The sequence below is a fragment of the Geotrypetes seraphini genome, chromosome 4 (assembly GCF_902459505.1).
Source record: "Geotrypetes seraphini chromosome 4, aGeoSer1.1, whole genome shotgun sequence".
Classification (NCBI taxonomy): domain Eukaryota; kingdom Metazoa; phylum Chordata; class Amphibia; order Gymnophiona; family Dermophiidae; genus Geotrypetes; species Geotrypetes seraphini.
In genome coordinates this window covers 37086748-37158836 of record NC_047087.1, presented here as the reverse complement: position 1 = coordinate 37158836, position 72089 = coordinate 37086748, and the positions used below count along the sequence as shown (strand labels likewise).

The following is a 72089-nucleotide window of genomic DNA, read 5'->3' as shown; positions in this document are numbered from 1 at the left end:
AGTGCCCGAAGATCCTCCCTCGTTGGGCTGGGCTGGGCTGGGCTGGGCTGTGTGGTGCAGGGAGATCCTCCTTCTTCCCTGTGCCGGGCTGGACTGGGCTTTGAGCATTTGCGCATGTTCAAAGCCTTCTGGTCTCGCTCTCTCCGAGATTCTCAATCTGAGAATCTTGGAGAGAGCGAGATCAGAAGGCTTTGAGCATGCGCAAATGCTCAAAGCCTAGTCCAGCCTGGCACAGGGAAGAAGGAGGATCTCCCTGCACCACACACCCAGCCCAGCCCAGCCCAACGAGGGAGGATCTTCGGGCACTGGCACGTCCTGTGCATTGGTGCTGGTGCCCAATCGGGTAAGAGATGTTTTGCGGTGCTGAGGGGGTTGTAGGACCGCGGGGGAGGGGGGGTGACAAGAGCGGGGGGAGGATGCCGGTTCGCAGGGGGGATGCCGGATCGGAATGAAAAAAAAAAGTTGTAAAATGCGCTCACACCTATAACGCGCACGGTTATGCACGGTTTGTAAAAAGTGTATAACGCGCGCGTTATATGCGTGAAAATACAGTACTCCATATCAGTGTTCCCTCTAAGCGGGCGGGTGTTGTGAGCAAACTTTTTTCACCGTGAGCCAAAAATATCGGGCGCCAGCAAGTTATGAGCCAACTCGCCCGATTCTCCTCTCGCCGCCCTGCCATCTGCCGTACGCCTCTTCCGATCGTGCGCTGTGACGAGAAACGTGTGCGCTGCGATGTAATATTTTGTGCGCCAGCGCACGCCAGCGCAGCTTAGCGGGAACACTGGTTCAAATGGTTTTATTTATTTCCCCAAATTTATTTTTGTTATATGCATTGAAAATATTTGATATTGCGTTTAAATCAAAATCTCAATAAACTTGAAACGAGTGCCCGTGAGATTGTGGGAGGGTTAAATACTCAAAACTTAGAAGTTTTTGCTACGCCAGCTTTCTGGTATCTTTACATACAGTGGCGTACCTAGCATATGTAACATCCGGGGCCCATCATTTTTTGGCACCCCCCCCCATCTGTAAGAAAAACATGATTTTTAGTAACAAACCACACGTCACACATGAGTACCTAGGAAAAGGCAGCATCTTACATATTGCAGTGAGCAGTACATCAATACACCCATTGTAAAACTAAACAAGCCAGACCAGCACAGATCAATCCTACACCGTCAATCCTAACAGAAAACCATGTCTTTCGAACACACAGAACACAGAAAACACCTTCGCCTAGTAAGGAATATGTAATCACAAACTAACCCCTCCCTCTTTTACAAAACTGTAGTGTGGATTTTAGCTACGGAGGTAACAGCTCTGATGCTCATAAAATTCTGAGCATCAGAGCTGCTACCACCAAGGCTGGTGCTAAAAACGCTTCACAGTTTTGTAAAAGGGGGGATAAAATAAAAATACATAGACAAAGGTTAAATTGAACCAGCAAGAAGCTGGACTCTGCATACAATGCTTCACAGAAACAGTGACACATGTCTCCTAAAGCAATAAATAAATAGAAATTTTTTTCTACCTTTGTCTTCTGTGGTTTCTCCTTTCCTCATCTTCTTGTAACTCTCTTCCTTCCATTCACTGTCTGCCGTCTCTCTTCCCCTATATGGCATCTTCTCTCCTTCTATGCCCCTTCCAGAAACTGTATGCCTCCCCCTTCCATCTCTCCTTTCACCCCATTGGTCTGGCATCTCTCTCCTCGCCTTCCCTCTCCCACACCTCTCCTCATAGTCTGGTATCTCCCCTTCCCTGATTCTCTGGCATCTCTCTCCTTTCCTTTTCTTCCATCTTTCGTTCCCCCTCCATGCTCTCACATCTCCCCCTTCCTTTTCCCTTAGACTGGCATACCTTCCTCCTATGCTCCAAGCCCTGGCATCTCCTTTAATTCCCTCCCTCATCTTCCTTCTCCCTCCAGCTGGGTACCGCAACACTCTTCCCTGCAGCTCTGCACTTCCCCACAATTGCCATGCTTCGGTTCCTCTTCTTCCTTCCTTCCTCCCCCCCCCCCCCGCGGGACCCTGCGGCACCATCAACTCTTACTCCCTCTAATGTCGGCCCTGCAGCTCCAGACTTCCTCGCACCTTCTCCCCTCCCCCTTTGGATCGCTATTATTTTAAATGTTATAGCCGCGGAGCTGTATCCATCAGTGGAGATGTCTAACCTCGGCCTGCCCCGGAACTCTTACTGCAGCAGCCGCCCGTCTAGGCAGGAACAGGAAGTCACTGTTGCAGTAAGAGTTCCGGGGCAGGCCGAGGTTAGACATCTCCACTGATGGATACAGCTCCGCGGCTATAACATTTAAAATAATAGCGATCCAAAGGGGGAGGGGAGAAGGTGCGAGGAAGTCTGGAGCTGCAGGGCCGACATTAGAGGGAGTAAGAGTTGATGGTGCCGCAGGGTCCCGCGGGGGGGGGGGGGGGAGGAAGGAAGGAAGAAGAGGAACCGAAGCATGGCAATTGTGGGGAAGTGCAATCCCCCAATGCGTCCCCTTACCTTACCTCCCCTTACCTTTGCGACGCGTGTGTGCGCTGTGAAGAGAAACTTTGCGCTGCGATGTAATATTTTGTGCGCGCGCGCAGGCCAACGCACCTTAGCGGGAACACTGCTCCATATGTATTTCTGATGTCATGACACTTCAGACATAATTTATGTTATGTTATGTTATGTTTGGAATAATGGTTACTTATTTGAGGTTCAATAAAAGAAAATTTTCACTGCCTGTTTCTATTCTGACCATTTATTCCGTTTCATGGTCATTACAAAAAATATTTTTTTTATGGGGAGGGGTGTCAAAAAATGATGGGCTCCGGGTACCACATACCCTAGGTACGCCACTTGTGGGTATCGGCAGTTGGGGGTGTCATGGGTTCAGGGGAGCCTGCCGGCAGTAGGGAGTAGGCATCCCTCCTGCCAATGTCAGGGGGTCCCCTGCCACAGCCACTCAGCTGATTGCAGCAGGGGTACTTCTCCCCCCCTCACCGATCAGCTGAGCTGGCAGGGCTCAGCTCAGCTGGTTGCGGATAACTTCCTCTGTTGTGATCAGCGTATGGCTGCTGCGAGCTTGCTTTAGGATCCCACAGCAGCAATGTACATTTCAGCTGCCTATTATGCCATGAATCACGGTTAGATAGCCGCTTTAGCCCGCCTAATGCCACTTCCAGCTTTGACCACGCCTTCTTTGGCATTCCACAGCCCAAAAAGGTTACCTAACTGTAATTCCAGCCGCCTTTTATTTAGGCATCAGTAGGCGCTTCAACACTGCCGTTTTTTTGCTGTTTCTGATGGTGTTTTTCAATTAACTTAGGTATCAGCAGGGCGCCTACCAATGCCTAAGTTTAGGCACTGGTTATAGAATTTCCCTGATATTGTCTCTGCAGTAGAGGTCTGCACGGGAACGGGGATCGCGGGAATCCCGCGGGTCCCATGGGAGTCCCGCAGGAATCCCCCCTAACCCACAGGACTCCCACTGGAACCCCCCTCTGGCCCATGGGACTCCCACGGAAAACCCCCCTCTAGCCAACGGGAATCCCACGGGGATGGAAGGCTTTGGAAGCAGGGTTCATCCATATAATATAATGGACACGTCAAACTTAGTAAAAGAGGGGGTTTATAAGTTAATTACCTGAACAGAAAACAAAAAAAGGGTTCCACCAAAGAGATTCCACAAGGAAAACAGCAGCGCAAACACAAAAGAAACTGTGGAATTGATGATCCTGTCAGAAGTAATTGCTGCTTTTTATGGGGACGGGCGGGGATGGCGGTAATTCCTTGCGGGGGTGGGTGGGGATGGAGAGGATCCTGACGGGGACGGGTGGGGACGGAGAGGATCCTGGCGGGGATGGGTGGGATTTCTGTCCCCGTGCAACTCTCTACTCTGCAGTGCTCAGGTTTTGTGCCTCACCGGCGGGTTTCAGTTTGATTTGTCAAGATATTTATGTTATCCCATATTTATCAAGGTTGTGTATTCAATTTCTCGGATCCCTGAGGAAGGCATGTTTTGCCGAAACACGGCCCGTTTTGGGTCCTCCATGACAAATGTGGACATTAAATTTTAAAAGGATTAACTGAATAAAAGAAGTGTCAAGAACATTGGATTTCCACAGTTTCGTTTGTTTGGGCTATCCAGAAAGGATAGGTCCATATACACATACTTTATAAAATATGCACATAAACATTAATCCCACTCAGGCCATTCTATTTTCTGTCCCCAGGAATACCTAAGCATATAACATGTAAAAGCAGGTGTTGTGTGTCTGTGCATCTACTTACTACACATGTACGGTATATCTCTGGGCAATTTTATAAAATCTTACTTGAACGTATTAAACATAGTTCTACGTGCTTAAGTCCCTTTATGAAATTACTACCTAAAAGGGCAATTGTATAGCCAGCTTTCTAACTTCCATGGCAAGTATGTGTGTAAGTTGCACCAATTTTCAAAAGAACGTATAATACCTGATACTTGGGTAAAGCCGTGTAGTAAGATGGCAGATGGTTCCCCTTTCAGTATCTGAGAAGGCATAAATGGTTCCACCAGTATTAGGCCCTATGGATGGTGGCTTGGTTGCCTTTAGAGACCTTACTGTCTGGACCGCAGGAGTGGAGGTCCTTTCTTGAGGCATTTTCATTTTCTCTTCAAGGAGGTGCCCCCCCCAAGCCTGCAGAGGTATTAAGGTTGTTGTCCATGTAGGAGCTGCTGTTTTTGACGACAAAACGCTAGAACCAGTAGCCTGAATGGAGGTGTCTACCTTGAAATGAGGCTGACGGACAGTCCGCCGACTGGCTTATGTATACAAGAGCCGAGGGAAGTCATGGTTGGAAGCAGACGAGTGTCACTGTTGCAGGATAATAATAGGTCTCAGACTGTAGGTGCCACTGCCATTGAGGTAAAATCTTGTCATTATAAGAGGTTTTTAGATAAAACATTCGCATTTCAAGCAGCTAAACTGAATAACTGGCTAAGTACAATTCTCCTAGGACAAGCAGGATGAGTCAGCCACATATGGGTGTTGTCCCAACACCTCCCACCTCCAGCACTCCTGTCTAGTCTGAATGTGGAATAGGCAAGTATGAATTCTCATATGCAAGTACGAATTGTCACTGTTGACCAGTTAAGAATTGTCACTGTTGACCAGTTGGTTTTCTCACTGTTCATTGATTATCATTGACCAGTTTCGCTGTTCTGTGAGTTAAGTAGGTCTTCCAGCACTCCTGTCTAGACTGAATGTGGAATAGGCAAGTATGAATTCTCACATGCAAGTACGAATTGTCACTTTGGACCAGTTGGTTTCTCACTGTTCATTGATTGTCATTGACCAGTTCACTGTTCTGTGAGTATTATTGCTCAGTTAACACAGCACTTTATCTAAAACCTTGTTTCCACAACCTTACCTGCTTTGCCTGATTACCCTGCCCGGCTCGGCCTCCACAGCCAGGCGAGGGATGCACAAAGCGCTAAGGCACAGGTCCAGTCGGTACATCCCTCGGCTAGGGAGTCACCCATATGTGGCTGACTCATCCTGCTTGTCCTAGGAGAAAGTGTAGTTACTTACCTGTAACGTAGGTTCTCCGTGGACAGCAGGATAGTCAGCCACACAACCCACCCGCCTCCCCATACGGCCGACCCGGCCACAGCTAGGAACATCCTGGGGATTAGGGGGAAGCAGGGGGAAATGGGTAGGGCTCGGGCATGCCCAGTGGGGCCCGGGCACTGCACATGCTCAGAGAAAAAAAAAAATCTCTCTGAGCTATTGGAGAGCTTATCCGCAAATTGGGAGGTGTTGGCTGACTATCCTGCTGTCCACGGAGAACCTATGTTACAGGTAAGTAACTACACTTTATTTCTCAAGCCCAGTCTTATTATTCTTTTAGAAAACTGATGAAAACTTATCTGTTCAATAAATTTGTAACCTGACAACTTATTTCTGTTCTTTGCATTTCCCTATAAATGTACTATCACTGATTGTTCAGTTCTCTTTGATGTGAACCGCCTAGAACTATGTGGTGTGGCAGTATACAAGAATAAAGTTCTTATTAGTATTAATATTTTAATATGGAGACCATCTATGGTGAGTATACAAACCTCCCTCTCACTTTGGATACAAGTGTCATCACAGCTTATTAAAGTTATAGGAACTCTACGCGCATGTTCTCAGACATTGCAGAAGAGTGATCAGAAATTTATGAAAATGGAAGCACAGTATATAGCTTTGATGAAGGATTCTAAAAGTCTGAGATTCTGGAGATTTAAAAGTCTGAGATTCTGGAGTAACTTATGACAATTGTCCAGTCTTCAGCATTAACTCCATATGAGGTATTTAAAAGATATTAGTTACAAGTGGTTAAGGTACCAGAGACATCTATCCCTCCTATTTCTCGTATTATCTCACTCAGGAAAAGAAACACCTGCATGTGGAGGATCATTCCACAGAGCAGCTTTTGGAATTTATTGATATACAGGAAAGATTGGGAGATGGCGCTGTTGTACTGGCCTCTTTGTTCAACGGGCTTTAGAACCAGACAGAAAGGCTTTTGAAATGTTTCTTTAAAGTTAGTGTAGCCCTGGGCAAACAGTATGCACTCTATTTCCCAGGACCGTAAGGTTAGAGTTTTAAAATTATCAGTACTGTAAGTTTTGGACTGGTGTATGAAGGGCAACTCTAGCAGTTGGAGTTGCACAGTTTGGACGTTGGAGTAAAACAATAAAGGCCAGGATTTTCAAAAACCCGCATTAAAAAGCGACGGTCTACTAACTCAGTCGTTTCGATACCAAATCTAAAAACTCGAGACATTCTTTAAAAATCATGCATGCAAATGAGATCGGCGGGCAGCAGTGAAGATTTCCTGCATTTGCATGTGTCCATCGCTAATGGGCACATGCACAGAAAAGCCCCCATAAAAAAACAAAAACACACTCTCCCGCTGCCCCTGTGTTGTGATGAAGTGGGAGAGATGCCCATTCTCTTCGTTACATCACAACACCCCTTCCCTAACATTCTGGCTGCACCCCCCAGCATCAGGAGAGATGCCCACTCTTTCCTGCTGCACTACACAAAAATCCTGCCCAATCTGACCCAAATGCCAGGAGAGATACTCTTTCTCCTGCTGCTTTAAATTAAAAAAAAACATTTTAAAAAATTCTGCCGGGCCTGATCCAATGAAGTAACAGGGTCGGCTTCGGGGGTGGGGGGGGGTGATGCAGTGGGCTGGCCAAAAGGCAGGCAGGGAGGGAGGGAGGGATCCTTGGCAGTGGCTTCAACAGGGGGTGAGTGGGCAAGGATCCCCGGCAGAGCCTGCAGCTTCTGTGAACGGGTTGGCTTCAGAAGAGGAGGAGAGGTGCGAGCAGGCAGGGCAGGCATGCAGGGATCCACAGCAGTGCCTACGGTTTGTGTGGACAGGTCAGCTTCCGAGGGGGGGGGGGGGGAAGTGTAGGCAAGGCAGGCAGAGATCACCGGCGTGTGACTTAATTTTTGGACAAAGCTGGAAGGCAGGGAGAGGGCATGAACTTGACACGGAAGGAAGGCAATAGAAAGGGAGAATTGATGGGCATGAGTGTGTGAGTGAGAGATGGTGCATATGGGGAAAGGAAAATTGGACATAGAGAGATAGGAGTGAGGTAGAGATGCTTGGGGAATAGAAAGATGAGAGGGAGAAATGTTGGATATGGTGGTGGAGAGGGCAGATTGAAGGGGATGTTGGACATAGTGATGGAGGGAGAAATGTGGCATTGTGCTGGAGAGGGATGATAGAAGGAAAAATGGGCATGGGGCTGATGGGGCAATGGTGACAAATGATCCAGGGGATGAGAGAGGGAGAAATGTTAGATGTGGCAGTAGAGGGGGTGGGAGAGATGCCTGGATCCCTCAAGATATATGGACAGTGAGAGAGCAGGGGAATGAGCTGGAGATTTCCTGCCTACTTACATCGGGACCCCCAATTCTCTAAATATCTTTTGACCAAATGGGAAGACTACTTACACTTTAATTCCTCACATCCTCACATCACAGATCCTGCTCTTTTCTGGGAAGCGGCGAAAGCTGTTCTCCGCGGCGATATTATAGCATATGTTGTAGCTCGGGCAACACGCATTTCGCGGGGTATTATTAGCCTTGAACAGCAATGTTCTCGTTTAAAAGCCAATTTCCTCAAACATTCTACACCTTCTAATCAAGAAGCATATTTGACGGCGCAAACTGCTCTTAATGCTTTGATCCATGACCGTGCGACAAAATCCATGTTTTATCGTAAATATCATTATCATAAATATGGTAATAAGGCGGGAAAGCTGCTTGCTTCCATCACAAAAAATTGGTGAGGGTCTCAGTATATATCGGCATTGCGAGACACGGGGGGCCACCACTTGACCAAGCAGGCAGAGATTTTTGCTTGTTTTTACCAATATTTTAAAAAATTTTGTGCAGCTCCGGATGCCTGTTCTGGTCCTGATGTGTCCGACTACTTGGAAGATGCTGGGATGCCAAAGTTATCAGAGGCACAGCTGACTCTCTTGAATAGACCTTTCCGATTACAGGAAGTGTTACAGGCAATAAAATCACAAAAGCCTTGTACGGCACCGGGACCAGATGGGTACTCCTCAGAGTTTTATAAAATCTTGTCTCTTTCTTTTGAGGGTCCATTATTGGCCTATTATGAGATCATACCGATAAAAAGCACATTGCCACATTATGCTAATGAGGCTTTAATCTCTCTGATTTCAAAACCAGACAAGTCAAAACAAGAATTGGAATCCTATAGACCAATATCCCTCCTTAATGTAGATATAAAATTTTTTGGCATATTCCAGGGCACAGAAAAGCGGTCACCCTGGTCTCCTAGTAGGGCTTGATGCAGCTAAGGCCTTTGATAAGGTTAATTGGCATTATTTGTTTTCTTTGCTGAGCTATCTGGGGACACTGGGTGGTATGATTCCTTGTTGACTTTATATCAAGATCCTATGGCCTCGGTATTAATTAACGGGATACATACAGAGAAATTTCCCGTAGGTAGGGGCACGAGACAAGGCTGTCCACTATCGCCTTTATTGTTCATACTATACCTAGATCCCCTTCTTCGTACATTGCAGCGAGATGATGAGCTTGAGGGCTTACCGGAAGGCGCTTCTCAACTCCGGGTGTTAGCTTTTGCTGATGACCTCTTACTTACTTTGGGGAATCCTCAGCGCTCATTATCTCGGGCTTTGGAACTTGTGGATGAGTTTCAGATTTATTCTGGGCTGACTTTAAATCGGCAGAACTCCATGGCACTTCCTACTGACCCTTTAATTCAAGCTGGGTGAGTGGGGGACTTTCCCTTAAAATGGGCGGATCAATATTTGGTATATTTAGGGGTTGATTCCAAAGGGCTTGACACGTTTATATAAGTTGAATGTGCTTCCTTTATTAGATAAGACCATAGCTAAATTACGAGCGTGGCAGGATTACCCGCTTTCCTTATTGGGTCGAATAGCCCTTTATAATATGACTAGTGTTTAAGCCCGTTACATTAACGGGTGCTAGTAAAGCCTCCTTCCCTCACATGTCCCTTATTTTCAGCCCCAGCTCCAGCTCCAAACCCATTTTACCCCCCCCCAGCCCCCTTCTACCATCTTTTCTCTTTCAGCCCCTGCACCCCTTTTCTCACCAGCAGCATTTCCCTCCCCACTCCATTTCCCTGTGCAGTAGCAGCAGAAGCATACCCTCCCCCTCCATTTCCCTGTGCAGAAGCATTTCCCTCCCCCACCCACTTTCCTGTGCAGCAGCACCTCTTCCCTGCTCCCCTGGTCCAGCACACCTCTTCCCTGCTCCCCCTATCCCTCTTCCCTGGTCCAGCAGCACCTCTTCTGTGCTCTCCAGGTCCAGCAGCACCTCTTCCTTCCTCCCATTGTCCCTCTTCCCTGCTTCCCTGGTCCAGCAGCACCTCTTCCCTGCTCCCCCGTCCAGCAGCATCTCTTCCCTGCTCCCCCAGTCCCTCTTCCCTGCTTTCCCTGACCAGCAGCACCTCTTCCCTGCTCCCCCGGTCCAGCAGCACCTCTTCCCTGCTCCCCCGGTCCCTCTTCCTTGCTCCCCCAGTCCAGCAGCACCTCTTCCCTGATCCCCTGGTCCAGCAGCATCTCTTCCCTGCTCCCTCTGTCCCTCTTCCTTGCTCCTCCAGTCCAGCACACCTCTTCCCTGCTCCCCTGGTCCAGAAGCATATCTTCCCTGCTCCCCCTGTCCCTCTTTCTTGCTCCCCCGATCCAGTAGCACCTCTTCCCTGCTCCCCCTGTCCAGCAGCACCTCTTCCCTGCAGCCCTGATTCAGCTGCACCTCTTCCCTGCTCCCCCTATCCCTCTTCCCTGGTCCAGCAGCACCTCTTCTGTGCTCTCCAGGTCCAGCAGCACCTCTTCCTTCCTCCCATTGTCCCTCTTCCCTGCTTCCCTGGTCCAGCAGCACCTCTTCCCTGCTCCCCCGTCCAGCAGCATCTCTTCCCTGCTCCCCCAGTCCCTCTTCCCTGCTTTCCCTGTCCAGCAGCACCTCTTCCCTGCTCCCCCGGTCCAGCAGCACCTCTTCCCTGCTCCCCCGGTCCCTCTTCCTTGCTCCCCCAGTCCAGCAGCACCTCTTCCCTGATCCCCTGGTCCAGCAGCATCTCTTCCCTGCTCCCTCTGTCCCTCTTCCTTGCTCCTCCAGTCCAGCACACCTCTTCCCTGCTCCCCTGGTCCAGAAGCATATCTTCCCTGCTCCCCCTGTCCCTCTTTCTTGCTCCCCCGATCCAGTAGCACCTCTTCCCTGCTCCCCCTGTCCAGCAGCACCTCTTCCCTGCAGCCCTGATTCAGCTGCACCTCTTCCCTGCTCCCCCTTACTGTCTTCCATACTTTGTCCCACCCCCACCCTACGAAGCCAGCCTGCCTGCCTGCCTGCCATCCCCCTGTGCAGTAGAACCCTATCCCCTTCCTGCCACTATCGCTGCCATGCAGCCGACCCCACTGACCCTCCCACCGCAAGATGACCGTCAAATCTCCCGGCTCCAGCACCAGCCGCATCACACTAAAGACGCTGCTTCGGGGCCTTACCATGCTATGATTTTCTCTGCCGCCATCTCTGATGATGTCATCAGAGATGTGGCAGAGGAAATCAGAGCATGGGGTAATGCGGCCGCTGCTGGAGCCAGGAGGTTTGTGCATCTCGCGGTGGGGAGGTCAATGGGGGTTCGTAAATGCACGAGTTGAGTCTCTTTCATTTGAAAGGAAGCTCTGGAATGAGAGGGCATGGGATGAAGTTAAGAGGTGATAGGCTCAGGAGTAATCTAAGGAAATACTTTTTTACAGAAAGGGTGGTAGATGTGTGGAAAAGTCTCCCGGTGGAGGTGGTGGAGACAGAGACTGTGTCTGAATTCAAGAAAGCATGGGATAGGCAAATGGGATCTCTTAGAGAGAAGAAGAGATAATGGTTACTGTGGATGGACAAACTGGATGGGCCATATGGCCTTTATCTGCCATCATGTTTCTATGAGTCCCTCTATGCCCCTACTCACCTTTAGCAGCACAGTGGCTCTAGGGCAAAATCCTTTTTTCTCATCCCTCCCTCAATCCTTCTCCCAGCCTAGACCACTTAAAAAAAGATAATTGTGATAGGTTGCCTAACCAGTGTGGCAAAAATGTACTTAAGTTTCAACAGTTTCACAACCTTCGCTTTTAAAATTACCTCATAAAAAAGTGCATGTACACATTTATAGTTGCTCTGTGGTATACTCAGATCTCCTGGCTTATTTTATAAAGTATGGGGATAGGTACAAACCCCACCTCTAGAAACACCATGCCTATGTTGGATAAATACTGCATATCAAGTTTCAAGTTTCAAGTTTATTGGCTTTTAATATACCGACCATCAGCAAGTATCTGGCCGGTTTACAATAAAAAATTTGAAGGAAAAATAAATAGATAGTTTAAAAATAATCGAGGTGTACACTGAGGACATTAATTAGACAAACTTGAAGGTGAGGGAAAGTGGGAAGGATGGGGGGAAAGTTACATGTTAAAAGAAGAAAGGAGAAAGGGGGGAAGAGGATAAAACAAATAGGGTGGGATCGCTTTATAAAGGCGGTTGGTTAAATATAGAAAGGAAGAAAAAAGATGAAGAAAGGAGATAAGGAGAGAAGGAAAAAAAAAAAAAGAAACTATATGTATTTAAAGGAAAATCTAAATACAGGAAAAAGCATCGCTAAATAGGAAGGTCTTCAAACTTATCTTAAATTTATCGAGTTGATTTTCGGATCGGAGTAGCTGTGGCAGAGCATTCCACAAGGTGGGAGCTACTACTGCAAAGTTTATTTTCCTAGTGTAAAAAAAATCTTTTATAGTAGGAATTGACAAGAGTTTCTGATCTGCTGACCTTAGGAGAGGTATTGAGCAGTGTGGGATAAGGAGCTTGTCTAGGTATGAGGGCAGGTGAGAAAGTCTGATTTTAAAAGTAAGCAGAATGGTTTTATAAGTGATACGGTGTGTAATGGGGAGCCAGTGTGCTTTCTTCAGAAGAGGGGTAACGGTCAAATTTCCTGGCTTTATAGATGAGTTTTATTGCTGTGTTTTGAATTAGTTGTAAACGTCGAATTTCTTTTTGAGGAAGTCCGTTGTAGAGAGAATTACAGTAATCGAGGTGGGAGATAACTAGAGAGTGAATTAGAATTTTGATCGCATCTGTCTCTAGGATCGAAGTTAGAGAGCGGATAAGACGAAGTTTGAAAAAGCAAATCTTAGCGACCGAGCTGATGTGATCGTGAAAAGTGAGATCTTTATCGATGATAACTCCTAGTAATTTTATTTTTGGTTCTATTTTTATAGGAATGGATTTGATGGAAATTTTTCCTGATAGAGTCTCACTGTTGTTGATTGGAAGTAGGAGACCACAGGATTTATCAATATTGAGGGAGAGTTTGTTTGTGTAAAGCCAGTCACTAATTGTATCAAGTTTATTGTTAATAATGTTTATTTCTGAGATATTTGAGGTGTTGATAGGATGAAGGAGTTGTATGTCATCTGCATACGCGAAAATCTTGAATCCAATAGACTGTGCTAGGGTTAAAAGAGGAGATAGAAAGATATTGAATAATAGAGGAGTTAGGATAGAGCCTTGCGGGACACCATAGGTTTGTGAAATGGGGGTAGAAGTTTCATTCTTTACATGAACTTTAAAACAGCGTTCAGTAAAGTATGAAGCAAACCATGAAAGTGCCTGGCCTGCAACACCGCAATCTTTGAGTCTGTTGAGGAGGAGAGAATGGTCAATGGTATTGAAGGCAGCTGATAAATCAAGAGAGACGAGAAGAACCGATTTTTGAGAGATATTATAGTCAACATTGTAGCCATGTCTGTCTTGAACAGGGGGTTGTGAAATGCCGTCTGTCCTAACCAGGCCTCAAGCAAAGGTTGTGGTATGCATGTGAGGACAAAATAGAACTGGGAATGTGGTACCTGAGAGGGGGATTTACGAGTGCTACATGTTTATGCAGGCCACCTAGAGAATTTGGCGCAGTGGTTAAAGCTACAGCCTCAACATCCTGAGGTTATGAGTTCAAATCCACGCTGCTCCTTGTGACCCTGAGCAAGTTATTTAATCCCCCCATTGCCCCAGGTACATTAGAGAGATTGTGAGCCCACCAGGACAGCAGGGAAAAAATGCTTAAGTACCTGAATAAATTCATGTAAACCATTCTGAGCTCTCCTGGGAGAACGGTATAGAAAATTGAATAAATAAATAAACAAAATAAATTGTTTTGCAGTTTGCGGCAGGAGGGAGTGGGCATCCCTCCTGCTGTGGACAGTGTGTGAGGGAGGTGGTGGGAGGGAGTGAGCATCCCTCCTGCTGGCCAACTTGCAGTGGGGCTCAGGGTTTCCCTGCCTCAGCTGATCGCGGCAGGGAGATTTCCTTGCCACGATCAGTTTAGCAGCCATGTCTAATTGAAATGTAGGCATATTGCAGCCCTAGGGAGATGCCTAGGGCCACTTAAGCTCATGTAAGACCAGTTCTGGGCAAAACCAAGCCCACACCCAGCTTTGGGTGAGTTTAAGCATCCCTACACATCTCTCTCTTTACTGCAACAGATGCCAACAGTGTAGGCGGCCTGCCTTGGGTTGTTTTTTTTTTTTTTAGAAAAACATGTGTCCTGATTGGCTGGTTAGACAGCGGTACCGCTGCCAACAATCGGGACGCCGTTTATAGAATATGGCCCTTAGAGCAGTGTCTCTCAAACTGTTTGTCCCGAAGAGATTTTTGGTGTGTCACGAGAGATTCCAGAATATACTAGAATAGATGACATGTACATCACATATGCAAGAGTCTGTCAATGATATGAGCATCTGGGTGCATTAGGATGCAACCGCCCAGAAAAGCATCATTCTTTGACGTGATTGGTCCTCGAAAACTAACAGCAAGTAATTTTATTTTTTATGCAGTCGTTATCCTAACTTGAGCAACAAATCAATCAAGGGTTTGTTATTATTTGGATCTTCTTATCTTTTTGAACTTTGATTTTCAGCTCTGACAGAAATTTTTTTTTAAATTATTATTCTTTATTCATTTAAAAAAAAATCAAATACATAGTGCAAACAGATGAACAATCAAGTAATACAGTGGTACCTCGGTTTACGAGTGCACCGGTTTGCGAGTGTTTTGCAAGACGAGCAAAACATTCGCAAATTTGGTGCCTCGTAAACCGAGCTTGCCTCGCTGTACAAGCCCCCCCCCCCGAGAACTGGCACCCTCCCCCCCGTAATCTGGCACCCCCCCGCCGCCATCGGGCACTCCCCACCGCCACCTGAGATCCCCCAACCCACCCGAACCCTCTTCTTACTTCCAGTGTAGCCTCCGCATCGGCACAAGCATGTTCTGTGCCTGAAAATCTGCTTCCTGTGCCGGGGCCCGGCACAGGAAGCAGATTTTCGGGCACAGGACATGCTGATGCCGGCGATGCCGATGCAGAGGCTACACTGGAAGTAAGAAGAGGGTTCAGGTGGGTTGGGGGATCTCAGGTGGCGGCGGGGGGTGCCCGATGGCGGTGGGGGGGTGCCAGATCGTGGGGGGGGGGCTGCCGGATCGTGGGGGGGGAGGGTGCCCGTTCGCGGGGGGGGGGCCTTCGGGGGGAGCAATGACGGTTCTCGTGGGGGGGGGGGGAGCAGCGCTGCTGGCCTCGGGGGGGGGGAAGGTTTGGGGTGGGAACATATCAAAGCAAGTTTCCCTTACTTCCTATGGGGAAACTTGCTTTGATATACGAGCATTTTGGATTACGAGCATGCTCCTGGAACGGATTATGCTTGTAATCCAAGGTACCACTGTATAACATATTGCACTCTAATCCACAAAATAATATACAGCTATTTAACATCATCAGTAATGCGGCAGAGTGAATTCACAGGCGGACAAGGCCGAAGCAGGCTGTTTAGAGTGCTACCCACCCGACACTGCTTACGGAGATATGTAGGGCTCGCAACGGGGTTCCGATAGGAGGAAGGGAAGGATGAGGATTCGGCTGCATGGTGGGTGTGGGTGCTCGGGTGGCACATAGTTTGAGAGACACTGTTCTAAAGCCAAAATATATATATATATATTTTTTTTTTTCCTACCTTTTGTCATCTCTGGTTTCTGCTTTCATCATCTTCTCTTCACTCTCCATTCCATCCAACATTCACCCTCTTTCTCTGTCCCTTCCATATTTCCTTGTTGTCATTCCCTCCCCATGCTCTGGAATCTCTTCCTTCCTTCTCTCCTTCTCACCCCATGATTTGGCATCTGCTTCCCTTCCCCCATGCCATGGAATATCTCTCCTCCTTCCATCTCTCCCTCTCCCTCCATGCTCTGGCATCTCTTTTCCTTCCTTTCCCTCCCTCCCTTCCTTCCTGATGGTCTGGCATCTCAGTCTTCTTCCTTTCCCTCCTCCCATGCCCTGCCATCTCTCTCTTTCCCTTCCATCTCTCCCTCTCCATGCTCTGGTATCTCCTCTCTTTCCTTTTCCTCCCTCCCTGTTACCTTCCCTTCCCTCCCCCCATGCCCTGGTATCTCTTCCTCCCCCTCCATGGTCTGGCAATTCCTTTCCTTTCCTTCCTCATGGTCTGGCATCTCTCTTTCATCTCCCCTCCCTTCCCCTCTTCTCTCCTCCCTCTCTCTAATCAGGTGCAGAATTTCTCTCCCTCTCCCTTTGTTACCCTGCAGTCGGCAGCGCAACATTCACAATTTGCTGCTCTTGCAAGCATCGGGCCTTTCTCTCCGCTGGGTCCTGCCTTTGCGAAAACAGAAAATAGGTGGGACCTGTCAGAGACGAAGGCCTGTTGCCGCCGGAAAGAAGTTCTTGACACCAGTGCAGGCCCTTGGAGGAGTAATCAGAACACTCCCTTATGGGTTGAACCTGGGGTGGACTTTCCCTCTCCCCCCCCCCTTTTCTTGGTACGCCACTGAGGTGAGCTGCACTGATCATTTGCTGACTGAGGCTGAGGCAGAGAACCACAAACCAGTCCCCAGGACATACCTTGGCATTCTGGTTTTCTGGACATCCAGCACGAAGGCACATGGGAGGTTTGCATATAACAAAGGCAATGCATATTCACTGTGGAAATCCAGAAAACTGGATTGTCCAGTGTGCCAAGGAGTAGGTGAGGAAATAAATCAAACAAAATACAAGAAACAAAATCAAATGTTTCAAAACAGAAGCCAAGCCAAGAAACAAATGTTTCAAAACAGAAGCACAATCAAATGTTTCAAAATCAAAATGCAAGTCAATATTTTAATTGTGTGTTCTGCAACCAAGCCCCTGGATATACCTAGGCATTCTAGTTTTTAACATAAAAACATGGCAGCAGATAAAGGCAAAATGGTCTCTCCAGTCTGCCCATCAGCAGCATCCGCTATCACATCCTCTCCCTAAGAGATCCCACATGACTGGCCCATGCTTTCTTGACACAGTCTTTATCTCTACCACCTCTACTAGGAGACTATTTCACGTATCCACCACCACTACCACCCTTTATGTAAAACAGTATTTTCTTAGATTACTGTATATACTCGAAGATAAACCAAGATTTTTGGACCAAAAAAAAGTCCCAGAAATGTGGGTCTTGGTTTATATTTGAGTCTACACTTGAGTACTTCTCTAACTAGTTTAAAATAATATAAAAATTTAAGCCTTCCGGGAGTCTGTCTGTGGAGAATGGAGTCACAGGTCAGGGGCAGGCAGTTGATTCCTTCCGGCAGAAGCTGCGGTGGTCATCCATGCTGTTTGCTGGCTGCCAGGAGGAGAGGGGAGTGAGGAGTCAGCAGCTCATCTGAATTGCGATTAGCCATGTCTTCAGTCCCATCCCGCTAAACCAGCTGGCAATGATGAAGCTGGGGACCTTTGCTCTTACCAAATCGCTATAGGCTCTGCCAGTCTTGATCCCACCCCTCAAAATCAGAAAGTAACTTCAGAGGGGGTGGGATCGAGACTGGCAGAGCCTATAGCAATTTGGCAAGAGGGAAGGCTCCTGCAGCGCCTGGCTTCATCATTGCCAGCCGGTTTAGCAGGACTGGGACTAGGACCGAAGGAAGGGCTGATTGCAATCCAGATGTGCCACTGACTCCTCCCTCCTCCCAGCGGCCAGCAAACAGCATGGATGACTGCTGCAGCCACCACTTGGAGGTATCAGTTTCCCTGCTCGAATGTCTGGCCTGCCCTGGTCCCTTAACTCTATTTCCCACACCAAGAGCCCCAGATAGGTAGTGTTGGAAATGGGAAAAGGAAAAGGTGATGGGGAGAAATCTTGGATGGAGGTGGAGGGAGCGAGAGAGAGATAAGGTGTTGGAGGAAAGAGGAGAGGATATGCTGGATGGAGGGTGCAAGACAGTAGATACTGGTTAGAAGAGTGAAAATAAAGGGGGAAAGAGAGAGAGAGAGAGAGAAAAGATGCTGGAAGGGGGGGGGGGGGGGAGAGAGAAGGAAGAGTTAGCAAAAATACCCTGGAGAATAATTGGATGAGGGAGATGGAAAGCTGTAAATAGAAGCAGATATAGATGCAGAAAAATAAATGGAGGAAAACTGAAAGGAAAAGGTTAAAGTCAGAGATGGATGTAGGAGAGGAAGTGAAGGAGAGAAGAGGCAGATAGCACTGAACACCCTGGAAAGAAAATTAAGAAAAGACAGAAGAAAGCAGAAACTGGAAACATGACTAAAATGGCTAGACAACAAAGGTAGAAAAAAAAAAGAATTTTATTTTTAATTTAATAAACAGAAAATGCAGTTTTACTGTAAATGTATACTGCTTTCTTTTTATTTTAAAAGTGTAGACTGCTGTTTCTCTTTCTCTGGTGTTGAACTTCATACAGCTTCTTGAGTTTAAGTTTGATTTTTGTCTACATTTATTTAAGCTTGTAGTTGCCTTTTTCTATGTAGGGGCCTTGTTGTGAATATGTTAGATTTGGGATATATGCATCACAGATATTTGTATTATGTTTAGTGACTTACAAGATAGCAGATGGGGAAGGAGGGTGAGCAGTCTTTATAGCTTGGCTCACCATAATAACCCAAATTTCTAACCTCAGTTTATATTCAAGTCAACCTTTTTTCCCCTTTTTGGAAGAAAAAAGGATACCTCGGTTAATATTCGGATCAGTTTATATTCAAGTATATATGGTACTTCTGAGCCTATCACCTCTTAATTTCATTCTGGAGTTTTCCTTCATTTGAAAAAGACTCACCTCCTGTACATTAATGCCTCAGAGATATTTATGACCCTTGATGAAGCTCACGTTGGTGTTTTCTGGACATCAATCACAAAGCACATGGGAAGTTTGCATATAACATTTAAATACCTACATGGCAAAAATGCACATGAGTTGAGTCTCTTTCATTTGAAAGGAAGCTCTGGAATGAGAGGGCATGGGATGAAGTTAAGAGGTAACATAGTAACATAGTAGATGACAGCAGATAAAGACCCGAATGGTCCATCCAGTCTGCCCAACCTGATTCAATTTAAATTTTTTAATTTTTTTTTCTTAAGCTATTTCTGGGCAAGAATCCAAAGCTCTACCCGGTACTGTGCTTGGGTTCCAACTGCCGAAATCTCTGTTAAAACCTACTCCAGCCCATCTACACCCTCCCAGCTACTGAAGCCCTCCCCAGCCCATCCCCCACCAAACGGCCATACACAGACACAGACCGTGTAAGTCTGCCCAGTACAGTATTTAATATTATTTTCTGATTCTAGATCCTCTGTGTTCATCCCATGCTTCTTTGAACTCAGTCACAGTTTTACTCTCCACTACCTCTCTCGGGAGCACATTCCAGGCATCCACCACCCTCTCCGTAAAGTAGAATTTTCTAACATTGCCTTTGAATCTACCACCCCTCAACCTCAAATTATGTCCTCTGGTTTTACTATTTTCCTTTCTCTGGAAAAGATTTTGTTCTACGTTAATACCCTTCAAGTATTTGAACGTCTGAATCATATCCTCCCTGTCCCTCTTTTCTTCTAGGGTATACATATTCAGGGCTTCCAGTCTCTCCTCATACGTCTTCTGGTGCAAGCCTCCTATCATTTTCGTCACCCTCCTCTGGACCACTTCAAGTCTTCTTACGTCCTTCGCCAGATACGGTCTCCAAAACTGAACACAATACTCCAAGTGGGGCCTTACCAATGACCTGTACAGGGGCATCAACACCTTCTTCCTTCTACTGGCTACGCCTCTATTTATACAGCCCAACATCCTTCTGGCAGCAGCCACTGCCTTGTCACACTGTTTTTTCACCTTTAGATCTTCGGACACTATCACCCCAAGGTCCCTCTCCCCGTCCGTGCATATCAGCTTCTCTCCTCCCAGCATATACGGTTCCTTCCACCAGGGCCTCTCTGAACTATTCAGCCTCGGGGTATTTAAACTCCTCCCTGCCTTAGCTCTGCCCCTTTGACTCAGCAATTCTGTCCTACCTAAGCCTAAAATGGAATAATCATAAACTAAAAATAGAAATATGTAGACAAAAGTTAAACTGAACCGCCAAGAAACCAGACTCTACATACAATGCAACACTACAACACCACAAAAACAGTAATACGTGTCCTCTAATACTATGCAAAATATAAAGACAGTAGATGTAAATTTGAAAAAACTGATACATAACAATCACCACTTTACAAATTAACAAATAAAAATAAAACAAATAATGAGAAATAAGAAAATACCATTTTATTGGACTAATCCCCGTAAGCTCGGTCCCCATCCCCGCAAACCACCTGATTCCATCCACACAAGCCTTGAATTGTTTTATATTGAACTTATATTAAAGTATAAAAAGAAATAATATTCTGTACAATTGTCAATTTATAAATCAGCGTCTTCTCCCCACTCTCTCTTCCCCATTTCCCTTCAGCGTCCTCAGCCCACTCTCTCTCCACTTTCCTTCAGCGCACGCACATAAAAACAAGCAAGTAATTTTATATCATTTTCATTCTATTCATTCATAGAAATTAAAGTCTAAATAATGCCAGTCACATAACAAAACATGATTTTACAAAAATAATTCCTTGTACAGTCAAGCCTGCAAGGATTACTAGATGTCTTTCAGCACCTCCCTTCCCTCCCTCCCCCTTACCTTTGTGGCCAAGTCAAAATGATCTACTAGCAATAAAATTTTAAAAACACAAAGCACACTGTACGCAGAGAAAATGTTAATTATCATTTATATTCCGCGGGTTTTCAAAGAGGTCAAGGCAGATGACTATGCAATGTCACCTCAGTAACAACTATACAAAAATAGACAATTATACCCCCTCCCTTTTTACAAAACCGCGATAGCGTTTTTTAGCGCAGTGAGCTGCGCTGAATGCCCCACGCTGCTATCAACACTCATAAGCTCCCTGCACTAAAAACCGCTATTGCGGTTTTGTAAAAAGGGAGGGGGTATAATTGTCTATTTTTGTATAAGTCTATTTAGTAAAAGGGGGCCATAGTGCAAAATATAGACAGCATATATAAATTCTCAAAACGGACACATTTTGATCACTAAATTGAAAATAAAATCATTTTTCCTACCTTTGTTTGGTAATTTCATCAGTCTCTGGTTGCACTTCATTCTTCTGACTGTGCATCCAATATTTCTTCCCTTCTTTCAGCCTCCTGTGTGCTTCCTCTCCTCCAGACCTCATTCCCTCCCCCAACTTTTTCTTTCTTTCATCCTGCCCCCTTCTTTCTTTCTCTCTCCATGCCCCCTTTCTTTCTGTATGTCTGTCTTTCTCTCTCTCTCTCTTCGTGCTCCATTTCTTTCTTTGTTTCACCCTGCCCCCTTCTTTCTTTCTCTCTCCATGCCCTCTTTCTTTCTCTCTGTCTGTCTTTCTCTCTCTCTCTCTCCGTGCCCCATTTTTTCTTTGTTTCACCTTGCCCCCTTTCTTTCTGGCTCCCTGTCCCTCCCTCCGTTTCTTTCTTTCTCCCTCCCCTCCGCCATGCCACCGCCATTGGGAAAATGCTGCCACCGCCGCTGGGGAATAGGCTGCCACTGCCGCCATCGGGAACAGGCCTGCTCCGAGTTCGCCCTGCTTCTCTTCCCCACAGGGCCGACCAACTCTTTGCTGCCCGACGTCAATTCTAAAGTCAAAGAGGACGTTCCGGGCCAGCCAGGCAGCAATTGGCTGGTCCAGAACGTCCTCTCCGACGTCAGAATTGACGTCGGGAAGCAAAGAGTTGGTCGGCCCTGCAGGGAAGAAAAGAAGGGAGAACTTGGCCAGCTTGTTTCCGATGACGGCAGTGGAAGCCTTTCCCCAGCGGCAGCCTATTCCCCGGTGGGTGGCCAGCTGTGCAACCCCTTGGGGCGTGCACCCGAGGTGGACAGCCCCCCCGTGCCCCCCCTTGGTACGCCACTGAAATACTTTTTTATTTATTTGTTTTGTTTATACCACAGCACTGGTGTAGGAGTTGGAGAGGGTGAAGAGGCTACAAAATAAACCTGCCCAATTGGGCGGGAAAAGTAAATTGAATCAAATCAAATTAAAAAATCAATTCAATGGGCCAAATCAAATTGAATTGAATCAAAAAACTTTCCCTGAATTGTACTAGTATTCACTGTGGATATCCAGAAAACTGGATTGGTCAGTGTTCCAAGGAGTAGGAGAGAAATCAAATCAAACCAAATACAAAAGCACAATCAAATGTTTCAAAACAGAAGCCAAGCCAAATGCAATCCAATAATTTAACCATGTATTCCTCAACCCAGTCTCCAGGACACACCTTGGCATTCTGGTTTTCTGGACATCCATCACGAAGTCACAGGGAAGGTTTGTATATAACAAAGGCAATGCATTGCAAACCTCAGGTTTAATCACTGTGGATTCTCATGAAACTGGATTAGTCAACGTCCCAAGGAGCAGGTGAGGAAACAAATCAAATATAAAATGCAAGAAACACAATCAAATGTTTCAAAACAGAAGCCAAGCCAAATGCAATCCAGTAATTTAACCTTGTGTTCCTCATCCCAGTCTCCAGGACATACCTTGGCATTCTGGTTTTCTGGACATCCATCATGAAAGCCGACTTGCATCTAACAAGGGCAATGAACGCAAGCCAGCCTCTCATGTGTACTCACTGTGGATATCCAGAAAACTGAAACTAGGGCCAGGTTTTTCAAACACCCCCGTTAAAAATTGAAGGTCTGCTTACACAGCTGTTTAGATACCGAATTTTAAAAAAAACAAGACATTTTTTTAAAAATTGCGCATGCAAATGAGGTCAGTGGACAGCAGCGAATATTTCCGAATTTGCATGGGCACATGTGCAGAAAAAATGCTGTCAATGCCGTCGTAAAAAACCAAAACCAAACCCAAAACAAAAACACAGCAACAGCGGGAGAGATGCCTGCACTCTCCCACTGCCCATCTCTCCGCTGCATCACAACACCCCTTCCTTGCAGCAGCGGCGGCAAACATGAATGGTGGTGACACCTCCCCCCTGCAGCGGGAAAGATGCCCATGCTCTACCGCTACACAAATCCCTGCCGTGACCTGACTCGACCCCCTTCTGCAGTGGGGGAGATACAAACTGACAAGTAAACTACCCCCCGCCGCCATCTTGCACCCCCCCAAACGGGGGAGATGCCCACTCTCCCCCGCTGGCAAGTAAATGACCCCCCGTGCCGTCTTGCACCCCCACCACCTCCACTAGGCATAGCAGCATCCTTCCCTCTGACCTGTAAAAATCCCCCTTATATGATACAGCATCTTCTACTTTAATGCCCCCACTAAAAAATTCATTCTCTCTTCCTAGCAGCATTCTTTGTCTTGCCACCTTCTCTCTATTCAGCCCCTGCCCCAGAATATTTTCTCCTCTCTTCTCAGCTTTCTTTTCCCTCTCTGCCCCTGAATATTTTCTCCATTCTCCCCCCCCCCCCACCAAACAGCAGCTTCCACTATTCCCCCAAACAGGAACTTTCACTATCCCCCCTGAAACAGCAACTTCCACGATCTCCTTCCCTCCTCCTCCCTTCCTGTAGTTCAGACCGAGAACCAGGCTCCCTTACCTACAATTTGTAGAGGCTAGGCAGGCAGGTGTAGCACAACAGCCTCGGATCCAGACAGGAAGGGCAGCACCGCATGGCACAATTAAAAAAACAAACAAACAAAAAAAAACCATCCGGACACCTGGACAGTCCTCTAAAAAGAGCACATGCCCAGGTTTTCCCAGATGTACGGTAAGCCTATGTTTGGCGCTCTTTAGCACTGGTACCCTGGCCAAGGTCTCACCTGGTCCTTAGGCTGAGCAGGCTCTGAGAATCTTTGGGAAGGTTGTACCAAAATTAGATCAAAATGGAAGGCTCTATCAAAGCAGCAGCAGCAGCTGGTCAGAAGAGGCAGCACTTTAAGCAGGCTGCTCACGGCCTTTCCTCTGCCTCATCTGAAGTGATACATCAGAGGAAAGGCCCTGCCAGGGCTGACTGTGAGGAGCTGTTCAATGCTGCTCTGCTGACTGGTTGCTGCTGCTGCTATAGGTAAGGGGGGGGGGGGGTTTGCGGCTCAGGATCGCTGCCACTGATGGTGCTTTGGGGTTGAAGGGTGGGAGGGGAGTTCATGGCTCAGGATCACTGCCTCTTCAGGGGCTGGAGGGAGGACAACTTTTTTTTTGCTGGCTGGGTTAGAGTGCTGGTTGCTTGAGTACCAGTTAATCTACTGTATTGGGGTGCATTGTGGGGAGGAGGTAACCTACATTTGAAAATGAAAATAGTCTCACCTCTTCCCACTTACATCGTTTTTCTGATCCCTTTATCAGCCCACTGCTGTGTGAATTACAGTGCGAGCATAATTTATTCCAGAAGCATGCTCGTAATCCAAAGCGCTCGTATATCGAAGCAAATTTCCCCACACGAATTAATGGAAACTCGGACGATTTGTTCCACGTCCCAAAAACTGGCTGGTGTGAGGGAGAAGTTGTGTGCGCAAGATGTGGTACTGCGCTCCTTTAACAGGGTAAGCCAAAGAGAGAGATAAGAGAGACGGAGCAGTGGCAGAGGAGCGCCGTGAGTAGCCGCTCTTCTATGCTACAGGCTGTTAGGGGTTTCTGGAGGGGGGACGTGCGTGACGTACTTGTGGCATGCTTGTGCATGACATACACGCACGTGTTTGTTTAGCGAGACACTTGTTTAGCGAGTCAAAAATTAAGAAAGTGTTTTGCTCGTCTTGCAAAACACTTGCAAACCGCGTTACTCGCTATCCAAGGTTTGACTGTCACTAATGGGCTGCAGGGGAATGTGGGAGCAATAGCTACATTGACAGTGCCTTAGTTTTCTCTGCAGTCTATTGGCTGGTTAAGGATCTTTAGGGATTTCTTGCCAAAGGGCTGCAGGGGAAGGGGAGGCAGGTGCAATAGTTACAGAGACAGTGCCTTAGCGACCTGCTTAGAAACCTTCAGTCCTGGTTTTCCCTGCAATCTATTGGCTGGCTAAGCTTCCTTAGGAATGTCTGACCAATGGCCTGCAGGGGAAGGGGGGGGGGGGGGGGAGACAGGAACATCTTTAAAAATCCCCTTGACCCCTAAATGAATTTTGCCAACTCCAGACCTAGCTTAATAATAATAATAATAATTTATTTCTTATATACCGCTATACCGTGAAGTTCGAAGCAGTTTACATTAAAGATTCATTTTGTCAGTACATGGCATACAAGTTACAGTAAAGATATATTTTGTCAGTACATGGGATGCAAGTGGGTTACAATACAAGTGGTTTACTATCAAGGTGCATTTTGTCAGTGTAAGGGATACAGGTGGGTTACCTTAAAGATACATTTAGTATAAAGATATGTTTTGTCAGTACATGGGGTGCAGGTGGGTTACAATAAAGATACATTATGTCAGTACATGAGATTCAAGTTGAAAAGTATAATTAGTTTCGGGCCTTGGAATTAGGGGGCGAGGTGGAAGGGTCATGGCGAGATTAGGTAAGCTGGAAGAATCCCAAAGACAGCTTTGTAGCAAAAACAAGCAAACTTTGAAGAGGACTCTGGATTCTGCGGGTAACCAGTGGAGTTTCTGATAATAAGGGGAAATGTGTTCCCATTTTTTAAAACCGTGGATTAGTCGGATCGCGGTGTTCTGAATTAATCTCAGCTTGTTGAGGTTCTTTTTATAAGCTCCTAGGTATATGATGTTACAGTAATCTAGGGTGCTTAAGATGGATGATTGTATTAGTAAACGGAAAGACTTTTCGTCGAAGAAGTTTTTAACAGTGCAAAGTTTCCAGAGGACCGAAATACATTTTTTAAACAGTAGGTTTACTGTCTCACCGAAAACCGCATACTGAGCAGGTTTCATCAAAATCTTTAGCGCCGTCTCACTTTATAACATAGGCTAAAAAGCTTTTAATATAAAAAATCATAAGTGTTTCGGAGGCTCGTGCAGATGAGAACAGAGTCCACCTGGACGGAAACGGAGCCTGCGGGTCATGACACGCACTGTCCCCGCGTCATTCGCGTAGGCGGGTGTAGGTGAGCGCGCCTCTACGTGCTCTGGGAGTAGCGCGCGAGGAAGAACTTGGGGCGGCGCCCACCGTGCCCTGGTAGTTGCTCTTAGCGCTTCCTGGTTCGGCGCGCGGGGCGGGGCTTGCCGCGCGCCCTCCTTTCTTTACTATAAAGCGGACGGTCGCGTACTACCTCTTCGCTTTGCTAGAGGAGCGTTGTGCAAGCCGGTCTCTCCCTTTCCACCCACTAAATCGAATCCATTTGCAGCAGAGCCTTTTGCTCCACACAAACCATGGCAGCTCTATCTAACGACCCAGTCTTTCTGAAGCTGAGCCAGTGGTACAAGGCACACGCTGCTAATCTCAATATGAGGAAAATGTTTGAAAACGACCCGAATAGGTTTAAGGAATTCAGGTAAGTGCAAGGAAGTCTTTGGGTTGCGGTTGGCAAGCAGTATGCTGGTGTTTGGTTTTTTGCGAGGTGGAGCAATGGCTTGTCCTTGGAGCGTGACCTAACGATACATCAATACAGATGATATTCTTAGTCCCTTAAAGTGAAGGACTCTCTTTGCAATGTAGCCGGCACCGCCGATCGGGGTCGTATGTTCCTGAATCGGGTACCTACGCTTACTTTACAATTTCCTGAAATTGGGTTTCTGCATTAAATTGGGCAGAGAAACTGCTGAACGCTGTACCTTAAGGGCCTGTTCTGCTAGTTGGGGATTAAAGCAGCCATGTTCTAGGCTTCGCTCTTAATGCGGATCTAAATGAAATCATGAAGAAGAAAATCGATATTGAAACTAAATGAACTTGCTATCTATAGAAGATGTGCATTGGGTAGCATGTCCTTGACGCCTCCTTGTTGCTTGGTACGTGCAAGGCAGCAGTAACAGTATGAGAGCTGCTGCGCTGCATGTATTCAAAGTATTCCTCGCCGTGCTTAGTCATAGGCAGCTACTTTTGGAGCCGGACCAGCCAGGCGGTCGCCTAGGGCAGCTGCTGTCAAAGCAAAATGATAAACTAACGGTATATACTCAAGAAATCATCAGACCATACTGCAGGAAGAATGGGCAGATTTTCCCATTGGAAGTCGTCCCATCTATGTATACACACTTTTTAATATTTAAGTCTGTCAAAATATGCTTTTATAAGATCATAGGTTGATATGGGGTTATATGTGCTAAGAGTATGAAGTTTATGGAGTTGCAAAGCTGAGGTCTTGCCTAGGGTACGGAATAGCCTTCTATTGGCCTTGCCTCTGGTATTACACTAAATCACTCTGACTTAGTCCATTCTTGTTCTAGATGCTTTTTTTTTTTTTTTTTTTTTGTAATATACTTCAATCTGTAGCACTTCCTAGGCAAGCTGCATACGTTTCCTTTTTCATTAACAGATAAGTGCAATATTGTTACAGAGAGAAAGGGAAGTTGAAATTCTTACATCCTTGACTTTTGTTAGTCTACCAATTACGTTTTTCCTGACTCAAAATGCACCTGTCTTTTCCACAGTACAATCGGGACCATTTGAGCAGGTATCACACGCTGCCTATTGCACTGTGGCCACTGCAGGACAAAGGGATCTTTGTCCACGTGACCACACCACCCTGAGTACCCTTTCCTTAATTGGACAGTTAGAGCATACTTGTGAAAATTTGTTGCAGTAAAACTTTCTTAATACTTCCTACTAGGAACTTTGTGTAAGTGGTGGTTGAGTTATGCAAGAGCTTTAATCGTGAATTTCACTGGTGTATCTTGTTAAGTTTGAGGTACTGTTTTATTTTTTAAGTAGAACTATTCATAGGCAGCAGAATGGAGTTGGCCAGTAATGCCATGGCTTCACCAGTATCTTCCCCAACATAGCAATACATGTAGTAATTGGGAACATTTAAGAATGGACATGGGTACAGGCCTACCCACCAGCAGCATAGCAGCAGTGTGGTTGGTGGGGATCCCACCAGTTCAACTCCTCCTACATCCTCACCTCCATACCTCTTAAAATCCTTTTGGCCTTCACTGGCAGTAGGTAGCAACACATTCCTCTTGCTTATGCTGGCTTGAGCCTTTCTTCTGACCTGCATATCTGGGGGGGGGGGGGGTGTGAAAGATGCTTGCAGGTGGTTATTATGCCCACCCACTGTGGGCTCAGGCCTGCCCAAAATTGGGTGTCTGGCTACATTCCTGCTCTAACCAAAATAGGTATTCCACTGCCCCTGTGACTGGCATTTTCCATTTAAAGTGAAAAGCATTATTAGGTTTTCATTAGCTGTTTGGGCAATTGTGCTGAATGGACGAGTGACTGAAAACATATATAGAAATGGAATTTTACTTTAACGGGACCAAGAAAAGTGAAATTTTGGGTGAAGTTCAAAGGAATACCTGGGACAGTAGAGGGTAATTGTGAAACTAGCTGCCAGGATGATGTGTGACAAGTTCAAATTCTGTAACGGCAGGTGCAAACTGTAACAGCAGTCGTGTACACACTTGTGCACCTAATTCTAGGTGCAAGCACTTAAGCTAGCTCGATGGCTGGCAAAAATGCACATCTAACTAAGCAGTTAAGCACATGAAGGCTATAACTCATGTGCATGGTCACCTGACAAAGTTCCAGTCCTGCCCATTTTCCCCCAGGAGTTAAATTCTCTGGAATTTGAGCATGCAACTCATAGAATATAGGGGGAGTGTTGCAGTGGTTAAAGTATAGCCTTGGCACCCTGAGATTGTGGGTTCAAACCCACATTGCTCCTTGTGACCTTGGGCAAGTAACTTAATCCCCTCTGTTGCCCCACATACATTGGATAGAATGAGCCCACTGGGACAAATGGGGGGGGGGGGAATGTTTTTAGAACCTGAATAAATTAATGTAGATGGTTCTGAGCTCCCTTGGGAGAACGATATAGAAAATTGAATGATTAAATAAAGGGCAGTTATGTACAAAAGTGCCTGTTAGCACTGATTGTAGTCAAATGGTTCAAGGCCAATTAGCCTCTAAGTATGAAGTTACCTGAACTGACCCTATTCTATAATTTGCATGCATTAAACAAATTAGAGGTGGGGGGCATTTTCATTCAACCCTTGTAGGGTTAGGGGATGTTTACATAACATGAACAACTACTGGAAGAAACCACTCCTCCTTAAAGCCTGTCCCTCCAGCCAACCTACCCAACCTCACCTCTGTCTCTCTCACCCCTGTCCCCACACTCTACTGTAACGCCAGATCAGTCCGCAACAAGACCCAAATAATAAGACCTACTCGATGACTCCGATCCGGGTTTCGTGTGCATCACAGAATCATGGATCGGAAAAGACGATACTTTCACACAAAACGAACTCTGCCCCCTGGCTACCACGGCCTCTTTTCACCCAGAATCAACCGGAAAGGAGGAGGCCTGGCTCTGCTTTACAAATCATTCTTCAATGTTCAGCTCCTTGAAAAGGGCAGCCATACCTCTCTAGAATTCTTACTAGCTTCAGTTAAAGACGAACTCCACCCCCACCCACTAGGCATCTTGCTTCTTTACCGCCCTCCTATCCCCTGGAATAAATCCTCTGAACTTGTCCTAGAGACTATAACAAGAGTCTTCCTAAAATTCCAGAGACTACTGATCATAGGAGATATTAACATCCACCTTGATGATAACACCAGCAAGGACACAACTGAATTCAAAGACTTCCTCACCTCCCTTGGCTTCACCACTCCTCCACCCACACCTACCCATGATAAAGGACATACACTAGACATCATCAGCTTCCTCTACCTGACTGAGCACAAAACTTCTGCCGAAGAGGCCCGCTGGGACCTTGTCCCGTGGTTTGACCACCTTCTAGGCTCTTTCTGCCTCCCCATCTTCATGTCTCATCTAGGTACTCCACCCCGGCCCACAAAATCTATCACCTACCGCAAAAAAATCACGAGCGAATTGTTCTGGACCCAATTTCTTAACCAACTTCCCCCTTCTCCTAAACACACAGACCCAGAGTCCAACTGGCATAATTGGGTTACCCTTTCCGGGACTACCTACCACACTCTGGCCCCTTTATCTACAAAATCTATCTCCCACTCCCACAAAGCCCCCTGGTACCTTCCATACCACAGGGAACTAAAACAGAATTGTCGAGCCCTGGAACGGAAATGGAAAAAATCGAAATCCCCCTCAGACAAACAATCCTGGCGAGACAACATCAAGTGCTATAACACAATACTAAAAAAAAGCAAGAAAGAATTTCTATAGAGATAAAATCAAAATAGTACTCTGTTCTACATTTTGGCGAAACTTAACCTCAAAAAACAACTCCACCTCTCCCCTCCTTCCGCAAACGACTTAGCCAAATTTTTCAATGAAAAGATTTCCACCATAAGGAGCTCTTTCCCCTCAGCAGTCTCTTACAATTCTCTTCCTCCCAATGACTCAAACCCTATCCCAGAGGATAGATCCTGGATGACATTTGAACCCATATCTGAACCCCAGATCTCTAAACTCTGTCTCAGACTGAAATCCTGCAAATGCATCTTAGATCCTTTCCCATCCCACCTTTATGAAAACATTCCTGCACAGGCCATCTCCTCCCTTACGAGACTCATTAACTCTGCTCTACTATCAGGCTTGTTCTCCACAAAAATGGGCCACATTGCCTTGTCACCTATTCTGAAAAAAGCCGATCTCGACCCCTCCCTACCATCAAACTACTGTCCCATAGCAAATATCCCTCTACTTACCAAACTAATAGAAACCATAGTTGCTACCCAGCTCTCCTCCTATCTCAAGAGATACTCCATTCTTCACCCCTACCAACATGGCTTCAGACCCTGCTTTAGCACTGAATCCCTCCTAGTTTCCCTAATTTCAAAGGTACAACAACTACACTCGCGTAACAAATTCGCTGACCTATTACAATTCGATCTTTCTGCTGCTTTTGATGTCGTCCACCACGACATACCACTTTACCAACTTTCCGAGATTGGAATCGACTCCACCGTCCTAATGTGGTTCTCAAACTTCTTACTCTCCCGTTCCTACACCGTCAACACAAATGGCACCATGTCCACTCCTTGGACTCCATCTTGCGGTGTCCCTCAAGGATCACCCCTTTCCCCTATTCTCTTTAACATCTACATGTCCTCCCTGAAACTCTTTCAACTATCCCCCCTGGAAACAATCTACACTTATGCAGATGACATCCTTGTCCTCCTTGAGACTGACCAGAACCTCACCAACCTCCACGAAAACATTGCAGCTTGCATAATGAGACTCTGTGCCTGGTCCCTCTCGGTACAGATGAAACTAAACGAATCAAAAACAAAACTACTTTGGCTCGGCCCAAATTTCGAACACCTGCCCACACTTTTCGCACTACCCACAGGCGATACACTACAGCTCGAATTCTCATGCAAGGTCCTTGGTATCACTATCGATTCCTCTCTTTCCCTCAATGACCACCTCAACTACTTGGCAAAATCATGCTTTTTCAGCCTTCACATGCTGAGGAAAGCTAGATCCTACTTCAGCCAACAACACTTTGCCATCCTTGTCCAATCCATCATCCTCTCCAAATTAGATTACTGCAACGCCATCTACTTAAATCTATCAAAAAAAGTATTCTAAGACTCCAACTAATCCAGAATACTGCAGCCAAATTGATCTTCTCAAAACGCAAATCTGACCATGCCTCCCCACTCTTTGCCAAACTTCACTGGCTCCCAATAATCTCCAGAATCCATTTCAAATGTTCCTGCCTGGCTTTTAAGATCATTCATGGCATCCTCCCTCCTCTTATCCCACTGTCTTTCAACTCCTCCAGTCCCGACTCCTCCAGAACTGCCCAAAGGTATAAACTAGCCTTCCCCTCCCTACGCGGCATCCACTTTGCAGGCAAACTGGGAAAATCCCTTCTCTTCAAAATCACAGGTCTTTGGAATGACCTCACCTTCCCGTTGCGGAACCTGAGCTCCCTTCAGTTATTCTGCAAACAACTGAAAACCTGGCTTTTCAGCAAATTGTAACTCTATCCTTCCCCCCTTCTACACATAAGTTCATGTAATCCTTTTTCTTCTTCTCTACCCACTATTTTTAAGTTCTTGTAAACCGTGTCGAGCTCCATACTCATGGAGATGATGCGGTATATAAACTTAAGGTTTAGATTAGATTAGATTACTGGTGGAGGAGGTGTAGGTTGGGTACTCCTTGAGATCTCATTCTCAGAGTGCAGGATTTACCTTTAAAATGGAACGTTTCGTGGCCATACAGCAGGGACGTTACAGGAATTTTATGGATGTTTGAGAGCCATTGGCTAAATTTTTTAAGGAATAACTGATTTTATTTCATAGACTCGTAAACATACACATCCGGGGGGAGGGGGAAGGGAGTTGCATTGGAATTTGATTCAGGGATTTTATGGATAGTTTCTTGAAGGGTTTTATTTTATTTGAGTGTTGGGTGGGGGGAAATATAATTGTACATTAATGTCTTAGTTTATTGTACTTGTCCTGTAATCTTTTATATTTATGAATTTTGTTGCACAATTGTAGTTTGAAAATTCAATAAAGATTAGAGTGCAGGATTTGATAGACAAATGAGAGATTATGCTACTTTGCGATTGTGATGATGAAACTGAATCAGGCATTGGATAGAGAATGAGTTTGTAGAATAACTTTAAAAAACATACTCTAAAACAAACCAACCCCCTCTTTTACAAAGGGGTGCTAAGCTTTTTAGTGCACGCTAAATATTAGCGAGCGCGCTAAACATGTACTAAACACCAACTCATGCATGCTATCCTATGGACACATTAGCAATTAGTGCACGTGTTTTAGTGCGTGCTAAATCCACGCTAAAACACTTAGCATGCCTTTGTAAAAGAGGTTCTATAAGGATCAATTAGAAGAGTGAAGTCTACATGAGGCCTGGAAATTGACTGGAAGGCTGCTTAAAATTCTTCTTTAAGAACTTGGATACAAGTACTTATCTATTGTAAACCGCAAAGAACTTAACGGTATTGCGGTATATAAGCTGTTATTATTATTATTATTATTATTACTAACAAGGCTACTCTTACTGGAACAATGGTCCGCAACTTGGCAACTGAGTTAATGCCAAAAAATGTAAGGTTATGCACCTTGGCAGCAGAAATCCATGCAGTACTTAACACTCTGAATGGTGAGACCTTAACAAGAACTGCTGCAGAACGTGACCTAGGAGTAATCATTAGTGAAGATATGAAGACTGCCAATCAAGTAGAGAAAGCGTCATCCAAGGCTAGGCAAATGCTGGGTTGCATCCGAAGAAGTTTTGTCAGCCGGAAGCCCAAAGTTGTAATGCTGTTGTACAGGTCCATGGTGAGACCTCATCTGGAATATTGTGTTCAATTTTGGAGGCCACATTATCAAAAGGATGTGCTGCGAGTGGAGTCGGTTCAGCGAATGGCCACCAGGACTCAAGGATCTCCCATATGAGGGACGTCTAGGTAAGTTGCAGCTATACTCTCTCGAGGAACGCTGAGAGGGGAGACATGATAGACGTTCAAATATGTAACTGGCTGTATTGAGGTAGAAGATATCTTTTTCCTTACAGGACCTACGGCAACAAGAGGGCATCTGTTGAAACTCAGGGGTGGGAGATTTCATAGCAACACTAGGAAGTATTTCTTCACTAAAAGGGTGGTTGATTGTTGGAATGATCTTCCACTTCAGGTAATTAAGGCAAGCAACATGCTCGATTTTAAGAAAAAAATGGGATAAGCATGTGGGTTCACTCTGTGGAAGTGCTTAGGGGGGAGGGTCCTTAGAGTGGGCAGACTTGTTGGGCCAGTGGCCCTTTCCTGCCGTCATTTCTATGTTTCTATGTTCCATTTCTAATGGCACTGTGAAAGAAGTTGTTAAAGCTAAAAGGGTATTTTTTCTTTTTAAAGAAAAGCCAAATGAGGAAAGGCCATGTATAACACTACCATTTTATTTATAACATACCAAAACAGGCTAACCCGCTCTTTTACAAAGGTGCGCTAAATCTACACATGCGCTAAACGCTAACGTGTCCATAGACTAACATACACATGTTAACACTTAGCGCGTGGTTAGCACGCGCTAAAATGCTTAGCGCACCTTTGTAAAAGGATTTTTTTTGTAACTTTTCCAGTTCAACAAAAAAAATACTGAAAAATATAAAGCAATTAACAAAAATGTGTTATGGTTTTATTTGGTTATAGCCCCCCTTTAACAAGGTGGGTTACAATATCACATTCACAATAAAATATTACAAAACGGACATCTATAAATTTCATCAACATATATAGATACGACAAAGTGCTCAGCACCCATACTTCATGACATAAAGATGTCTCTTCAAAACAGTCAGTCTCTATATTAAGCCTGATACAAGCAGGCTAAGTTTTGGTAAGACTGCAAAGTAGCTAAAGCAGCTCAAATGTATTAAAAACAAGAAATTGCATGAGGCCAGCTGGGTATTAGATTGGTCAGAAGGTGAGTGACCCTAGAACTAAGGGTACCTTTATACTTAACGGTGCTAGAGGTTTGTAGTGCAGGCTGGCAAGGTAAAGGTGCCAACCCTCATAGAATTGTTATTTTCTCTAAACCTTTATTGAAACTATAATATGAACTCACAATGTCTTGTCATCTCAAATTCCATTCATATAGCCCCATACAAAATTTGTGTTCCCAGAATAAGTTTCCAAAACCTAGCCAACTGCCCCGTCCAGTGGCATAGTGAGGGTGAGAGGTGCCACCTCTCTCCTGCTGCACATGCCTCTTCCCCCTGTACCTCTAATGTTCCAGGCATCCCAACCTGTTGCTTGTGCCAGTATTGGCTTTACATCCGATATCACTTCTGGGCCCGCGCCTAGGAAGTGGCGTCGGAGGAAGAGCCGATGCTAGCGTGAGCAGCAGGTTGGGGTTGTTGCTTGCACCCATAGAGGGAAGTGAAGGGGTGCATGGTAATGGGGTTGGGGCAGGGAAGGATAGGAGAGCATGGGTTCTGGCACCTGGGGTGGACCGCCCTCCCTTACTGTGCCACTGCCCCACCCAGAAAATCAATCCAACAGTCTAGTAGTCCACTGTTCCTTCAGCAGATCCCCATTGTACAATCCTTCCATCCAAGTTCATCCACCACAAAAAAAATCTTAAGTGGGTCTGTTCCTTAAAGTGCCCTTGATGCTTGGGTCAGTTTTTCCAGTTTGCTAACAATCTGCATGCACACTATCCAAGTGTGGACAGTGGTCTTTCCCATGCACAGCAATTTCACACTTAACTGCAACCAAATTCTCTTTAATTTGGATTGATATTTAAACCCCCTTCTGTTCCCCAAGCCTAACACCACAGTGGATCTAACCCAGGGGTGTCAAAGTCCCTCCTCGAGGGCCTCAATCCAGTCAGGTTTTCAGGATTTCCCCAATGAATATGCATGAGATCTATTTTGCATGCACTGCTTTCATTGTATGCTAATAGATCTCATGCATATTCATTGGGGAAATCCTGAAAACCTGACTGGATTGAGGCCCTGGAGGAGGGACTTTGACATCCCTGGGTTAGATCCACTATGGTGTTAGGCTTGGGGAACAGAAGGGGGTTTGACACCCCTGATCTAACCCAAAGGGTATATTAAAACCCTGTGATACACATTGCAGTAGATCAGAATGGTTGTATCTTCGTATATGATCACCAGTAGCGCCTCTCTCAGTATTGTATTTCCAACATAACTGAAACACTAGTAGGGAACATAGCTTTCAGTTTTATCAGGGGTGTCAAAGTCCCTCCTAGAGGGCTGCAATCCAGTCAGGTTTTCAGGATTTCCCCAATGAATATGCTAATAGATATCATGCATATTCATTTAGAACATTATACAAGCCTTTTATATCAAGCCTTTTATATCCATTAAAGAATATATATTTATTTTAATTAAAATATAGATATACTAAAAGATCTAATTGCCACCTATTCATAGGGTTAAAAGGTTCCAATCCAAGGACTGCATGAGATTCACCTGGCAGACAAATCTGGCTCCCATTGCACCCCTATATGGTGCTGAAGTTCCTCAGAAGAAAAGCCCTTCCTCTGTCGCAAGATGTTCTAACTGGAGCAGTCCAGCCTTTTCCCAGGCCTGAAAAATCAAATTCTCTAGTCTTGGTATAAACTCTACATTACCTCTGAAAGGGAGTAAGTCAAGTAGTCCTATAGTTCCCTCCCATATGCTATACTAGCATATTCCATATCTCCCTCAAGGGGTGGGTAACATCTTCCTAAGTTATAGGGATGCTTTTGAGGTAAGGCATGTAGCAATGATAAAATTGTAGGGAGCATAATTGGCTTCTAGATCGGAAGGGATATGGTGGAGACGAGAAAATCCAATCTCAAGTGTCTTATCAAGCAAGCAGCATTATATACATGCATAATTTGGTAAGACTAGGCTTCCCTGAGCCCAACTATGAAGAAACAATACATGTTTCGAGGTATTTTTGCCTAGCAGAACCTAGATAATCTATTTAGGCATCTCTTGTTACAAGTTCTACTAACAGTTTAAGTGGTAGAACTTGTAACATAAAGCCATTTTGGGAACAGTACCATTAGACTTATTTTATCTGCCAAAGATACTGTAAAATTAGGCTCCCCAAGTGTCCAGCATCTACTCTGTTTCTGCTGTCTAAATCTTGTTAAGCCAATCTTCTCCCACAGACTGTTGACCAGCTTGGAAGCAAGAATCGTATCAGATGGAGGCCAGAGATAAAATTCTAATTTCCCTCCCTCCACCCCCATATTTAGTCTTAATTTTAACCTGCACTTGAAATAAATGTTAAAGGGATTAGAAGTTTTGGTTTTTTTCCAATAAACTTAATTTGAAAATTGGCAAGACATGAGAATAATGTGGGAAGTTCTGTTCTAATTGCATTCCACCTTTGTCCAAATTAATTGCTCAATCTAAAAGCATGTGCAGTTGAGCAACCTGGTAGTATCAGAGCAAATTAAGGACAGATTACCCTCCAAAATCAATAGCCTTGTAAAGATCGCACTTCTGTATAAACTTTATCTATAGTGCTCTGAATACTCAGGAGCACAGACACTGGGTAACACATGCATTTTTGATAGTGGGTAATATGCCTCCACTAGGATAGCCATAAACTTCTTCCATTTATATATCTGTACAAATTTGTTGAGAAATGTCATTCACATAACGCATCCTGGGGATCTGAATACTAAGATACCATATGCTCTTGGTTGCTCTTAAATGGAAAGCTCTATAGTAAAATTTCTTCTGTAGATCCATATTTGCCCCAAAACTTTTAAAACTTGCCTCTGTACATTCTTAAAACTAAATATTTTTAGCAGTATTCCTATTGCCTGTCTTTTTAATACTATCCACCATTTCAGTATAAAGTACATTTCCTGGTATTTGTCAAGTGGTAAGAGACAGGAAATACGTTGACTGCAAAATTTGCATAGAGTATCAAACAATCTTGGAAGTGTCCCAAAATTGAAAGGATTGAAGCACCGATCTAGGGGCAACATTTTGAGGGTGTTGCTCCAGGAGGTTAATACGCATGGTGATCCTCAAGTGGGGAAGGGGATCATGAATCTCAAGTGTGGAGGAGGAGGTGGTGAGCACACCAGTTGTTTGAGGCGTTTTTTATTATCAATTGGTGCTGTGGCTCCTCAACAGTGAGGAGGTCCTGGTTCATCCAGAGTGCCCTGTGGGCTAGTAGCTGCAAGTGTTGATTTTTAGTGCTTATACAGTATTTTGGTGCCACTGAAGAAAGTGACTCAACAAGTTCCACACAGTGTGGACAGCTGCTGCCAGGTGCCTTAAGGAATTAGGTGTCTGTCCTTTCTAGAAGCAATATGGAAGGTTAGGGATATGATGGCCATCCTCAGGGGTGGCAGATGTTTCTGCTGCTCCTGTTCCCTTGGACATGGTTTTTATCCCAGGACAAGCAGGCATGATATTCTCACATGTGGGTGACGTCATCTACGGAGCCCCGGCGCGGACAGCTTTTCAAGCAAACTTGATTGAAGTTTCAAGTTTGCACACTGCACCACGCATGTGCGTGCCTTCTCGCCCACTAGAGGGCGCATCCCACCTCGTGGTCCTCAGTTCAAATTTTTCCGCGGAGCAAGAAAGCCCTGTGGATCTGAGCTCCAGTGTTTTTGCCTTCTAGCTGCCGCGTTTAGTTTGTTTTCCCTTCGAATTAGTTCGCGGTGCTGTTTTTCTTTTCGGTTCCTTTTAAAAAAAAAAAAAAAAAAATTTTTCGTTTTTCCTCGGGCTCCGGGGGCTCCCGGAATCCGTGGCCGCGGGACGTCGGTACGTTCCCGGCCTTCTTCTTTTTCTTCGTGGATGTCCCGTCCTGTTACGGGATTCAAAAAGTGCAGCCGGTGTGAGAGGTTGCTTTCCATCACTGACCCTCACCGGTGGTGCATTGTCTGTCTTGGGCCCGAACATCCGACAGACTCGTGTGATCGCTGTGCTACCTTCCAAAACAGGGCCCTCTGTCGCCGTAAGGCAAGAATGGCCGAATTGTTCGCCGTCGACGCACCGCCTAAGGCCTCGACGTCGGCCTCGGCTTCGGCCCCGGCCTTGACCTCGGCCTCGGCGTCCTCGGGGGCCTCGGCCTCGCCTCGGCCCTCTTCCTCGAAGGCGTCGTCAGTGAAGCAAGCTTCGGGTAAGTCCTCTGTTCCATCCCCTTCAGCAAAGAAGCCATCCTCGAGTCAGGCCAAGGCGGGTGGGTCGACCCCGGCCCCGCATCGGACCTCGACTCCGCACACCCCGAGGGAATACTCGAGACCGAGGTCGCCCTCCAGGGAGTGTGCCCCGGACTCGGAACTCCCCACCTTCGTGGGGATTCCGGCCTTCCAGGATCTCCTCCGAGCTCTGATCTCATCGGAGCTGTCGGGAGCCCTGGAAGTGTTGCAGCGTGCTGCGGTTCCGGCGGCCTCGACCTCGGCCTGGGCGCCTTCGGTCTCGGAGGCCCCGCCCTCGGCTCCCTCGGGAGCCCCGGCCTCGGCGACCTCGGTCTCGGGTACTGTGGCCCCGTTCACCTCGGTCTCGGCCCCGCCCCGGACCTCGACCTCGGGGGAACCCCCTGAGCGGAGTGTAAGGCCCAAAGAAAAGTTGCGCAGAGTGCGCCGTCCTTTCCTCCTCTTCCTCCGGGTCTTCCAGACACGCCTCGCCCTCGACGCGACCTCGGACGGGGCGTCGATCGAGGAAGTCTAAGCGGCCCCGAGGCTCGCCTCGGCGCGACCGTTCCTCGTCGTTCGGGGGCGAGGCGCTGCAGGTGTCGGAGTTGCGCCTCGACAACCCGAGGCTCCTCCGCTCACCCCATGGGAAGTCTTCCCGGGCCGCCTCGCCGAGGAAACGGGAGAGTGTCCCACGAACCCCTGGGTCCTCACCCAAGGGTTCTGCGAGGAGGATAACTTCCCCTTCCCCCTCGAGGGCCCTCGAGAGGGGATCCTGGGATTCGGGATCGGTTAGGGATCCTCATTATTCCCATGAGGCCTCCCCCCTCTCCTCGGTGGGGCGGTCGAGAACCCCCTCTCCCCAGGCTAGGCCGTCCTCATTTTCATCCTTCGTTCAGAACATGGCCCAAGCCCTGGGGATTGACCTGATGGTAGGCTCTCGGTATTCCAAAGAATTTTTGGAGGAACAGGACCTCCCCACTCTTCCTAGGGAGGTGCCTAGACTCCCTCTCAACAGTGTCCTTCTGCAAACCTGGCTGAAGAACTTGTCAAACCCTCTTACAGTCACGTCTGTGCCTTCAAAAATGGAATCGAAGTATAGGACGATTCCCCCTAAAGGGTTCGATAAGGCGCAGCTCTCACACCAGTCTCTTCTGGTGGAGTCTGCTCTTAAAAAATCACAGTCCTCACGGGTTTCTGCGGCGGTTCCACCAGGCAGGGAGGGGCGGACCCTGGACAAGTTTGGCCGTCACCTCTATTCAAATTCCCTGATGGCCACCAGGGTTCTAAATTACGCCTTCACCTTTTCCTCCTATTTGCGTGGTATGGTGAAGGACCTTCCTCAATATCGAAACTCGTTACCGGACTCCCAAAGAGCAGGATTCGATAAGTTTATGTCCAACCTGTCTCAATTGCGGTTGTACCTATTCCATGCAGTGTACGACGCCTTTGAGCTGGTTTCGAGGGTGTCGGCCCTCGCGGTGGCCATGCGCCGCTTGGCCTGGCTTCGCACCCTCGACATGGACCCAAACCTGCAGGAACGCCTGGCAGACTTGCCTTGTGTGGGATCTGAGTTATTCGACGAGTCATTGGATGCGGCGACCAAGCGCTTGTCGGAACAGGAGCGCTCTCTAGCATCCCTGGTCCGCCCCAAACCTAGGCCCCCCGCCGCAGAAACCCTTTCGGCCTCCGCCGCGCCGATACCCTCAGAAGTCGACCCCGGCTTTCTCGAGACCGCCTCCGAGACGTCCGTCTCAGCGAGGCAGAGGGGGACAAACCCAAGCCCCGGCGCAGGGCCCTTCTAAGCCAGCGCCTTCCTTTTGACGGGCTGAGCGGACGGGGCGGGTTCCCCTCCGCACTTTCACAGGAACCCCTTCCTATCGGGGGCCGTCTTCGGTCCTTCCGGGAGGCATGGACCGGGATTACCTCAGACGCTTGGGTGCTCCGGATCGTCTCCGAGGGCTACTCGCTCAACTTTGTGTCCTCGCCGCCGGACAGTCCCCCAAGTTTAGTCCCCTGCAACCGTTCGCAGCTACCGGCCCTTATAACCGAAGCCAAAGCCCTCTTGAAGCTTCGGGCGGTCGAGCCGGTCCCCAAGGACCAGTGGGGTACAGGGTTTTACTCCCGCTACTTTTTGGTCCCAAAAAAGACCGGGGACCTGCGCCCCATACTGGACCTCAGGAAGCTCAACAAATTCCTGGCCCTGGAGAAGTTTCGAATGCTATCTCTCCCGGTTCTGTATCCCCTCTTGGAGGAAGGGGACTGGATGTGCTCCCTCGACCTGAAGGAAGCATACACCCATGTTCCGGTGCACCCCGCCTGTCGAAGATTCTTACGATTCCAGGTGGGGGACCTCCACCTCCAGTACAGGGTACTGCCCTTCGGCCTGGCCGCGTCCCCACGAGTATTCACGAAGTGCATGGTGGTGGTTGCAGCAGCCCTCAGGTCACGTGGACTCCACGTGTTCCCTTACCTGGACGATTGGCTCATCAAAGCCCCGACCAGGGAGGGGGTTATCTCAGCGACCCGACAGTCTATTGCCTTCCTGCAAACTCTCGGGTTCGAGATAAACTTTCCAAAGTCTCAGTTGAGGCCGTCGCAGTCTCTTCAATTCATAGGTGCGGTGCTGGACACGGTGCGCCTACGCTCCTACCTGCCGACCCAGCGGTTGGAAGCCTTGGTACGGATGAGCCACCAGGTCTCTCAACTGTCGAGGGTGTCGGCCAAGCGCATGATGATGCTGCTGGGCCATATGGCCTCGACGGTACATGTCACGCCGTTTGCGAGGCTACATCTGAGGATCCCTCAGTGGACCCTCGCGTCCCAGTGGCGTCAGGAGTGCGACCCGGTGTCTCGCCTCATTTCGGTGACTCCGCCCTTGCGGAAATCGCTGCGTTGGTGGACAGACTCTTCAAATCTGTCCATGGGGCTATTGTTCCGCACTCCGCCTTTTCGCAAGGTCCTGACCACGGACTCCTCGGAGTACGCGTGGGGAGCCCACCTCGACGGTCTTCGCACGCAGGGCCTGTGGTCGGCAGAAGACCGTCAGTGTCATATCAACGTGCTAGAGCTGCGGGCCATCTTCCTAGCACTTCGAGCCTTCGTTCACATATTGCAGGACCAGGTGGTCCTCGTCCGCACGGACAATCAGGTGGCAATGTATTATGTGAACAAGCAGGGGGGAACGGGGTCATGGCCCCTCTGCTCCGAAGCTCTTCGCCTCTGGGAGTGGGCGGCCTCCCGGAACATCTTCCTCCGGGCGGTCTACATCCAAGGAGAACGGAATTGCCTGGCGGACAAACTCAGTCGACTTCTGCAACCGCACGAGTGGACTCTACACTCAGCAGTTCTACGCGAGGTTTTCGCTCGCTGGGGAACGCCACAGGTGGATCTGTTTGCCTCTCCGGAGACACACAAACTACCACTATATTGTTCTCGGATGTACTCGCAGGACCGTCTGGAAGCGGATGCCTTCCTACTCGACTGGGAAGGGAGGTTCCTGTATGCATTCCCTCCGTTCCCTCTGATCATGCGAACGTTGGTACACCTAAAATCGTCCACGGCCACGATGATTCTCATAGCACCTCGGTGGCCGCGTCAGCACTGGTTCTCCCTGCTGCTCCAGCTCAGTGCCAGGGAGCCTCTTCCCCTGCCTGTCTCTCCTTCTCTGCTGTCTCAGAGTCAAGGATCCATGTTACATCCCAATCTGCAGTCATTGCACCTGACAGCCTGGTTTCTTGTTCCCTGACTCCTCCGGACCTGTCTCAATCGGTGAAGGAGGTGTTGGAAGCCTCCCGCAAGATCTCGACGAGGCTTTGCTATGCGCAGAAATGGACCAGGTTTTCCACCTGGTGTTCGTCTTTTCACCTGGATCCGGTATCAGTTCCGGTATCCTCGGTTTTAGAATATTTATTTCAATTGTCGCGCTCCGGCTTGAAAACCACTTCGGTGCGGGTTCATCTCAGTGCGATTTCTGCTTCCCACCAACCTCTGGAGGGACGCCCTCTGTCACTCCATCCCTTGGTGACACGCTTCATGAAAGGGTTACTCAGGGTTTGCCCCCCTCTTAAGCCTCCGTCTGTCGTGTGGAACTTGAATGTAGTTCTGGCTCAACTGATGAAACCCCCTTTTGAGCCACTCAACAAGTCCCTCTTGAAATTTCTGACTTGGAAGGCGGTGTTTCTGATTGCCCTCACCTCCGCCAGGCGGATTGGGGAGTTGCAAGCCTTGGTTGCGGACCCTCCTTTCACTGTCTTTCATCACGACAAGGTGGTTCTCCGCACCCATCCTAAGTTTTTACCTAAAGTTGTTTCTGACTTCCACCTCAATCAGTCCATTGTCCTTCCTGTGTTCTTCCCGAAGCCCCACTCCCATCCTGGCGAGACGGCGCTTCACACGCTTGACTGTAAGAGGGCGTTGGCATATTATCTTCAACGCACCAGGTCTCATCGGAAGGTTCCTCAATTGTTTTTGTCCTTCGATCCCAATCGATTAGGGCATCCAGTTTCCAAGCGCACTCTGTCTAACTGGTTGGCCGCTTGCATTTCCTTTTGCTACGCTCAGGCTGGCCTTCCTCCCCCGGGTCGAGTCACGGGGCACAAGGTCCGAGCAATGGCAGCTTCGATAGCCTTTCTCCGATCCACTCCGATGGAGGAAATATGTAAGGCTGCCACTTGGTCTTCGGTTCATACATTCACCTCTCATTACTGTCTGGACACTCTATCCAGGAGTGACGGCCGGTTTGGCCAGTCAGTATTGCAAAATCTGTTTTCCTAAATTGCCATCCTCCCACCTGCCCTGTTTTGGTTAGCTTGGAGGTCACCCACATGTGAGAATATCATGCCTGCTTGTCCTGGGATAAAGCACAGTTACTTACCGTAACAGGTGTTATCCAGGGACAGCAGGCATATATTCTCACAACCCGCCCGCCTCCCCGGGGATGGCTTCCTTGCTAGTTATGGAACTGAGGACCACGAGGTGGGATGCGCCCTCTAGTGGGCGAGAAGGCACGCACATGCGTGGTGCAGTGTGCAAACTTGAAACTTCAATCAAGTTTGCTTGAAAAGCTGTCCGCGCCGGGGCTCCGTAGATGACGTCACCCACATGTGAGAATATATGCCTGCTGTCCCTGGATAACACCTGTTACGGTAAGTAACTGTGCTTTGTATGTAGATGGGAAACTGGTGATGGAGATGAGACTGTTGGCAAAGGGTCTGCCATCTCAAGTACTGTCTGTATCCCTGAGAGCTGGTGTAGAATTTGTGGAGTAGAGAAAGATGGTGTTTCCCAAATGTTGACAGCTGATCTAAACCATTGGTAGTTTGGAGCATGGTGCTGTTGACATACCTTGTTCAAAGTTTTGTTGTTTTTTTTCCAGTCAACTTGGGGTATGTCCTCATGAAATCCTGGCACTCTGAGCCTCAACATTTGCTGCATGTCATATAATACTCAAGTAGTGGACGAGGAAGTGTTGAAGGTACTGAGTAAAATGAATAAGTTTCCCATATTCCTCTAGATTGAGGAATAGGGGGGACAGAAGGGTTGTAGCTTCAGGAGGCAGAAAGGCAAAGCTGCGCCTAAACTTTGAGGAGAGTCCTGGTAAAGAACAGTGATGAAGGAGCTTAGTATAGCACCTTGATACACCTTTTGCCAGTGGTGTTCAAGGTATTCAGCCTTTTTTGGGTTCATTAGAGCAGTGTTTTTCAACCTTTTTTGGGCAAAGGCACACTTGTTTCATGAAAAAAATCACGAGGCACACCACCATTAGAAAATGTTAAAAAATTTAACTCTGTGCCTATATTGACTATATATAAAGTAATTCTCTTGAATAGGAATCAAATAAACACAAAGAAAGTATTTTATAATGCTGCCACCGCCAACGGTGGCACTCAAGTGGCTAAAGAGCCGCAGTTTGCCGGCCTAGGGACAACACTGGAGGGTGGCCAGCTGTGCACCCCCTTGGGATGTAAACCCGGGGTGGGGCAGGCCGCCCCCCCCCACCCTGGTATGCCACTATCTGTACCTCACTCCCTCCCTATGACCAAAAATTCTCCTTTCTCCTATTCCCCTTGTACACAACCATCTCTTTCCCTCCCTTCCTCTCTCCAAAGTCCATGCCTTCTGTGTCCAAACACTCATTCCCTCCCCACCTCAGCATCTCTTTCCCTCCCTTCCTCTCTCCCAAGTCCATTTCTTCTGTGTCCAAAAACGCATTCCCTCCCCCACCTCAGCATCTCTTTCCCTCCCTTCCTCTCTCCCAAGTCCATTTCTTCTGTGTCCAAAAACGCATTCCCTCCCCCACCTCAGCATCTCTTTCCCTCCCTTCCTCTCTCCCAAGTCCATTTCTTCTGTGTCCAAAAACGCATTCCCTCCCCCACCTCAGCATCTCTTTCCCTCCCTTCCTCTCTCCCAAGTCCATTTCTTCTGTGTCCAAAAACGCATTCCCTCCCCCACCTCAGCATCTCTTTCCCTCCCTTCCTCTCTCCCAAGTTCATTTCTTCTGTGTCCAAAAACGCATTCCCTCCCCCACCTCAGCATCTCTTTCCCTCCCTTCCTCTCTCCCAAGTTCATGCCTTGTGTCCAAAACGCACTCCCTCCTCCCTTTTGTGTTCCGTGTTTGCCTCCCAGCCCATCTTTGCAACTTTCTCAGCAAAACGAAGCTCAAGCCGCGAGGCTTGTCTTCTGCTTCCTGTCTGCCCTGCCGCACACAAATAGCCGAACGGAAGTATTCTCCGATGTCAGCGCTGACGTCGGAGGGCAGGCTTTGCTTAAGCCCTCCCTCCGACGTCAGCGCTGACATCGGGGAACGCTTGCGATCGGCTATATGTTAGCTGCAGGGCAGGCAGGAACAGAAGACGAGCCTCGCGGCTCGAGATGTATTGAACTCTGCGGGTCCCCCGTCCAGCTCTCTCCCGTCCACGTGGGGCGGACTGCCCCTCTCCCTAGACTGGTGGTACTGCCCTGATGGCGGCCCTGACCGTACGGCACACCAGGCAACATCTCGCGGCACACTAGTGTGCCGCGGAACAGCGGTTGAAAAACACTGCATTAGAGTAGGTGTGAAATTTTCATGATAGACTTTCTGCGATCAGCTTAAATAAAGGAGGGGAGAGAGTCAATTTGTGCATTAATATGCTGCTGTACACAATTTTATCACAGCAGCTCTGTGCCGAACTTATAAACTTTCACATGAAGCAGATTTTACATAAAAGTACAACCGTGAAGCGTACACTTGTGAAATCTCCAATTAGGAGCCTCAGGCAGAGGCAAATAGGAATTAAAACATTAACAAAATTGGTAATAGGTGCATCTCAGGAAGGCTGACTACAGAACCACTTTTACAGTTAAAACAGAAACACAAGGAGATGTTGGCCTGCAGGGAAAAAAAGCTAGGAACACTACTTTTTATGGAAATGACTCGAGCCTGGTAGCATAGTGGTAGGACTGAATTCAGGAATAGGTTCTTGCTAAGATGTCCTGCATCCCAGACCTGTCAGGGATGAGAACTCTTGGCAGTCCCCTTCCTCAAGCCTTTCCCTCCTAATGCTGGTGATAAAGGGTGCCAAAGTCATGAATTTCTATTCAGCATCTCTCCTTCCCCCACCTGCAAAGATGAGGAGAACAGGGAGTGAAGCCAAACTTGAGATTTTGGTGCCCTTTATCACTAGTTCCCTAGCCTATGGCCTCATCTTAAGTTGAACTGGTGTTGGGCTAGTTTTGGAATGATTATGTATGGCAGATACAAGGGAGCAGGGGAAATTGTACAACTTCTGCCCCCCTCCCCCCTCTTAACTTCATGATTTTTGCCTCTTACATTTTGAGAATCTTAAGTTTTTATGACAGTATGTAAAACATAGAATGTAATTCTTAAATTAGGTGGCCAATATTCATAGCCATTTCGTTATCCACTGACTGACTAAATTGCTTGGTTGGGGCTAGCTGCTAAATTTCAGCGCTGAAACTCAAAGCGGGGCTGTACTGGGGAGGAGGGTTTTCAGGGGGGGAAGTTGGCCCTTGGCTTAAGTGCTGATATTCAGCCCTTAAGCTGCCAGGTTTAGCACATAAATGGGACTTCATAAGCCTGGCCTTTTTTACACACTAGCTCATAGCTTCTCAAGTGCTGGACATTGACGTAAGCGGCCGTGTGTTAACTGGCTGAAAAATGCTTTGGCTTTGAATATCCAGTTAAAGCTTTAGATATCTGAATAACTGTCGGTGGTGAGCAAAGTGGGTCACCACTGCCAGATGAATATTGGACCCTGGATTTTTTTTTAAAGTACTATATAGAGTTGTGCTGCTTTCTCTTAATAGAAGCTTTGACCATTGTGTAGTGTGCCTCTCAATGATTCTTCTAATTGTAATGATGTAACGTTTTGCTATTTTCTTTATGAAATGACTTCTTTCTTATTGGCCAAACGGGTGATTTTAGTGTGCTGGCGGGAGCAGGCTATCCCAACGGTGGTACAATGGCAACGTTCACTCTTTGAATTGGCCTTGCTGGAGCGCCGGGCTTTGTCCGGTAGGGTTCCCCGTAGTTGGGATCGTTTTCAGAAGATTTGGGAGGCTTATTGGACGGCTTTGCTGCTTAACTCATAGGATATGGGGGACTGCACCTCTTTCTTTCTATTCTATTCTGCTCTCTGGCGCTTGTTGCTTGTTTCCTCACTCACTCATACATACCTGTGTTGTTTTCTGACATCTTTCTTCTTGTTGTGCCATCCACATGGGAGGGGGGGGGGCTGGGTGGGTAGGTTGGGTATCTTTGGGGTGATATTTGTAAAATCTTTTCTAAGCACTTGATTCTTTAAGGCACTGTGTGACTGTTGTATTCTTAGTTGATGCCTTGTACTTAGGGTTTGCCGTGGTGTATTATTGCTCTTTTGGCACGGCTGCCTTTTACATAGTAACATAGTAACATAGTAGATGACGGCAGATAAAGACCCGAATGGTCCATCCAGTCTGCCCAACCTGATTCAATTTAAATTTTTTTTTTTTTTTTTTTCCTTCTTAGCTATTTCTGGGCGAGAATCCAAAGCTTTACCTGGTACTGTGCTTGGGTTCCAACTGCCGAAATCTCTGTTAAGACTTACTCCAGCCCATCTACACCCTCCCAGCCATTGAAGCCCTCCCCTGCCCATCCTCCTCCAAACGGCCATACACAGACACAGACCGTACAAGTCTGCCCAGTAACTGGCCTAGTTCAATCTTTAATATTATTTTCTGATTCTAAATCTTCTGTGTTCATCCCACGCTTCTTTAAACTCAGTCAGTTTTACTCTCCACCACCTCTCTCGGGAGCGCATTCCAGGCATCCACCACCCTCTCCGTATAGTAGAATTTCCTAACATTGCCCCTGAATCTACCACCCCTCAACCTCAAATTATGTCCTCTGGTTTTACCATTTTCCTTTCTCTGGAAAAGATTTTGTTCTACGTTGTGTTCTGTGTTTTTTCTTGATTTGCTCAATAAAATATATTAAAAAAAAATATATATATAGCTGTTCATGCTCTTCTGTGGAGCATCTGAATATAAGTGGGCTGTGTTGTAGTCCATTAAGTCACTTTCTTGGATCTAGGAATGAATTGCTCAAACTTTCTTTCTTTTTTTTCCCATCCTCCCCTTTCTTTGACAGCTTAACTCTGAAGACAGATGATGGTGACATTTGCTTTGATTATTCAAAGAACCTTATTACAGAGGAAGTCTTGAAGCTATTGATACAACTGGTAATTTTTGTTTTAAAATCTTGCAAATCTATTGAACGGGCCACTTCTCTTGTATTATGAATGGCTAAAAAAATGTTTGGGAGGGAACTGAATTTTCTTACTGGTGCTGAATCTTTCTGTAAGGGAGGTACTCTTTCCAGTGGGTCATTTCATGGAGTACACTAATCCCCCCCCTCTTTTTTTATTCCTCAGGCAAAGTCAAGGGGTGTTGAACAAGCCAGGGAGAGAATGTTCACTGGAGAAAAAATCAACTTCACAGAGGTAAAGTGGTTTCTTTTAGGCATTCCTCACAGGTTGCTTTATTCCAAGCTAATCCTTCTATCATTAAATTACACACGCAGCAAACCTCATCTGTATATGTACGGAGAGGAACCCAGATGTTCTTCCTAAACTGAAGATTTTTCTGAGCTGTCGCTTCAGTCGTACTCTGTCCTGCAGAGTTCAAGTGCAGTAAAAGTAACTTGTCAGGATCTCAAATCCAGGCTGGTGTCGGGACACTTTTCAGCTTGCTGACGGCTGCTAGAAGAGCAGTGCATATTATTCAGGCTTGCCCTTTTAGTTCTGTTGCATCCTGTTGCCGAGTCCTGCGGACTATATTCCGTTCAGTGTCCTAGTAAAGGGTCGTGGATTTGATGTACTGCCTTTGTGGGTACAATCAAAGCGGTCTACCTATACTACATATGCAGGCACTTGCTGTCCCTAGTGGGATCACAATCTACTTGGGGCAATGGAAGGTTAAGGGTCATGAGAAGTCGCAGTGTGAATCAAACCCAGTTCCCCAGGATGCTAGCTCATTGCACCAACCATTGGGCGGCTTCTCCACTAACCTGTAAATTAAACACTTGGGTGTGGGATGGAGAGCACGCCTACCCTGAAGAGTTGAGAGCTGGTGTTTGTAGGGTATACCAGTAATTGTATGCTGTCTGCTTCTAGCAATCGCACTTGGAGATTTTGAGGTCTCTGGGTGTTACTGCTGTACAGTCCTCTCTCCAGTTGCACTGGCTGTATACCGTATATACTCAAATATAAACCAATTGCAGTGGCTGTATACCGTATATACTCAAATATAAACCAAGGTAACCTTTTTTTCATCCCCCAAAAAGGGGGGAAAAAAGGTTGACCTGTGTATAAACCAAAATCGCATCAGTCTTGCGAGGTTACTGTAGGAGAGAGTGGCCTAGTGGTTAGAACTGCTGCCTCAGCATCCTGAGGTTGCGAGTTCAATTCCAGTCTTTGGGCAAGTCACTTAATCCTTCCATTGCCCCAGGTACTACAGTTGTGAGCCCTCAGGGACAGATAGGGAAAATATATTGATTACTATTCAATATATTGTAACAACTTTGGATGAATCTCCTTCATGAAAAGGTGGTAAATAAACATAGCACGCAATGGGGGAACTTGCGTCGGCCATTTTGAGTAGTGAGTAGAGGTAAATTAGGGAAATCCCTTTTCTTCTAATTCACTGAGCTTTGGAACAACCTCCCTGCCCCGCTGCGGAACCTAGGCTCATTCCAATTATTCCGAAAGCATCTGAAAACCTGGCTTTTCTCCAAAACGTAAAGCTATCTATTTAAAATGTAAAGCTAGCTATCCTCTTCATAACCTCTAATTTCTTATGTCTTTCCCTCAATTATTGAATTACCTATAACCCGTGTCGAGCTCTATCTTTATGGAGATGATGCGGTATACAAACTAAGGTTTGGTTTAGTTTGAGACTGCATGAGGCAGTAGCATAGGAGGATCGCTCTTGCCCTGGCTCACCATTGGACCATCAGGGCTTAAGGTAGGCCTCAGGAGAGGCTTGCAGTGGATTTGAGGGTAAAGACTCAACTGAACAAAGACCCCCATTTCTGGACCAATTTTATTCACCCAAAAATCTTTTCTATTCATGTGTATATATGGTAATTTAAAGCTGCTGCACTGGTCATACTTTAGATCTACTTTCTAGGCAGTCTGTTTCAGAGTCTTATTTCTGTCCCCGGCCACTGTTGAGTCTCTTACACTTCTGCATGTCCTTGTCATCTTGCTCCACTCTTACACTGTCTGGTTGATTGTATGCTTTTTTTTTCTACAAGATTTTGGCTCCCTATCCTTCATGAGTAGGAAGTTAGCTAGTGGTCTGTCCTAGACATAGTTCCTTCAGTCCCCCCTCCCCGAAATCCACATGGTTCCACAGTGAGCTACATTTTTAGTGGCAGGCATGGCGTACTAAAACATTCTGATGCAGAAACAAGGCTTTGAGATAACCTTTCCCCAGTGTTTTGTAGTAACAAGTAGCTAAAGTTTTACTTGTAAAGAAATACAAAAATAACATTTTTACTTTTTAATGAAGGAAGTCATTTCACCAATTTTTGCTATTTTGCTCAATTATATTTGATTCTTGCAGCTAAAAGTAAAAGCAGAAGCGAGATGTAAATGAGATGGCAAAACTGGGAACAGGATTTTGCTATTGTACACCTTGTTGCACAGTGGATCCCAGCATCGATCGAGTGCTGTTGAAGCTGGTTGCAATTCTTAGTGAACGGATGTCTGTTGCAAGACTGGCAGAGAATTACACTGGGACAGTTTGTCCCTGTCCCCAGAAATTGTCTTGAATAGTCGCTTTTTATATTGAAATCATTTGATCAAAGTATAAACAATATTCTACACAACTGTCATTTTTTAACTCGCACATACGGAACAAGGATCAAAAAAGCCCCTGTCCCCTCACCAATATTCCCTCCACTATTGAGATAACTGAACAAGCCAAATTACTACAAATTGGTGCATGTGTACAACTAAAGCGTTCATGAATATTACATTACACTACTGATTTCTATTCCGCCAATACCTTGCGGTTCAAGGCGGATGACATCAAAGTTTTCAGGAATTACATAAAAGTTTACAGGAATTGTGACATAGCATAAGAGCTGGATAAAAATTACCAAAGAGTTGTCGATCTTAAGGTGATAAAAGTTGGGTAATTAGAAGTATATTAGAATTTGTAGAGAAATTAGAAGCATATTAGAGTATATTAAGGGTATAGAGTGGGTAGGTGGAGTTTGGGTAGGAACTGGTCATGTTAAATAGGTTTTATGTATTTGAAGAGTAGGGTTTTAGTATCTTTCTTGAATGTGCAAACTTTTTTTTTTATGAGCAACAAGTTCTGAAAACCAACAATTTCCAGATTTGAGTATTTTTGTGAGCAGCCATGTAAAATCTTTGAGCGATGTTCCTAGAATGTATGAACAATTGCTCACATGCTCTGATGCAAATAAATCTCATGCATTGGGAAAATCCTGACAATACAGCTGGATTGCAGCCCTTGAGGACCGACTTTGACACCCAAAGGACATTATTAAAAACCCAACACTCTTCCGGAGTCTGTCATAGGGGAGAACACCCTCCAGGGTTTCAAGACAGTTAGACAAGCTCCTGCTGAACCAGAACGTACACAGGTAGGGCTAGTCTCGGGGCACTGGTCAGAGGACTGCTGGGCACAATGGACCACTGGTCTGACCCGCAGCGGCTATTATGTTCTTATGACTATCTTAAGATGTAAATTCCTTTATACTTCTGATATTGTAAGGCGTTCTGAAGCTTGATGTAGTTTATATCTTAAGAACATAAGAATAGCCTTACTGGGTCAGACCAGTGGTCTAAGCCCAGTAGCCCGTTCTTGCTCTTGGGTGTTCCACTTTCTGAGAAATTCCTTTATTTGAACCCTGTAGACTAGTCCCATCTTAAATTAGGCCATTTTTTAAATTGGAAAATGAATGATGTAAACCATTGCCTTATGTAATTGTCTGGCTAGGATGAGACGGTCTTTCCTGAAATGTACAGTGGCTTCTTTTTCAGAATCGCGCTGTCCTACACATAGCTCTCCGAAACCGTTCAAACAAGCCAATTGTGCTGGATGGCAAAGATGTGATGCCAGAGGTGAATTGTGTGCTGGATAAAATGAAGCACTTTTCCCAAGTAAGTTTAGCATGCAATTTTTTGGGGGGGAGAGGGGGAGGAATCTGTCCCTGGGGGAACCATTGCAGGTGGCTTATTTGGCCAGATGGTCTTTCTGCTCTTTACTTTTCTACTGTCAGCATTTTGTACAGCCTTATTGTAGTGGCTTGCTTAAATTAAACTGAGCATAGCTTAGATAATGTTTGGAATTTTTACTCTGCTGTACACAGCATACTTTACACTTTCATAATCAGATAACACTTAAAGTGTGTGGAAATGCCTTTGTCATTCTAGGCTATTTTCAGACAGTTGACTTATTTGTCATAATGAGCCGTCATGTAAAGTACAATTCAACTTTTTTGAAGCTTGGACATCTGCTGCCCTTATTGTGCTCCTTCACATTCTCAAGCTGTCGGCTCATTTTTTGATTTTTTTTTTTTACTTTTTAATATTTTTTTAAATATTCTGAGCATACAAAGGTCCAACAGTACAAATTTTGTTTTGGTGAATGAAAAACTCCCAATCCTTCCTAGTCTTCCAACAAAGAAAGGTACTTAAATCTGACAATTTAACATGACTTAACTCTAAAAAAACAAACCACAAAACAAACAAAACCCAAATGTATATAAACTAGAGCTATACAGGAATTGGGATTGCAGGGATGGAAGAAGTTAACTTGGGAGAGGGGTGATGTGATGGAGATGTTTTAATTGAAAGGAGTCTCAAGAGTGAGAAGGATAGAATGAAGTTAAGAGGTGATAGACTTAAGAGTAATCTAAATACTTTTTTACCGAAAGGGTGGTAGATGGGGAATAGTCTTCCAGTGGAGGTGGTGGAGACACTGTCTGAATTCAAGAAAGTGTGGGACAGGCATGTGGGATCTTCTTCACCCAGAGAGTGGTAGACAACTGGAACACTCTTCTGGAGTCTGTCATAGGGGAAAACTCCCTCCAGGGATTCAAGACAGTTAGACAAGTTCCTGCTGAACAAGGACGTACGCTGGTAGGGCTAGTCTCAGGGCACTGGTCTTTGACCAGAGTGCCGCTGGGCACGATGGACAGCTGGTCTGACCCAGCAGCGGCAATTCTTATGTTATGCTCTTAGGAGAGGAGGTGGTGGATGCTGTGAATGAACAGACTGGACGGGCCATTTGGCCTTATCTGCCATCATGTTTGTTAGCTGTGGGAGTGTAGCCAAAATCTGACTCCAGAATGATCATTGGCATGCACTGAAGCAGCTGGAACATGAGACTGAGGCTTGGCACATTCATTGGTTGAATAGTGAGTACCATGCAGACTACAGGAGGCTGTTGAAGAGAGGGCTGAGCAAGTAAATAGTGTTGACTCTCGTGGGTGGTAATGTGAAGATGAAGATTAATTGTGGGGCTAGAAAGAATGGATTTTAGGTATGGATTAATCCATTGGGATGAGTGAAATTTCTGTTCCCTGAGCAACAAAAATTGCATTATTCAGATACTCCTTAATGCATAAGTCATGATCTTGTGTGATAGGAGAACTTTACGTGTTCATATTCATATGCACCCCAGAAGTATTGATCAACAAAAGGTTTACAGAGTCCTTCAAAATGTTCCATTCAAAATGTTCCACTCTTAATGTGCAACAAGCTTAAAGAAAGTGTTCCCCCGGTTGTTCATGGTTGGCGGTCCTGGTCATTCACGGTATTTTCCGACCAGAGGGCAGCGGGAGAGCAGCCAGAGTGCCGTGAGTGCAGGAAATCACTCGCGGTATGCTCCGACCGCCTCTTCTTGCACTAAGTCGGGCCTTATCCAATCAGGAGCTGCTTTGACATGCAGCTCCTGATTGGATAAGGCCCAACTTAGTGCAGGAAGAGGCAGCCAGAGCATACCACGAGTGATTTCCTGCACTCACAGCGCTCCGGCTGCTCTTCTGCTGCCCTATTCAGTCTCCCCCATGAAAAACCGTTTTCACGGGGTTTTTTTTTTTAATATTCTTTATTCATTTTCAAGATTACATTAAGTGTTAAAATATATTCATTCACAAACAAATACATCACTTACAAACAATCATTTGACATTTCATAAATTCTTATCCCCTTCCCTATCCCAACCCTCCTTCCCATATATTCCATTATCATATAAAACATGTAATAATAAAATCCCCCCCTCCCTGCACCTTAAATTGATAAATATAAGGGAAACAATTTTTTATTAATCTTTACAATACTTCGTTAATGGTTTCCACACATCCTAAAACTTCTTAAAATAACCCCACTGTAATGCAATAAATCTTTCCATTTTATAGACATGGCATAAAGAGTTCCACCAGAAGTTGTAATTTAATCTCCTCCAATCCTTCCAATTAAATGTGATTTGCTGAATGGCAGCACCAGTCATAAGTAGTAATTTATTGTTATTCCCAGAAATCTGACTTTTTGCTCTCATTTCCATACCAAATATCACAGTATCATAGGATAATGCCACTGGGTTATCTAATAAATTAATTATTTCACGGTTTTTTCAAGATTTGCGGGGGTTCCTGGAACGGAACTCCCACGAATATCGGGGGAGTACTGTATTCAATTTGATTTCACGTTTAACTGCCTAGCTTGGGAGTGCTGGGTGGGATGATATAAACAAGTGGTGGTTTTGTTTTTTGTGGGTGTGGTTTTTTTGAGAATTTTTGTGTTAAAGCTTTCTCTTGCCTAAAGTTTGCTTAATGTTGGTACTGTTCTCATGACAGAGAGTGCGCAGTGGTGAGTGGAAAGGATACACTGGCAAAGCCATAACTGATGTGGTCAACATTGGGATTGGCGGCTCAGACTTGGTAAGTTTGGAGTATGTGTCTAAACCTTTTTTTTTTTTTTTTTTTCTCCCTGTGCTTCACTCCTTACAACACACAACAGGGTTCACCGATGTGGAACCTACCTGGTTTCTGCCTAAAACCAAACATGTACCTGAGCATTCCCGTTAACCAATGGTTTGTTTATATTTCGCATATCCTACAATTCTATGCGGATTACAAATTCAGCTACTTAAAACATTTTTCCCTATTTGTCCTCATGGGCTCACATTCTATCTAATGCACCTGGGGCGCTGGGGTATTAAGTGACCTGCCCAGGGTCACAAGGAGCACTGCGGGATTTGAACCCACAACCCCAGAGTGCTGGGGTTGTAGCTCTAACCACTGCACCACACTTATCAAGTAAATGTCCAAGCAGTGTACAGCCTAAAATATTGGGGTGGGGGGGTGGTGGTGGTGGAGGAGAATAACATTGAACTTGGAAAAGGAGAGGGAAGCACAAGGATTACTGTTTGATGCCAGTGCCAGAACCTTTTTATTTTTTTCTTTTTTTTAGTCGATGTTTTATTGAAGCAATTCACCAACTCTGAATACGTTAAACTTAAGAAGCAGAAAAATGTTGTACTAGAAATTTAGATGTGCTTTCTCATTCAAGGGTCCACTGATGGTGACTGAAGCTCTGAAACCCTACTCCAAAGGGGGGCCTCGCGTTTGGTTTGTCTCTAACATTGACGGAACTCATGTTGCCAAAACTCTGGCGGAGCTTAACCCTGAGACCACACTCTTCATCATTGCATCAAAGGTAATTTGTCCAGTTTACTGCATTAATGTTTTGCTTTTTTTATTCTTGCTAACCTAGTGGAAGCTGGAAATTATTTTGCCAGATGTTCAACACCTTTTTGTACAGTTTCCTGCAAATTTTAATGGTATGGGATGACCTATGTATAGAAGAAACAGTGAAATTGAGAGTTCAGAATAGGCCAGCTCAGATAAGTGTTCCAGAGAAATCGCTGCTTAAAAAAAAAAAAAAAAAAAAGGGCTCCATTCACGTCTCTGGGAGAAGCTGTTCCAGTTGCAGCAGCATAGATATTAAGCTAAATTGAAACACAGTTAAGAGTTACTCCTTTCAAAACTGTTTCTGCTTCTTCCCCAGCATACTATGGAACACACACAAGGCTTGCAAAATCTCATCTCTTATGGGATGCTTTTAATACTTTCTATATGTAATTTCTATGAAAACTGGTTAGATGTGAACTGCCAACATAGCTACCAGAAAATCTTTCTATGGGAAGATTAAAGCATGTGCAAACTAAGCATACCAGAGGCATTGTAAACCGGTCAGATACATGCTGATGGTCGGTTTATTAAAAATAATAAAACTTGAAACTTGATACGTGTATGTGTGTCTCTTAAGATATAAGCATTGTAGCTGTGTTTATAAATGTGATCTTTTTATTAGATTAATATACTTCACTAGGAGAATGAGGGTGTCTTAAGATCTGAAAAAAAAAAAATTTGTTTCAAAGAACCTGAAGTGTTTGGTTTTTCAGACTGCAGAGCAAAAATCTAATTTCTAGCCTGATTTTGTGGCATTTCCTTCTGTGCAGACATTCACCACCCAGGAAACTATCACCAATGCAGAGACGGCTAAAGAGTGGTTCCTGACTTCTGCGAAAGATGTAAGTGCGTATGGGGTGTTCTATCTTCAGACATTGTCCGTCTTGTTTCTGAACAACCGACTTTGGTTTGTTCAAAACATTTCAAAAAAGTATTTAGCACTGTACTAAGTGTCTTATGATTCATTGTCTGATTTTGCCAGTCATAGGGAAAGGCAATGTGCATTCTGGAACAGTCCTGCAGAAATATGTGAATAGCTACTGCTTATTTGGCTATAACATGTATTAACATGTATAACATTTCAAAAGGATTTACACTCTTAACTTTGAGAATTATGTTCATAAATTGTCCTCTTAGAAAATTTGCTATGACCGAATAAATATTTATTCAATTTCACTGAAATCTTAAATTTAGGAGAATAAAAAGTGGATGGCAGTAATGTAATGTAATGTAATTTATTTCTTATATACCGCTACATCCGTTAGGTTCTAAGCGGTTTACAGAAAATATACATTAAGATTAGAAATAAGAAAGGTACTTGAAAAATTCCCTTACTGTCCCGAAGGCTCACAATCTAACTAAAGTACCTGGAGGGTAATAGAGAAGTGAAAAGTAGAGTTAGAGGAAAAATAAAAATAAAATAAACATTTTAACAAGGATGGATTTTCAGAGCTAGACTCTTAAATCTAGGCAAATGGCAGGCTTAAACTTACAAGCACAACTTTTTTTTTTTTTAAGCTAAATTGAGATGAATTTTTCAGAAGCTATGCTCCTAAGTTTGGCTGAAAATAGGGCGTAAATTTAAGAGCTCAGCATTTTCAGAACATTGGGTCCATTATATGTAATATGAGATCTCATTGTAATTGTATAATCAAAAATCCAAGAGAAGTGGAGATGCTTTGACTAGCTCAGTTCACTGACATATTAAAAGTAACATCTTGCACACATTTAGTCTTCGTGTATGGGTGGGCATTGGCAAACGCTTCTTCAGCAAAGCAGTAACTTGAGAATGGGTTGCCTTGCAAGGAATTCCCTTAGGTTGATGGAAGGCTCTTCCTTCTGTACTTGGACTGAGTTTATGCAGGACGAAGGGTTGAAGCTATATGTTGTCACTTAAGCTGTGACAGATTTAATCTGATAAGTTTGGGTGATGTACTTTATTGTCTAATATTGACCCATTGCTACCACCCCCTCACCCTTCTCCTTGGTCATCCAGTACTATTTGAAGGCCGCCTATTCCCATTCTGCTATTGTCATAGCATACTGTTTCAGATAACTTATAGGGCTCCTTTTACTGAGGTGCGCTATGCTTTCTAACATGCGCTAAACGCTAATGCGTGCATGTTAATCGATGGACGCGTTAGCGGTTAGTGTACACGGAAACGCTTAGCGCACCTTAGTAAAACAAGGGGATGGCTTCCCTGGTTCCTGGCTCATGGAATTTGTTAAACTAAGTTCCACTCTTACCAATGTCCTTTCTGACTTTAAGAAAGTCCATTTCAGTACAAATTTAGGGCAGATTTACTGGAAACCGCTATTTCATTATCTCATGCTAACACACACCGTTAGGTCCTGCGTTAAACAATAAGATCATTTTTACTAATACGTGTAAATAGTGGTAACACACTTTAGAAACTCTAGCCCTTAAATGTAAGCTCTCTTGGGTAGGGAAATACATTAAAGTGTAATATATAACTTACATTGAAAACCAGGTTACTTCTCAAAATAGGTCAATAAATCTCATATTAAATTGGTTTTATTTCTTTTACTTTTTTTTAGTTAAATGATTTGGTATATCTTGACCCTCTAACTCAGGGGTCTCAAAGTCCCTCCTTGAGGGCCATAATCCAGTCGGGTTTTCAGGATTTCCCCAATGAATATGCATGAGATCTATGTGCATGCACTGCTTTCAATGCATATTCATTGGGGAAATCCTGAAAACCCAACTGGATTGCGGCCCTCAAGGAGGGGACTTTGAGATCCCTGCTGTAACTTATGTGTTGGAATACTGGCAGGGAGCTCCCTAGAATGACTAGGATAAGGCACTTGAAAGTCTATAGTGTACAAGGTGGTGTAAAGTGGGAGACATGTTGCAGTTAAGTCTTTTTTAGATCTGGGGTAGGCTACATAAGTGTGTGTGCATTGTGTAGCTTTTTGATAGATTTGGTTTTATACTATGTCCTTTTCTTTTTTTTTTCTTTGAAGGCTTCTGCTGTGGCAAAGCATTTTGTCGCCTTGTCAACCAACGGTGTAAGTATACCACTTTGAGAGATTCTAAATAATGAAGCGCTTTAGATTAACTTTTCTGGAATAAGTTGCACTACTGTTTTCCCACTCTTGAGACGCTAGGAGGATGTTTATCCTGCCTCCTAACCAAACACCTCATATCAGTTTAACTGCTGATGAGTTCAGACCACATTTAGAAGTTGGGGATATTTTGCCAAAATCCAGATTTGCATGTCTGACAATTTGCCCCTTGGCTTTGCTTACATTAAGGATGCCAAGTAACTGCCATTTAAACTGCGTCCATAGTAAATATAATAGTTCAACTAATTCTGTAAGTTTGGTGGCATAGGGTTGAGTGAAGTTTCTATTCAAGTAGTCCCTACTCCCTCGGTAGTCAGTATTCTAATTCCAGCATTCATTCTCTTCTAGCCTAAAGTGAAAGACTTTGGCATTGACACAGCGAATATGTTTGAATTCTGGGATGTAAGTAAAGATTTGCTTATATAACAGCACTTGGCTTTGAGCCAGCAGCTCTTCTTTTTTTTTTTTTTTTAACTAACACTTCAAGCAATGAAAACTGTTTAGGAATATGCACTAAAACTGATAGTCATGTCAAATGTTGCAGTGTAAGCTTGCAGAATCATGGGGATTGGTAAAACCACTTGAACTGCAGTTAAATATGCTGTCTTGAGTTTTAGACTGAATTCAGATGGCTTTCTGCATGCTCTGTCTAGGCAGCTGTTGGGGTAATGGAGACTTCTCTGCCTCCTGCACTGGTCTCTAACAGTTATAATAAGCTGTGACCTTTTACAGTCGTTCAGGGGGAAAGGTATTCCTGTATATTTTTAAGTCACTGAAGGTCAAGTGTCAAGATGTAAAGTCTTATGACACACCAAAACCATGTGAAATCAGGAATTCTCTCCTCTGGCTTATTTTGCCAGGTGATCAGGGGCTGGAAGAAGCTACTAGAACAAATCCCTCTGGACAGAGGGTGTTCAGGTTGCATGCAGGTAGCAGTGACCTCCCAGACTGGGACCTAGGTCTGGGTGTTCAACACAGATGCTAAGCCCACAAAATAAAACATAGTTGACTTTTTTTTTTTTTTTTCAAATAAAACTTGCAAAGTATCTGAATTTTATAAGTTCCTGTAAGCATGCAATGCCTTTAAGGGGTGTTGTGTTGTTGTTTTTTAGTGGGTTGGTGGACGTTACTCCCTGTGGTCTGCAATTGGTCTCTCCATTGCCATCCATATAGGTATGTATTGGAAATGAAGGTTTCTGGGTTGTTTTTTTTTTTTTTAGTGGCTAGCCTTTCCTTTCACAAGGTGTATGGGTGTCTTTATTCTTGCCTTTCCAGTTTTGCTTTTTTTTTTTTCTTGGGTCTTATTGCATGCTAATTGTGTGCAAAAGCTTTGACGTGCCTCATTCATAAGTGAATAGAAACTGTCCAATGCAACTCCTGGGACATAATGATGACCTACTTGAACTTATAACTGACTTGTATTGTACTGATCTACCTGTACTAGCAACTATTGAATGTCCTTGTCAAGCTGTCCATTGTAACTGACCCAACCTCTTGTAATGTAATCCGATCTTCAACTGAATAGGTAAAGGCAGAATAGAAAACCTGATTAAGAACATAAGAACATAAGAATTGCTGCTGCTGCTGGGTCAGACCAGTGGTCCATAATGCCCAGCATTCCGCTCACGCAGCAGCCCTCTGGTCAAAGATCAGCACCCTAACTGAGACTAGCCTTACCTGCGTACGCTCTTGTTCACTGGGAACTTGTCTAACTTTGTCTTGAATCCCTGGAGGGTGTTTTCCCCTATGACAGACTCCAGAAGAGCATTCCAGTTTTCTACCACTCTCTGGGTAAAGAAGAACCTCCTTACGTTCGTACAGAATCTATCCCCTTTCAGCTTTAGAGTGCCCTCTTGTTCTCCCTACCTTGGACAGGGTGAACAACCTGTCCTTATCTACTAAGTCTATCCCCTTCAGTACCTTGAATGTTTCAATCATGTCCCCTCTCAGTCTCCTCTCTTCGAGGGAGAAGAGGCCCAGTTTCTCTAATCTTTTACTCCTCTAACCCCTTAACCATCTTAGTTGCTCTTCTCTGGACCCTTTCGAGTAGTACCATGTCATCTAACCCATTTTTCAGGTTGCTAATCTTGACTTTAGTCAATCTATTAGAATTTCCATTTATTTTTTTCTCCATGAAAAAATTCCATTATCTGTTCTTACAATATTCCAACCCAAAGCTCAAGTTCTGCTGGTCAGCAGTCCTGCAGGTACCAGGCATACTTGTCTAGTAGCTATTGATTATAAGGCCTCTTAACCAAGTCTCATCTCTGGAAGTTGCTCCCTTTGGTTTGAAATTGCTGGAAGGGCCTGCTGTGCTAACATACTAGGGCTTAATTATTCATGAACTGTTGAGTTTGACTTAATGGATTTTGTTTTGTGGGATCTGTAATTTGTGGTGGTGTGAACTGCCTTATGCTGCCTTCCCCCAAAGGTGATGTGTAGGCACTTAGCTTTTTGCTTTCACCTTGATTTTCAAAAGGGAATTATTTTTTCAATTTCAGCTACTTCGGAGTCCGTGGTGGCTAGAAATTAGAATAAGCTGATATGTTGGAGGATCACCATAGAGTTGTGCCTTGACTAACTGCAGGACAAACATGAGCCTTAACTTTAAAAAGCAATCAATTGAAAGCATAACTTCTGCACCTGCATTTTCAGTCTCATCGAGGCAATATACTACATATTTCTGCAAATTAATACATATTACTTTGATAAAAGGGATGGGAAAACTTCCCTATGAGGAGAGGCTAAAGCAGCTAGGGCATTTCAACTTGGAGATGATAGGCCTATAAAATACTCAGATTGGAAAGGGTAGATGTGAATTGCTTGTTTACTCTTTCTAAAAATATTAGGACTGGGGGCAGATGATGAAGCTACTAAGTAGTGGACTTAAAACAAACCAGAGAATTTCTTCATTCAAACATGTAGTTATTAGTGGCATTTGTTGCCAGAGAATATGGTGAAAGCAGTTAGCAAGGTTTAAAAAAGGGTTGGATAATTTTCCTTAAACAAGTTGCTGCTCTTTCCTAAGAAAGCAGCATAAAATCTCCTTGGGATCTTGCCAGGTACTTGTGACCTAGGTTGACCACTGTTGTAAACAAGATACTAGGCTTGATGGACCTTCAGTCTGTATCCGTTTGGTAACTCTTGTACCATGTAGATTCCTAGTTGGTTGACCTGAATACAAGGTGACAATTTCAGTAGATGACAAAAACCTTTGCATACAGCTAATAGGTAAGGGCAATTTGCCTAAGCATCTTGGCTCTGCTCAGTGTCCTGCCTTTACCACTATCTACAGTGTTGAGGAATAGGAATCCCCGGGGGAAAAACTTTAGCACATAAACTGGTTCATAAATAAATAGGAAATTCTTTAGAGGCATATACAATTATCAGCCATAAAAACCTCATGACCTGCAGGTCTTGTCACTAGTTTTGTTTTAAACCAGGTGTAGATAAAGTTGCACATGGCATGAAACCTACCACTTCCTCTTCATATTTTGCCAAGAATAACATTTTTTTTTCTAGTAAACCTTGCCAGCTCTGACAGCCTGACATAGTCATCGTCACTCATGCGAGTAGGCTTATGTCCCAGACAGCAATAGGAAGTTATGGGATAAACTACATAGAACTTCAATGAGCATGGACAAGTTTGTATCAGACAACAGGTGGGCTAGCTTAAGCAGATGTGTGAATTTAGTAGAAGCCATGCCAACAGTTGTCTTAAGAGGTGGAAAGGTAGAAGTTGCTAGACCAAATATTAGTAGTTCACCCCCTTCCAAGAGCTTGTTCTGCAAAGCAATACTGATGAACCCACAGGTTTTCTTTTCAGATCATATACTAGTATCTATTTTCTGGTTCTAATTTATTGCTCTGTATACCAGATTGTTCTGTTTTTGGCTTGCAACAATATTTAAGGCTTCTGTTTAGTAAAAATTTAATTCAGGTTTGTTCCCTTATCTACTGTATTCTGCAAACCATGTTGATCTCTTGAAAGGGAGTAAATTTTAAATATGAAACATTGTAGGATATAGTTTGAAGCAAGATAATCCATTTTAACTTTCCTCTCCCAGGTTATGACAACTTTGAGAAACTCCTTGCAGGTGCTCACTGGATGGTAAGAATTTTATATTTTCTAACGGGTCAAATCACATTAATCTTAAGTATTCAGTGGTTGGGAGTTTTAAGAGGCATTCCTCATCGGCTATAATTGTATTTCACATAGTCATGATACCCCTTGTATGTTAGAGGGGAAACATTTTAGCTGAAACAAAGTAGAATGTGATTTGCAGGTGCTTGGAAAGGGGGCAGAGGGTAGAGCCCTTGGTTTATTCCTTTCCCCTTTTTGGAACCAGTGCAGGGTGTGGCTGAGCCTTCATCCAAAGCTGACTGGCTTGAGGGCTTTTACTATTTTAGTGGACACTCTACCCCGCCCCCCCAAAACAACCCCAACCCAAACACAGCCTGATTTGGTTATAACAGCAGCTCTGAGGCCTTGAGCTATGCACCACCAGTAGCTCTTTATAAATACAACCACCAGGTATCACACTTAATGACTTCTACAAAATATTTTAGTAGGGATCTCCTACAGTACACAGCTGTCAGTCACATGGTCAGCATAAAAAGGGTAGCTTAATCAAAGTATTGGTAGATGATACATGGGAATCAAGCCATCAAGAGCAGCTCTAACCATAGCTCTATACTCAAATGCAGAGGGCAGGGCATCTAGGATTTGAGTGCAACTTTAATTGACCCAGTCTCAAAACTGGGCCAATTTAAGTCACCACCCCTTAAATATTTCCTTTAATGGTGAGGTAGAAATTATGCAGGCCTTAGTTTTTAGCTTCTGACCTTGGAACACATTGAACCAAAGATTTGGCTTAACTTGAAGCTGCTAATCTCTGGCTTCATCAGATCGTGTATTTAACTGTCAAGAGTAACTCATTCACTCTGTACACCCTTCTTGAAACATACCATTTTTAGGGAAATGTTTCTATATAGGGTACCTAAACAGCTATGCAATTTGTACTTGGGCAACTTGTTCAAAATGTATAGAGTTCAAATTGGGCTCAAAGCAGTTTCCTTCTAGATTAAAAATAAGCACACCATAAGGTGTGTGTATGGGGGGGAGGGTTTCCCCTTCTACATTCACTGTGCTACTGGAAAGGAAGATCATATGTTCCTTATTTTCTTGCAGGACAATCACTTTCACAACACACCCCTGGAAAAGAATGTCCCAGTCCTACTGGCCATGCTGGGAATCTGGTATATTAACTGCTATGGAAGCGAGACCCATGCGCTCCTGCCATATGACCAATACATGCACCGCTTTGCCGCTTATTTCCAGCAGGTAAGATGTGGCGCTGTCTTGCATATTGGAAACCACAATAAAAGCAAAATCTTCCCTGGATAGACCAATGTACACAGTTTGATTTGTACATTCATAGTAACATAGTAGATGACGGCAGATAATGACCCGAATGGTCCATCCAGTCTGCCCAACCTGATTCAATTTAAATTTTTTAAATTTTTTTCTTCTTAGCTTTACCCAGTATTGTGCTTGGGTTCCAACTGCCGAAATCTCTGTTAAGACTTACTCCAGCCCATCTACACCCTCCCAGCCATTGAAGCCCTCCCCAGCCCATCCTCCACCAAACGGCCATATACAGACACAGACCGTGCAAGTCTGCCCAGTACTGGCCTTAGTACAATATTTAATCTTATTTTCTGATTCTAGATCCTGTGTTCATCCCATGCTTCTTTGAACTCAGTCAGTTTTACTCTCTACCACCTCTCTTGGGGACGCATTCCAGGCATCCACCACCCTCTCCGTAAAGTAGTATTTCCTAACATTGCCTTTGAATCTACCACCTCTCAACCTCAAATTATGTCCTCTGTATGAATACTTGCTAGTGACATTTTGCCTTATTTTTATGAAATTTTAAATTATAACCAAGCAGAAGCACTTGTACAGAAAAGTGATTACATAGGTCAGTCTGCAGCCAGTTTTTGTGCAGAACCAGTTCTCCTTACAATTCAATGGGCTCAGTGTGGGTAATCGCCTTTGCTGAGGAATGAGTAGAGGACCTGCCTATATGCTTATGCGTAGTTCAGTACAGCTTCTCCATTTATCCACAATTGTGTCTAACATTCATCCTTAGGACCCCTGAGGAAGACGTTAGTTGAAACATGGCCCATGTTGGGGTCTGCTGCGGCCCCTTTCAAACTCTTCAAACTATGGATACAGTGCAAGATACAGAACACTAAAGTACAGTGCTCCCCTGATATTCACAGGGGTTCCGTTCCAGGAACCCCCATGAATGTTGAAAAACCACAAATACAGTTTTTAGCGGGGGAGACTGAGGGCAGCTGGTGCACCGGCAAGTAAAGGAAATCACTCACAGTATACTCGGACTGCCTCTTCATACACTAAAGTCAGGCCTTACCAATTGGGAGCTCCATGTCAAAGCAACTCCTGATTGGTGAGGCCCGACTAGTGCAGGAAGAGGCGGTCAGAGCATACCGCGAGCGATTTCCTTCACTCGCCGGCGCTCCAGCTACCCTCTCCTGCCTCCCCAGCTGCCTGGTCATTCATGGTCAGAAAATACCGCAAATGACTGGGACCGTGAATCACTGACTGCAAATTTGCAGGGGAGCACTGTATTGTGTGATTCAATAAATCTGGCATCACTAACATCTACTCTGCAGTATTTCTCTTCTTTGGTTTCCTGAAACATCAGTTCTATCTACCCAGATGCGGCAAGACTTGGAAAATTGCAACAATTTTAGATCACTCTTCCTTGAATCTAAATTTTTTAATAGTACATTGCTTTACCTTCCAGAGGATAGGTGGTATATTAAACCATTCAAAATCCTGTCCCGTTACACTTTGTTTTGTTCTTTTTTTACACAGACTGTTTTGTATAGGCAATTGCCTGGGTTAGGACAATATTTGTAAATACCGACCTTTGAACTTGTTTTGATTTTTAGGGTGATATGGAGTCCAATGGAAAATACATCACCAGAACTGGTGCTCATGTGGATTATAACACTGGCCCTATTGTGTGGGGTGAACCTGGTACTAATGGTCAACATGCCTTCTACCAGCTCATACATCAAGGTAGAGATTTAAGAACTGTGAAGCCACTTGGACTTTTTAATAGTCCATTCATTTATGGCGGTATTTTTTTCCCCCTCCTTGTATTTTGACATTTACACAACTATTGATCCAGTTTCCTTTTTAAGAATGGTGTTATCTTATTTTCACTCCATGTATATTTGACCTCTGAGGCAGGTATTATACACTGAAACAGTGCTGTCAGGTCAGTACCTTTGTAGATGCACACAATGTTTGCTTTTTCTTTTGTGGAAAGACTGTTGTCCCATCCCACTTTATCTTCTCTTGTTAATAGTGCCTACATGGTAGTCTTAGTTATTCTGAAGAAAAAAAGTAAGACTTTACAATTGGTGTATAACTAGTGGCTGTTTTTGTAGATGATAATAATGTTATCCATTACAGCTTGATATATCCTTAAATGGTATTTAGCCTAAGCTGGTGTGTTTGGGGGTTTTTTTTTTGGAGGGGGGGGTTGTAAAACACTGTCTAGGGCAGGGATCTCAAAGTCCCTCCTTGAGGGCCGCAATCCAGTCGGGTTTTCAGGATTTCCCCAATGAATATGCATTGAAAGCAGTACATGCACAGATCTCATGCATATTCATTGGGGAAATCCTGAAAACCCGAATGGATTGCGGCCCTCAAGGAGGGACTTTGAAGACCCCTGGTCTAGGGCAACCTTCATGTCCTGATAACATGGTGAATTTCTTCTTCAGGAACTCGTATGATCCCATGTGACTTCCTAATTCCAGTCCAAACACACCATCCAATCAGGAAAGGACTGCATCACAAGGTAAAGGAATCTGGTCAGGAGAGCTCATTTCTTTCTAGGCAGTAGAAGAGAATCCACTGCCTTTCCCACTAACTTTAGGTTTTTATATCCCATGTATCTTCAAATCCAAATGGATTACAAGCAGTAAAATATAAAAAACACTAAAACTTATTTTAATCAGAGGTGCTAAAATATATGGAATTTTCTATCGCACATTCACATGTAAACAAGTGTGAAACTGGCTGTTGGTGTAATCAACCTGAGTACATTCAGCTTAGATTGATTAACTCTGGCACATTTCCAGGCTTCACAGATTTCACAAAGCACAGACTTAGTCTTTTCTGAACTGGGTGCTGAAAATTACCAGGTTTATTTATTTGACGATAGGTCCCACAGTTAAGTGCTCTCAAATGGGCGCAAGATCAGAATTGTAAGGTGATGGCATATTACTCCTCAAGAGTATGAAGTAGCCCTTGAACGGCATGAGTAAAAGTCCCACCTTTTGTCTATTTTTATCTTAAGAGTGGAAGGCAGGCTATTTTGAAAATGCCCTAAAAGTTGTGTAAGTATTGCTAGGCCTTGATTTCAGGTTGATATTATCTTGCTTCCTTCCACCAGTGATAAAACAAGGTTAGTGATAATGACCCTGGTATGAAGAGGGATTAAAGGCTAAAACTAGAGGGGGTTATAGGGAATATTTCAGCAATTAAAACACTTATGCTATTCAGCAGTCAAAGGATAGATGGCCTGAGCTATAATGAAATAAGACGAACCTATAAGAGCATCCACTTCCTACAGGCCAAGAAGCATTCAGAAACTAATTTTTGTTCTTTAAATTACAAGTGATGGATAAATTTGCTAGAAATTCTAGAGAAATCTTGGTATTCTGCTCATCTATTTTTCAGATCCTCATGGCCAACTTCCTTGCTCAGACGGAGGCACTGATGAAAGGAAAATCTACAGATGAGGCCCGGAAGGAGCTCCAGGCATCTGGAGTGAGTGGTGATGCCCTTGAGAAGCTGCTACCACACAAGGTGAAATTCCATCTACTCTCCCCCTTTCAAATTGGTTGGGGGTATAAACTGAAGCAGAACTAGGTTTGTCTGAAAACAAGATTTTGTATGGGAAATGGTCCCATTTTTAAATGAGTGGGGCAGAACTTCCTGAACCTGGTCCAATATTTCTAGCAATTCTTTGTGCTAAACCTAAGTTTTTGAAACAAGAGTGGTTGGTTTTGTGTTTTTTTTTTGTTTTTTTTTTGGGGGGGGACTAGACATATCTGCAACCTAATTATTGCAATATATATAATGTTTTCTTACTCTTGACTGTGCAGCACTGCATGTATCTGGTAACACTATAGAAGTTAATAATAGTAGTAACAATTTCAGTTTCCAACCATAGTTCTATGAACTTTTTTTTTTAAATTGAAAGGTCTTTGAGGGAAACCGTCCTACTAATTCCATTGTCTTCTCAAAACTTTCACCATTTATACTGGGATGCTTAATTGGTAAGTTATCAGCAGCTTCAATTACCTGTGTTGCTGTCATGTTAAGAGTCTCACTGTTCTACTCAATTTCTTGCAGCTATGTATGAACAGAAAATCTTTGTCCAGGGAGTTGTTTGGGACATCAATAGTTATGACCAGTGGGGGTAAGTGAGCAGTTTGCTGGATGATTGACTAAACAGAGCACTAGGTGACAAGGAATTTATTATGAAGTGAAGTTCTTCAGAACAACCCACTCCTAGCTTTTATAAACATTGCTTTTGAAGAAGCAGTCCATGTTAGGTTGCTTTTGATTGACATGTAAGAATTCATTGGGGGGGGAGAATTAACAGCAACCAGGCTGTCTGCTTTGAGACAAGTCGCTTTCCTCCACAGATGCCATAATCATTAAAATGTACATGCATTTCATTTTTCTTTATCTAGTGTTGAACTTGGAAAGCAGTTGGCCAAGAAAATTGAACCAGAACTTGAATCAGATGCTCCTGTCACTTCTCATGATTCTTCAACTAATGGGTTGATCAACTTCATCAAGCAACACAAGGCATAAATAAAGCTATGAACAAAACAGCCAAATCCAATCTGCTGTAAACTAGCACTTTACATCTGTACGCTACCCCCAGTGACTAATTGTTACGTGAAATGTTTTGTAAATGGAAATGGTCTGTACACTTTTGCTTTTGTCTTTGACCACTAAAATTGTAAAGCATCCCCTGAAATTACGGAATAAATACTATTATCAAATGCATTTTGGTCTCATGGTAGACAATGTCCTGCATAAACAGGCATTTGGTGTCACTACAGAGGCAGGTGTGAACCCAAAAAATGCATGCATGCTTTGTGCACCCTAGGATGGCTCCTGAAAATTATCCAATTTGATTTGGATGTTCATTTTAGGAATGAGAAATGCAGTATGGAGCTTAGCTTGCTGACATTGGTATTTTGGAAGTCTCTAGGCGCAGTGGTCCTGGGGAGCCACTAGCTGATCAAGTTTTCAGGAAATCTCTATGCATCTAATAGTGACCAAATCATGTGGATCACTGCAGTAATTGGAATGGTGCTTTTGTGTTTACGAGTTTTCTGAGCATATCACCTTTAAAACACATTGTTTGAGTTTACCGGTACTCATTTTTACCAGCAATTAGATATTGAGTTAATGGGTTTATGCTGATGTGCTGGAGTGAAGAATTAAACTAAACATTTTCTCCAATCTGATGTTTTTATAATATGCATGAGACAAATTTGCATGCCTTTCATACCCATTATATGCAATTCTCTTATATATTAGCAGTTGGGTTTTCAGGATCTCTGTGGTTCCCAGGCCAGATTTGAGAACCACTGCTCAGGAGGGGAGAGTGTCTCTCTCTTCTAAGAGGAAGTTTGCAGTCTGGCCTAACATGTCACCATGCTGGGACACTACCATGCTTTCTAAGCAACTTGAAGAAAACAAATAAAATCAAAATAATTTGATGCAGGTTAAGAATAGAAATTATTTGGTTGCACACCCTACACCAAATTTTAATATGGTATTGAGAATAATCTGACTTCAGTACTGTGCCAACCTTAACTCTCAAGGTAGGGGGTATGCAGCTAAAACATGTGGGTCATGCTCTTTTTTTTTTTTTAAGATTTTTTTTTTTCCTGTTGGTATTTATCTGCTTTAGGTGTGCACTGCATGAACATAAACTTAATCAATTGCATGCATAGCAAGTGTGTGTACAAGTAAACACCTAAATGTTAAGGTGGCAAGAATGCACCTTCTGCTGTGAGCAGTGCTAGAATTTCTCAGGTACACGTAAACACCTTTGACAATGAATTCCTATGTACGGCTGCTTCCTGCTGAGAGGATAGGATATCTGTAGGGACAGTGGTTTCTGCAGAACCTAAAGCAGTTGGGCAGGATTGAATGCTGCTTATGGCTCCTGCATAAACTTCATAGCCCAGTCCAGTCCTTATCTACAGGCTAATGCATTAGATCTGTTGTATGCAAAAGGGAAACAAACAATAAAATAAAACAAGATTCACATTAATACTGTATTTTCACGCATATAACGCACGCGTTGTACAAGATTTTACAAACCGAGCATAACCATGCGCGTTATACAATTTTCTGTCTTGCTGGCGCCCTCCTCCATCTTCCTGCAGCGTTCACTGGAAGCCGCAGCAGCAGCTTCCATGCGCCTCCTGCGGCTGGGAAGCGTTCCCTCTGATGTCATGACATCGGAGGAACACTTCTGGGTCAGCCGCAAGAGGCACATAGGATCCGCTGCCCGCGTCTTTCAGCAAACGATGGAGGAGGGTGCCAGCAAGACAGAAAACACCACATCACAATAGAATAGGCATTGCAATAGAAAACCTGGGAAACAACATGAGGAGCATGTGTGGTATACCAAAATTTTCTTACATAAATTCCTTGTTCCTGCACACTGTACACGTGTGCATTATATGCGTGAAAATACAGTAGGTCCACACCTTTTGTGTTTTGCCATTAGTTTTAACACAGTTTGATTTTTGGTTGGTTCCTTTAATCAAACCAAATGGCTATGTAGTCTGAATCCTATTTAGTCTATGGGACCAGGAAAATAGCGCCTCTTGCTTGGCCAGGTACAGCAGAACTACCTTGGAAAGGCAGCACAAAATACTTATCTACTTTGATTTTGGACAAGCAGCAAAACAAAGCTTATCCTAGCTTCATTACTTACAAATCCCATGGCTAATGGGGAAAGTGCCTTAAGAGAACCAATTTTAGATAAAAGGTAAATACAGCTATGGGTCAAGCACAGAGAAGGGGGGCTGGGCTGACTAATTTTGACTTGGAAAAAGACTAATGGTTGCAGATTGTCCAGCAGAAAAGGTGCTTTATAGAGATCACTGTGTAAAAGCGCAGACAGAGTGCGTGCTTTGTGGGTGGAAGTGCTCTGCTAGTAAAATCTGGCAGAGTAACATAGTAAATGATGGTAGATAAAGACCGTCCAACAGCAACTAGAACCCATCTTCTCATCTTGCCATCTATGGGACACGCTGTAGAAGCCTGGCATAGGCCACATTTTCCTAATCATAGTCGCTGTCGAAAGCAAACTCCAGCCTGTCCCGGTCTTCTACACTGGATCCAGCTGGTCAGTCTGTTAGTATAATAGAGGGAGTTCTACAAGGGGTATAGTGATGCTGCTTTTTCAGCAAAGTCCAGTTTAGGCAGTAGTGTAGCCTTTAGTCGCTGTTAGGGATTTTATATAAAAAGTATTTAGATTAGTATTTTAGGTTGCATTTCGGAGCATAATATCGGATGAGGGCACAGATAGTCGAGGAAAGTCTTAGGCTTCCTTTTATGAAGGTGCACTAGCGGTTTTAGTGCATGCACCAGCCAAAAATCTGCCTGCTCAAAAGAAGGCAGTAGTGGCTACTGCATGCGGCAAGTTAGAGTGTGCTATTCTGTGCGTTAAGGCCCTAGCGCACCTTAGTAAAAGGAGCCCTTAGTGTAATTCCCACCCATCCCTGGCTTGATCTGATTTTAATGAACCAATTAAAAGGCTGAAAAATTAGCTAACTTCTATTAGCTAGTAATTAGCACTTAAATAGTCTAAGAAACCCTGGGAGGATATCCTACCAATTGCAACAATACAAAATAAAAATATAAACATTATCATAGCCTAATGTATAACTAGAAAGATTAGGGGACCTTACTGTATATTTTCCAACTGTCATAGCAATTTAACAGAAATCACCAATATTAAGATGCAGCAAGATG

General features: G+C 44.8%; 1 protein-coding gene across 1 annotated transcript; it reads left to right on the top strand.

Moving 5' to 3' along the window:
* Positions 1-26078: 26078 nt before the first annotated feature.
* GPI (glucose-6-phosphate isomerase) lies at positions 26079-69092 on the top strand. Its single transcript, XM_033943441.1, has 18 exons — positions 26079-26350; positions 48233-48323; positions 48516-48584; positions 52161-52280; positions 54980-55063; positions 55695-55841; positions 56647-56718; positions 58862-58906; positions 59312-59365; positions 60076-60136; positions 63031-63074; positions 64155-64307; positions 65948-66077; positions 66788-66864; positions 67749-67877; positions 68275-68350; positions 68427-68493; positions 68771-69092. The coding sequence occupies exons 1-18, from the start codon at positions 26229-26231 to the stop codon at positions 68892-68894; spliced, it is 1665 nt and encodes a 554-aa protein (XP_033799332.1). The 5' UTR covers positions 26079-26228; the 3' UTR covers positions 68895-69092.
* The last annotated feature ends 2997 nt before the right edge of the window (positions 69093-72089 follow it).

What these genes read in the sequence shown, in the direction of transcription:
- GPI (XM_033943441.1), top strand. Translation starts at nt 26,229, where the DNA reads ATGGCAGCTCTATCTAACGACCCAGTCTTTCTGAAGCTGAGCCAGTGG. An exon ending in TCTTCATCATTGCATCAAAG is followed by an intron (nt 55,842 to 56,646) that starts GTAATTTGTCCA and finishes CCTTCTGTGCAG; the next exon opens with ACATTCACCACCCAGGAAAC. An exon ending in CTCCATTGCCATCCATATAG is followed by an intron (nt 60,137 to 63,030) that starts GTATGTATTGGA and finishes TTCCTCTCCCAG; the next exon opens with GTTATGACAACTTTGAGAAA.